Source organism: Tripterygium wilfordii, chromosome 15 (genome assembly GCF_013401445.1).
Source record: "Tripterygium wilfordii isolate XIE 37 chromosome 15, ASM1340144v1, whole genome shotgun sequence".
Classification (NCBI taxonomy): domain Eukaryota; kingdom Viridiplantae; phylum Streptophyta; class Magnoliopsida; order Celastrales; family Celastraceae; genus Tripterygium; species Tripterygium wilfordii.
In genome coordinates this window covers 9,430,992-9,502,139 of record NC_052246.1, presented here as the reverse complement: position 1 = coordinate 9,502,139, position 71,148 = coordinate 9,430,992, and the positions used below count along the sequence as shown (strand labels likewise).

The 71,148-nt window shown below is 36.5% G+C and overlaps 7 protein-coding genes, 1 long non-coding RNA gene and 2 pseudogenes across 17 annotated transcripts; 3 read left to right on the top strand and 7 right to left on the bottom strand.

Annotated features, from left to right (window-relative positions):
- Positions 1–15,713: 15,713 nt before the first annotated feature.
- Positions 15,714–16,229, bottom strand: LOC119979852. Its single transcript, XM_038822476.1, has one exon. It carries the CDS (start codon positions 16,227–16,229, stop codon positions 15,714–15,716), a length of 516 nt encoding a protein of 171 aa, XP_038678404.1.
- A 15-nt stretch (positions 16,230–16,244) lies between these two features.
- LOC119979851 lies at positions 16,245–16,835 on the bottom strand. The gene is made up of 2 exons (XM_038822475.1): positions 16,395–16,835; positions 16,245–16,319 (listed from the first exon to the last, which is right to left on the bottom strand). The coding sequence occupies exons 1-2, from the start codon at positions 16,833–16,835 to the stop codon at positions 16,245–16,247; spliced, it is 516 nt and encodes a 171-aa protein (XP_038678403.1).
- A 7,881-nt stretch (positions 16,836–24,716) lies between these two features.
- Positions 24,717–26,436, bottom strand: LOC119980149 (cytochrome P450 89A2-like). The gene has a single exon (XM_038822810.1). The coding sequence runs from the start codon at positions 26,434–26,436 to the stop codon at positions 24,931–24,933; it is 1,506 nt and encodes a 501-aa protein (XP_038678738.1). The 3' UTR covers positions 24,717–24,930.
- A 4,971-nt stretch (positions 26,437–31,407) lies between these two features.
- On the bottom strand, positions 31,408–33,514 carry LOC120016213. Of its 8 annotated transcripts, none has more exons than XR_005471923.1 (4): positions 33,108–33,514; positions 32,656–32,708; positions 32,313–32,416; positions 31,782–32,206 (listed from the first exon to the last, which is right to left on the bottom strand). It is a non-coding gene; the product is annotated as an uncharacterized LOC120016213 (long non-coding RNA). The 8 variants fall into 8 exon arrangements; XR_005471926.1 differs by having other exon boundaries at positions 31,782–32,203; XR_005471925.1 differs by adding an exon at positions 31,408–31,621 and having other exon boundaries at positions 31,989–32,206; positions 32,313–33,514.
- Positions 33,515–46,233: 12,719 nt separating this feature from the next.
- Positions 46,234–50,553, top strand: LOC119979850 (lysine-specific demethylase JMJ706-like). The gene is made up of 13 exons (XM_038822474.1): positions 46,234–46,274; positions 46,537–46,640; positions 46,736–46,885; positions 47,425–47,757; positions 47,974–48,118; positions 48,281–48,497; positions 48,621–48,674; positions 48,760–48,839; positions 48,938–49,215; positions 49,336–49,722; positions 49,815–50,080; positions 50,187–50,377; positions 50,484–50,553. The coding sequence occupies exons 1-13, from the start codon at positions 46,234–46,236 to the stop codon at positions 50,551–50,553; spliced, it is 2,316 nt and encodes a 771-aa protein (XP_038678402.1).
- Positions 50,554–50,748: 195 nt separating this feature from the next.
- LOC120016359 lies at positions 50,749–51,721 on the bottom strand (annotated as a pseudogene).
- An 845-nt stretch (positions 51,722–52,566) lies between these two features.
- On the bottom strand, positions 52,567–56,139 carry LOC120016356 (pentatricopeptide repeat-containing protein At5g16860). Its single transcript, XM_038869094.1, has 2 exons — positions 53,346–56,139; positions 52,567–52,786 (listed from the first exon to the last, which is right to left on the bottom strand). Exon 1 carries the CDS (start codon positions 56,059–56,061, stop codon positions 53,578–53,580), a length of 2,484 nt encoding a protein of 827 aa, XP_038725022.1. The 5' UTR covers positions 56,062–56,139; the 3' UTR covers positions 52,567–52,786; positions 53,346–53,577.
- Positions 56,140–56,252: 113 nt separating this feature from the next.
- Positions 56,253–59,233, top strand: LOC120016357 (transcription factor IIIA-like). 2 transcript variants are annotated; one of them, XM_038869096.1, is made up of 6 exons: positions 56,253–56,446; positions 56,654–56,788; positions 57,699–57,963; positions 58,152–58,387; positions 58,495–58,638; positions 58,749–59,233. In XM_038869096.1, exons 1-6 carry the CDS (start codon positions 56,318–56,320, stop codon positions 58,923–58,925), a joined length of 1,086 nt encoding a protein of 361 aa, XP_038725024.1. In that variant the 5' UTR covers positions 56,253–56,317; the 3' UTR covers positions 58,926–59,233. The 2 variants fall into 2 exon arrangements, with proteins under 2 accessions (XP_038725024.1, XP_038725023.1); XM_038869095.1 differs by having other exon boundaries at positions 56,254–56,446; positions 57,699–57,984.
- Positions 59,234–59,692: 459 nt separating this feature from the next.
- Positions 59,693–65,480, bottom strand: LOC120016358 (peptidyl-tRNA hydrolase 2, mitochondrial). 2 transcript variants are annotated; one of them, XM_038869098.1, is made up of 9 exons: positions 65,273–65,480; positions 64,678–64,792; positions 63,951–64,211; positions 63,772–63,830; positions 62,424–62,483; positions 62,246–62,315; positions 61,422–61,491; positions 60,338–60,364; positions 59,693–60,026 (listed from the first exon to the last, which is right to left on the bottom strand). In XM_038869098.1, the coding sequence occupies exons 3-9, from the start codon at positions 64,152–64,154 to the stop codon at positions 59,977–59,979; spliced, it is 540 nt and encodes a 179-aa protein (XP_038725026.1). In that variant the 5' UTR covers positions 64,155–64,211; positions 64,678–64,792; positions 65,273–65,480; the 3' UTR covers positions 59,693–59,976. The 2 variants fall into 2 exon arrangements, with proteins under 2 accessions (XP_038725026.1, XP_038725025.1); XM_038869097.1 differs by lacking the exon at positions 64,678–64,792 and having other exon boundaries at positions 65,273–65,479.
- Positions 65,481–66,722: 1,242 nt separating this feature from the next.
- Positions 66,723–70,554, top strand: LOC119979849 (annotated as a pseudogene).
- Positions 70,555–71,148: the final 594 nt, after the last annotated feature.

The following is a 71,148-nucleotide window of genomic DNA, read 5'->3' as shown; positions in this document are numbered from 1 at the left end:
ATCATTGGATGACTTGGTCATGTCTTACTCCTCTTTGAAGACTCTTTCATGGAGAACAAACCTTGTAGTTAGATGAGAGAAATCATGGAATCTAAATGATCAATCTTCTTTTTGAATTGGACAAGCATGCCCTTTACAACCATTGCTACCACTTCTTCTTCTGGTATTTTCATATTGCATTGAAGTCTAGCTTCTCTGAACCTATTGAGGAAAGGCTCAATTAGCTCTCTAGTAAATTGAATAATCCCAGAAAAGTCTGTCACTATGACTTCTGGTTGTTCTTTGTAAAATTATTTGTGAAAAGCATCCTCCATCTCAGTCCAATTGCTAATGGAAGAAAGCTATACCAGTGAGAAAGTTTCCAAACAGCTTTATGCTCCACAGTTGATTGAGCATCTTTTCTTGAGAAAAGAGAAAAGTCTAGAGGCTCGAACCCTCTAGGAGTGGAATGTGATCTACTCTATTATTAAAGGCATGTGTTACATGGGTCTCCCCAAGCACCTTATACAAAATATGTCTTGAAAATTGTTCATAACTTGATCCCTATTCATATCCTATTTAGGTTGATGTTGGACCACCTGTGGTGGATGGTAAGGTTGTTAATAGCCATACTAGTCATGCCCCCTGAGCTCATTCTGAAGATAAGGTTAGTAATGTTGTTGTTGTGGTTGGATATAAGGTTCTCTCCATAGTTCGACAGGTGGTGCAACCTGAGGAAGCCTCTAGCCAACATCATTTACTTCCCTTTACTCATTCAGTATTGTTCAAAAAGGAACAACTATACTTCCAATGATAGGAGTAGTAGTTAGTAGATGTAGAAAGGTAAAGGCAGAAAACGTCACTTGAAAACCTCTTTCTTATGCTCTAGCATTTTGAATAGTTTGCACAAAAAACAAAAGGAATGATTGTAGGAATTGGAACTAAATTGTTCACAATAGAGTGGACATTGGTACTACCGAGGTTTGATGTTGATTGACTGATCTTCTCCATATTCTGCATCAAACTGCTATTGTCGAGGAGATTTCTTGGCTTAAATGTTTGACAAGAATGTGACTTACATTTTCTCTTCCTTCCCTTTCGCCAGAATGAGTGGGCTGAAGAATGTTATGTGAATCCATTTGTGAACGAGGTGGAGACTGATCTCCAACTACTGGTTCACCCATCGTCGCTTTTCCTGTTCTCTTTGTCATGACTACAAATGCTTGACACATGATGTCCCACCCGGTGTGCCAAAAACATGTTTGGTCTCTTCTGCGCTTAACATGAGATCTCCAAATTCTGGCTGCTGGGGATAGGAGTGTTTGTGTTGTTGATGATGTGTGTATTCAGGTGTGTTAGGACTTGCTGTCAGTCCAAAGATTTTTAATATAGTGTTGCACCAAAACTGACCTGCCACCAAATAAGTTGTGAGTAGTATGAGAGCACAAAATTGTTGGTTCGAGATTTCCTTTCGGGAAAAGAGCTTAAATTTTAACTTGTGTCAAATGAGAAAAGAAAGATATGGAAGACTAACACCGAAATGAAAACACTTCTATTAATGAAATGAAAAGAAACAACTTATCGTCGAAATTTATTAAAATATTTAACTGGGAATATATCCTGAAATGTATTGAGATGTACTCTATAAGTTAAAACTAAACATAGCTGTGGAGGCTACAACGATAAAGGCTTCAAAGTAAATAAATGGGCTAAAGATAATTGACTGGAGTCATGCTGATGTGGACGTGGTAAGCAAAAGAGAAAGAACAAAGCTAAAGCGTATTCTACAAGAACAATCCGCCTAGAATTGAACGAGCAGATGTAGAGAAGAAATTCTCTATTTTATATTTTATTCAATCAATAATCTATCTCACAAATACTAACAACAAGCTTTAAATACTCAAAAGAAAACTAACCCTACTTCAACTACTAGTAACAAAAGGAAACAAAGTACTAATAAAAGTCTAACAAAACAATTAAGTAAACATAAACTTGTTGTATCAATGAATTCCTCCCATAACGATCCTATTCCAAATAAGCTCAAAGTCTTTGGAGTAAGTAGAGCGGATACCGCACATGGGCTAAAAGTCTCCCACATGAACTCTTTTGCAGTCTCCCACATGAACTCTTTTGCTAACAGCTCTTCGACTTGCCTCCTCAATTCCTCATGTTATTTCGATCTCATCCGATAGTGTAGTCTATTTGATAAATCCAAACCCGACATGAGGTCAATTTGATGTTGGATATCTTGTAAAGAAGACAAACGTTACGGTTGATCTCCTGGGAATACATTAATAAAGTCCGTGATGATGTTTTGAACCACTTCTGGTAGACTCTCGATGATAATCTTATCCTCTTTAACAGCAAGTACAAATGTTATCCCACTCTGCTTGAGCTCGCCAATAAACTTTGGACGAGTCAACATGTTCGATGACTCTACTACTATCATCTTTGACAAAACTATAGGTATTTCACCTCCCATCATGTCCAACACCTCTATCAAACTGCAAAGGTCTTCTAATAGGACATGGCACTAATCTATGGCGACAACATCACACCACACTTCTTCTTTATAACGCAGCCCAATTGATAGCTGCACTAGACAATACCTTGATACCTTCACATCATTTTCCCTTTTCAGTAAGGATAACTTATACGGGTTATGGTGTTGTTTAGTATGCAGCGTTAAGTTCTTCCACAAAAACATTCTGACAACTATCGGAGTCAATCACTAGTTGGCACACTTTTTCGCTTATCGTACAAGTGGACAAAAATATGTTATTACGCAACCAGCTTTCTCCCTCCAACTCCTTTGGTGTGAAACAAGATCAGTGTACTACCAACAGTGGGCCTACATCACCCTCCATATACTCCTCAGGGGCACACTCATCAAAACTACGGTCACATGAACCATCAAAAGATTGTTCCTCTACATCTGGCTTGGTATCAACAAATAAACCCTTGTCATATTTTCCATCTTTTCTACAATCAGCTATACAATGACTCGGTTCACCACACCTAAAGTACCAACCTGCTGAGCTATTTACCTTGCGGCCAATTTGCTTGACTACTTACGAGCTATCTGGCCATTTCTACTGACTTGGTACTAGGTCCCCTGTGTTTGTGGTTATGGTGGGTTTCCTCCAGTTCTCTTATTCACTAGTTGACCCTGTCCCAACATTGACTCCCACAAAATGGTTCTTAGCTTCTTCTGTTTCTCACAAATTTTGGCGCTGGTGAGCTTCAGACACAGTGAATGGGTCAAATAAATTGACCACACAACAGTACTTTTCTCGCAGTCCTTTAATATATCGGGCCGTAAGTTGTTCATCATCCTCGTTTAGATCATTTCGTGCCACTACCCAATGAAACTCTATGGTATAATCATCCACCGATTTTGTTCCTAGTTCGAGCCCTTGGAGTTGTTGGAACACCAATTTTCAATAGTTATGTGGCAGGACTGCTGCACGCATATATTTCTTCAACTTCTCCCATGAACTTAACTTTGTCTTACCTTACTTTATCCGTGTCAACTAGTGGTGTTTCCACCAGGTCGCTGCTTGGCCCTGAAACCTTGTGGCTATCAATGAGACTCATTTTGTCTCAGGTACCTCTTTGAAGTCCAGAACCTTTTCAACTATCGTAACCCATTCGAGAAACTCTTCAGGGTGACCATTTCTTAAAAATTCAGGAATTTTTATACGTAATCCAACTTCCCACCGCCTTGGATCTGGATATCTCACAATTCTCCTACCTCCTACACCGATATCGCAAAAAGAATTAGCCATATCATCATCAAATTCAACCTCATCTACCTTTTAAAAATTTGGTAGTGGATTTGGTTGGGATTGTAACATGGTTTCCAATTATTGTGTCAGCAACTCCATCTGCCTAGTAATTCGTTCTACCAGTCTTCGCTCCATTTGTTCGAAACACTGATCCAGTGCAGTATCGTCCGTACATACACCTCCTCCAAAGTAGCTTTCCATCCAATACCCTGTCTCTTTGGTGGCATGATTAAGAATGTGCTTGCTCCCATACCATTTGATGCGGACGTGGACAGCAAAAGAGAAAGAACAAAGCTAAAGCAGCTTCTACAGGAACAATTTGCCTATAATTGAATGAGCAGGTGTAAAGAAGAAATTCTCTGTTTTATATTTTATTCAATCAATAATCTATCTCATGAATACTAACAGCAAGCTTTAAATACTCAAAGGAAAACTAACCCTACTTAAACTACTAGTAATAAAAGGAAACAAAGTACTACTAGAAGTGTAACAAAACAATTAAGTAAACATAAACAAGATGTATCAATTAAATCCTCCCATCACGTTCCCATTCCAAATAGAACTATTCCGCAATTGAAATTGTATCACATGCTAGGAAAGTAATAGACTTTATAGACATTGAGTCTTTGTTTTAAGCGGGGTGTCTGTGAACTTCTCTTCTTCTTCTTATAGTCTCCATGATCTTCAATGGGGACCATCATCTCCTATTTCCTTGACACGATCTTGAGATGTTCTATCATGGTGGATTATGAAACTATCTTTTTGCTTATTGCTTGAGTTGCTAGGTAAAAGCTCTTCAGAACCGCAACATCTTCAGGATAATGGAAATTATAGTCAAGGTCCCAGGTCGTTCCATTTCTTCAAGGTGGATATGAAAATACTATGAACATGCAGCTTGTGCCATTCTCTTGGAAAATAGGCCTCATGTTGATTGTTGAGGAAAATACGTTGGTAGTTGCCATTTCATGACTACTCCTGTTTGCTTGAACGTGTGAAGATCTCTTCTTGCTCAAAGTGCAGGAGGAACGTGCTTTTGGTCTCTGGTTGTTGTGCAATTGTTGAAAACGTGTTTGAGACATTTAGGAACATGTAGGCTGCAAACTCCAAAATCTTCTGAGCTTCCTACGCGCTTATCCAACTAAAATCTCAATTTTTATCTAACAAACTATTATAAAATAGAACAAAACAATACTGACTATAAATCCCTTGATTGTAACCTTTCGGGCATAACTCTTCAGACGACCTTTATTTCCATCAACTACCTCTTAGATTTCAGCTTAAATAACACCAACATATCTACAAAATGAACAAACTTTGGTTTAAAAATCTCATTGCGCTTCCCACGTGTCCCCTAGTGATTGTATGATCTTAGTCATTGATGGATCCCACGTGTGAGTAGTTGACTGGAGGTCACTTTTGGTCCAAACAAATACATATATTATTAAAAGTTATATACAAAGTAATATTCCAATTATGTTATTTTTACTATTTGTAAAATTAAATTTTTTATTTTTTATTTAAAATATAAATAACGAAATCAATAGTCAATAATTTTATTATCAAAAATTATATTTCAATTAAATTAAAATTCTAACTCTTTTCATAAGCTAAACTTAAAATATCTAACTAAGCATTTTTAATTGACTTAGGAACGCATACCAACAATTAGGTACTCAAAAAGTACACAAGTCACAAAAGGAGGAGTGACAGGCTGTCAATGGCTTGTTTTTTGGGCAGTATTTGCTATCATTTTCAGTTGGGCCAAATTTTTGGTTTTTTCAATATGTAATTATTGATGACCGATCGGCCATCTAAAAATTTCGGTCATAACCGACCATTTGGTTGTGGTCGGTTTGGTCAGTTATTCGGTTTTGCACTTCAACAAATCCGGGTTTTTGTGACAAAAACAAATTGTCTCAAATAGTTGCCTGATAAAAAAAAAATAGTTGTGTTTTTGTGACAAATATTATTTTTTATCCCGAAAAAATATATTTGAGAGAATAAAAAGTTCGTCCCAAAATGATATTTTTTCTTACAATTACATTATTATTTGAGACAAAATTTGAACCCGTCCCAAAAAACTCACTATTTTGGACAAAATTTTTTGTACCGTCTCAAATAATCAATAATTTTTGTGACAATTTAAACTTATCCCAAACAATCATTATTTTTTGAGACAAAATGAAAACTTCATCTCAAATAATTGCTACTTTGAGGATGAATTTTTAAAATTCGTCCCGCAAAAACGTTTGTGGAATAACATGGAAATTTCGTCCCGAATAATCATAGTTTCTAGGATAAAATAAAAGTGTTCTCCCAAATAATCTGTAATTTTTGGGACAAAATAAAAAATTTTCCCAAATAATAAACATACACTTGATCTCTCCTCTCCTACACGAACGTCTCTCTCCCACGGCTTGTTATGAACCCCTTTCAAACCTAACCTAGTAAGAAGGGAGAAGAGGAAACACAGAGGAAGAATACAGAGAAGGAACAAAGAGTTGTGACGAAAGACTTATTCATTTTCATTTCATTATCAAAACTGTCTCTAACAATATCTACAGTAGCTCTTATAACTAAAACAAGGCACCGACTTAACTAACGGAGTCTAACAAACGTTAACACCTAACCACAACCTAATAGAATATTCTAACAGAGGTAATACAATTCCAGGATCCTATCAATACCCTCCTCTCGACAAATTTCTTGTCCTCATGGAATACAACTAGCAATTAAAGACAGCCCCTCAAATCTATAACAGAAGTTGAGAACACTACTTCTCATAATAGCATAAGTGTCGACATGAGCTAAAGAGTTATTAGGAAAACCAAAGCATAAAAGGCTATAAATGGTCTCCGTCTGATGAGAAAAATGATATCATCAAATAGAACTATATATACTTCAATTAGTTGCCATCCACCAGAATCCCAAAGTTGCCTTCCCCAAAAGTTCTCTTGTTATTTATTTCTAAAAAATCAGTTTCTGGAAGACCTGCCACTTGAAGAATCTAAAACATCTATCAGTGCAAATGCAACTCCTAATCCAGCATTTTCAAATGTAGCAGCTAAGTATTGTTTTGCAGAATCAACAATTGCACTAGCACTAGCCTGTCCATCGAGTAACTGTGCCTTATATATCTCTTCGAAAAAATTGGCCTCCTTGACTTCCATATCGGTATCTTCATTTGCAATAACTATGTCAACGAAGATGACTGAAACATGTTCCATAGCAGAATATATGTAGCTAGCCAAGAAGGTTGCTTTATTCCTCCAACTAATGTATAGACAATTACACCAATAGGTATGAGAAAGCTAGCTGCAAAAATTTTCACACCAGTAAGGCCACTACAATATGAACATGAGGAACTATTCTCTTGATCTTTATAACGATAACACCAGATAAAAGCACCTGGATGGTTGCATCAGTAGCATACCAGAAAGGTTCACCAACTCCATACTGCCAAGCCACATTGCAACCTTGCAAAATTATAGCAGCCCATGTCCACTGAGATACAATCACACTAGGAATAGGCCCTGTTTTAACAATCCTCTCTACCTTTCTAGCAACAAAGGTTCCAGACTCACCTTCTACTGGTACTAGACCCTCATTCTCCTACCAACCTGACAACTCCAGATATTTTGGCTTCCAGTTAAATACAAACATACCCCAAAGTCTGTCAAGAATAAGATTGAAAATATAAACTTCGAATGGTCTTTGTCTAGCTGGGGTTCCAATACCAATCTCAACAAAATACTGAGCATTCCAGTAGTTCTTTAGTGCAACAACATTGATATTGGAATCTCCAAATAATTCTTTAGAATTCTTGCCCAAAGTCCTCTCAACAATAATTCGCATACATCCCCCCGGATCATAGGTTCTCGTATTCCCTACACCATTATTGCCTATACTCATTAACAAGAAAGATAGCTTATCACCATCAGCTGCATCACTCGGATATACAACCCTTTCATCCTCATCAAGGATAGAAGCGATACCACCACTTTGATCTATAACAAAATTATTACCAAAATTTTCAAATTCAATGTTCTCTAGGTTTTCGGCAGCAGGTATGAGTAAGAGGAAAAGATCAATATTCTCTAGTTTCTCCTTGTTCTTTATGACTTTCTTATCAACTTCAAGCATATATGAACAATCCACCATATCATTAATTGGTTGAGGAATTACCTCAAACACCTTGGGTGCCTCATGTTGATCTAGCACTGGGCACTAGTTAGATCCTTTAACAAGAATTGCTAGGTTTGGCGAATTAACCTCTTTCAAAGAAACTACACCATCGTCAATGTCTTCATTTGAATACACTGCTACAGTTTCGATCCTCTGTATTTCAACATCTTGAAGAGAAATAAGATCATCACTGATCGATTGCACCGTAACAGCTATGAAATGGCCTTCATTATCATGTGGTTCTTGTTCAAGAGGAGAGGAATCACCATGTGGTTCTTGTTCTTTGATTTGCACATGATGAATTAACCCTAACTCAAATAGAAATTTGTCAAAGTAGGCAGTCAGCTTCACATCAAAATTTATTGTAAATTCATCAAGTCCATACTTCTTACACAAAGCTATCTTGAAGGCTTCCCATTATGGTGTAGGTTGCTGGAAGTACATCCATCGAAACCATTGTAAAGCTTCAAAGTCCAGATTGGAAGAAGCAAGAACAACTTTCTCAATTTCTGAAATTCCATAAAATTCGAAATATTTCTCAACCTTGTGGATCGACACAAATGGATCATCACCACCAAAAAATCATGAAAATTCATTTTGTTGTCAGGATGAGTTGGTCGTTGCTACCATGGTTCTGCGAGTGAGTTGCGGAAGTGAGGGTTGCATAGGAAAGGAAAAGTAGGTTTCAATGGTAGGATCGAATGCTCCGATACCAATTGTTATGAACCCCTTTCAAACCTAACCTCGCAAGAAGGGAGAAGAGGAAACACAGAGGAAGAATATAGAGAAGAAACGAAGAGTAATGAAGGAAGACTTCTTCATTTCCATTTCATTATCAAAACTGTCTCTTACAACATCTATAGTAGCTCTTATAACTAAAACAAGGCACCGACTTAACTAACGGAGTCTAACAAACGTTAACACCTAAACACAACCTAACAAAATATTCTAACAGAGGTAATACAATTCCAGGATCCTATCACAGCTCCTCTCCCTTTTCTCCTTTAATCTTATCCTGCCTCATCAAGTGAATTCGCAATACTTTGATCATCGTCGATAAGGTAAACCTTCTCTTCAAGCTCATCATGTAGATATCCATTTTGATAGAGGTTGTATAATCTCTGAACCCTGGGCTCTACTGCTTCGAATTGGGTGTTTGGATTGCCAATCTTGATCTATGTTAAGAATGATTTAGTCTATTTCTTAATTAGAAAGTGATTTTGCTAGTGGTGTTCTAGGTGTGGTGCCATAGGCTCTCAATTTTTGATATGCTGGGGTGTTGAAGTTAAATTCCGACACCCCTTTTCATTTTTCTGTTTTATAAATCATTTAAATGTCTGAGATTAGATTTGAGTTGAAAAAAGTTCATCCATTTGAGTTGGATTTTGAAAGAAGTTCATCCCCTGTACTAGTGTCAATATATAGCTTTACATTTTCTTTGGTTTCTCCTTGTTATCCTATTTGCAGCGACAATGTGATGTTGTGTTTCTTTGAAAAGAATTTTCTGATTGAGTGAATCAAACTCAAATGGTCTGCCAAGTCGGGAAAGGTCACTTGTTTAATTTTTGGGTGAAGCAATATGTAACAATGGTCTGCCAAGTCATGAATATTAAGTCTTTGATATTTGGCTAAATTACAATTATCTCTCTAGAGTTTAGATGCTTATTTCCTTTCACTTTTCTTAGGTGATAAAACAAAAAATATGCATTTCAGAAAGGCATCGTCACATTTCCATCACAGATTGGGTTAAGATTCCATGCCTTTACAAAATCATTTGGTGACACTTGTGAACTTTCTAAACCCATGCATCATCTACACAATTCTTTTTATTGTTGCTGATGCTGAACAAAGAAAAATCCTTGTCAGCAAAGCAACAGTGACTGCTTAAATGCAATATGAGTTTGTATTTTTGGTAGGCAAGTAGTGGGAGTAGGTGGTTTGAATCGGTGATATCTAGATCGAGTGATATCGGGATCGGTACTTACCACCAGGATAAGTCTTAATATAATTCACGATTCATCTTAGTTAGGATTTGTAGTTGCATATTTGTGTTTTATTCTCTGTTTGTTAATTTTTACCTAATAGCTAATGCCACTAATATCTTTTGGTATTGTTTGACTCGTGTTCGTGTTCATTCCATTCTTTGATAAGGAATACATCATTGATGGATAGGAGTTGGACAAATCTCCCTTATAGATTTTGCCCCGAGTACGAAGCCGGTGTGGATGATTTTATTAGTTTTGCAAGTGCAAAGGTAGACAATCTCAATAGAATATGGTGTCCCTATCGTCAGTGTATGAACACAGAATTTCACCATGTGCCTGATGTGAGAGAACATTTATTTATAAAGGGAATGGATCGCGGGTACACTAGATGGATATATAACGGCGAGGAGGAATTAACTCACCTAATCGTGGATGATAAAGGTGGTGATGGTGGTGGTGGTGATGCTGATGACGACGATGAGATGGTTGCAATGATTTGGGATTCTCAAAGGGGAGCATTCACGGATAAGTCAATGGGAGAACCGCCTCAAAGTGATGAACCTCGAAGGGATGTAAGTCAAGAAAAGGATAAATTTGCAAGGACTTTGGATGGACAACGTCCTTTGTATCCGAATTGTCACAAGTTCTCGAACTTATCTTTTCTTGTGAAGTTGCTCCATATTAAGAATATTTGTGATTGGAGCAACAAATCATTTAACTTGGTTCTTGACTTATTCAAAGAGGCATTGCCTGAAGGGGAGACATTGCCGACTAACTATTACAAGGCAAAAAACATCATTCAGGGCTTGGGACTTAGATATGTTCGTATACATGCGTATATGAACGATTGTGTATTGTTCTAGAAGGAGCACGTTGATAAACAAAATTGTTCGGTATGTGGAGAATCTAGATGGAGGTTTCAAGAAGATATGAAGAAAAAAAATGGCCAAAAAGGTCTTATTTTACTTTCCGCTTAAGAAGAGATTACAACAACTCTTTTTGTCAAAGAAGATAGCTTCGCTCATGAGTTGGCATAAGGAGAAGCGTGTCACAGAGGATAGAATCTTATGACACCCTGTGGATTTCGAGGTTTGGAAGAAATTTGACAAAGATTGACAAAGGCCATGAATGGTTTGTTCAAGATCCTCGGAATGTTCACCTTGGTCTAACAAGTGACATTTTCAACCCTTTTGGTAACATGAGTATGAAATATAGTATTTGGCCTGAGGTGTCAATGTCGTACAATTTACCATCGTGGAAATGCATGAAGGAGCCATTTTTTTATGTTGTGGCTACTTATTCCAGGGCTGAATTCACCTGGCAATGATATAGATGTTTATCTATGCCCGTTAATAGATGAGCTGAAAGAGTTGAATGATGTGGACACTTATAATGTCATGAAAGAGCAGTATTTTAGGCTGCATGCTGCTATCTTATGGACTATAAACGATTTTTCGGCCTATGCAAATTTATCTGGGTGAAGCACAAAAGGGAAGTTGGCATACCCTACTTACAATAAAGATACTTATCATTTACGATTGAAACATGGATTCAAGACTGCTTATATGGATCACCGTCGTTTTCTCCCTCTTGATCACCCTTTGCCGAAAAGGATGATAATGTTCAATGGTAAGCAAGAGCATAGGCCTAAACCTATAGGATTATCTGGGGATGAAGTGCTAGAACAATTGAGTCGTATAGGTAAGGTAACTTTTGGGAAGTCACAAAAAAAGAAGAGGAAGCGTTTAGATGAAAAGTTGAATTGGTTGAAGAAAAATATTTTTTTTGAGTTGCCTTATTGGAGGAGTTTGTCATTGCGACATAATTTGGATGTCATGCACATCGAGAAGAAGATATGTGATAGTGTTTTAGGGACTTTGATGAATATTGAGGGGAAAACAAAGGATATTGTCAAGGATCGAAAAGATTTAAAGCTTATAGGTATCTGCAATGAACTTCACTTGCAAAAAAATTAAAATGGGAGGTAATTAATGCCTCAAGCACGCTTCACTTTGCCTAAAGAGAAGTGTAGGGACTTTTGTGAATTTATCAAATCTGTGAAGTTTCCTGATGGTTATGCTTCGAATGTTTCTCGCTGTGTAAGTACTAGAGATGGTAAAATATCAGGGTTAAAAAGTCATGATTGTCATGTTTTCTTACAGATGATAGTTCCTATCGGGATACGTCATCATTCAATTGTGTTTTTTTTAGGGATTTGTGTTCTAAAAGCTTGAAACTTGAGGTCTTAGAACACCTAGAAAGAGATATTGCCTTCATACTTTGCAAGTTAGAAACTATTATGCCATCTGTATTCTTTGATATCATGGTTCACTTAGCGATTCACTTGCCGAGCGAGGTAAAAATTGGTGGATCGGTGAATTATAGGTGGATGTATCAGGTTGAAAGGTTCGTAATGTAATTGAATTATGCAATTATACATATACTTTGATTAATCCTTATGATTGTAAACTTATAAGAATGTTTTTCTCATGTAACTTTTGGTATGTGTTCATCATAAACAGATACTTATGCACTCTCAAGTGCTATGTTAGAAACAAGGCACGACGGGAAGGTTCTATTGCGGAGGCTTATATCAATAATGAATGCCTCATCTTTTGTTCAATGTATCTCCACAACATTGAGACGAGATTCAATCGAGGGGAGAGAAATTGTGAAGGAGATCAAGAAGATGCAACAAGAAAGAGAGGTGGACAACTATCTATTTTTGCACAGAAGGTTCATCCAATAGGAGCAAAAACTTATGAGAATTGGTCACTTAGACCATCTCCAACCCAGGTTGCAAATGGGGTTGTAAAAGGCCCAACTACCATTATACAAACCCAATCCTAGAAAATAGGGCTCCAACGCAGGTTGCAAATGGGGTTGCATTATGCAACCTATGGGCTTCAAGTGCCAAATATCCACCTCTTTTTCCTGGGATGGAAAATACGCGGGTTGTCTTCAACTGTTCTTTGTCTCTTCTCCGTTGAACACATATCTACCGTCACCGTCTTGAAGCTTCCATTCTAGGTTGGTTTGCGTCGATTTCGGTATGGATTTCAAGTTTTCTATGTTTAATCGTCTTGTATTTGAGATTGTAATCGATCTATTACCTTCTTTTCTCCGAAAATCCTCAACTACACTGCGATGGGCGTCTGGGGTTTTAGCTTGCAATTTTCACTGAACTCAGGCTTCAAATCAAATATGAATCGATCATTGTATACTAGTTCTTTCAGGTTTCGTTCAAGATTTTGTTGATTGAAAGTTGATTTGCGAAATAGGGCTAGGATCTGCTGAGTTTTTAGGCGTTTGTTTACATCTTTCTCTGCTGAACTAGGATTGGAAGTGGCTCAATGAATATTTGAGGAATTAGGGTTTCACCTGCTCCATGTCCATGATTAGATCAGTTTTGGTTTATGGGTTTCTAGTTTTGTTGATGGATTGACGAATGAGTGGAATTTTAAGTTGTTAATTGTGTTGTTTGGATTGGTTTAACTTCAATCTGGAGTTGGTTTCACTAAATTATGTACCTCTTTTTGTGTTGTTTGAATGTTATTGTTTTCCTTGTTTGAGTAAGCATTTAATCTCTTTTTCCTTTGTTGAGATCTTGGTTCTAATTTAGATTACTTGTTATTTGTGGTGGTTTAAGAATAAGTAGATGAGAGAGGGAATTCATTGTGTTTCCTTTATAGCTGCTCCTGGAAAACGATGAATCGAAGTGCATTATTTGTTAGATACAATCTCATAAGGAATCCACTTCGTTTTGAATGAAGAAACAACTGTTCTTAGATCAAGGAAGCTCTAGGTCCTCCATTTTTGTTTATGAATTTTCATGTGAACGTTGTTTTAAACATTTTGTTGCAGCCTTTTCAGGTGATATTAATTATCTTAGAAAATGTCTTTCCATCAAAAAACACAAAGCTGCAAGAAAAATTATTCCATAAAATTTTGATCATAATTGCCATGGATGCATAGTATACATGCTATTGAAGTGAAGGAAAACGTCTATAGGTATGACTTGCAAAAGAGTTAAATTAAGGTTTCATGATTTTTCTTTTTCTAATCTCATACGAGAGAATCTACATGGTGGATTCAAATTAACTTATCTTATGGATTTGTGTAACCCACACCACACTGTTTGGGCTTTGACGATAATGACCAGTGCATCTCGTACAATTACTTTGTGTGTAAGAGTGCGTGTGTGTATTGCCCAAGAACCTACATATCTAACAATTTCATGGGGTGCCTTGATATTTCTTCTTGGCTGGTGTTTGGTTGTTAACTTGTGAGTTATGTCACTTAAAGGTTGGGCCTCTAAAATAATCTTCTTCACGGCTTTGTTAGTCTCTTTTCCACTTTCTTAGTCTCTTGTTTGCTTTCATAGTCTCTTGTTTAGGGTTTCAAGGTGTATTCAGTACCATAATGGCTTAACTAGTATTTTCAATACCATTACATTGATCTACATATGTATCAATCATGAAATGTTCTTAATTTCCAGATTATACCTTGCAGATGGATCCAGTTAGGTATGATGAATCTTTCCAAAGCCTCCTGCTCAGTGATGATCCTCCTTTTGAGTTCACTGGTGAACATCAATTTTCAAAGGAGGTCAATGCTCCTGATGTTGTCCTTATGCCTCCGTGAGAAAGAAAAAGCCAAAGGAATAAAAGTTTTACTCCGTGAAGAAGAACTTATGATAGTGTCTGCATACCTCAACATCACAAAGGACCCAGTCACCGGGAACAACCAACAGTCCACAACATTCTGGGAAAGGATTTGCAAAAACATCGAAGATAACAGTGGAAGGTTAAATCAAAGCCCGGTGGAGTGACATTTACAAAAAGTGTGCCAAGTTTGTTGGGTGCCTCAGCAAGATAGAAAGGTTAAATCAAAGCGGACAAACGGAGCAGGGAAGGGTAAGTCTACGAATCTTTGCTTCATAGCTAAATGTTTTTACCTTGCTAATATAAACTTCCAGATTGATAATAACTTTATCCAAAATATTATTGGTAGATTACTGAGGCTCATCAACTATATCTTTTGAAGAAGGTAAATGTTTCCCTTACGAGCATTGTTGCGAAATCCTTAGAGATGATCCAAAGTGACAGTAATCTCTTCCAAACAAGAAGGCCAGACAGCTTCCTGAAGTTAATGTGGATGTACCTAGTGAAGAAGTTGGTCACCCCTCCCCAAGTGCATCCGAGGGTAGACTAATCTCCTCTGTTAATTCCTCTGTATTCACTCAGGAATATTGGGCCAAGAAAGAGGAAATGGACAAGGGAAAGGTTGAACGCCAAGAGAGGGCCCTCAGGCAGCATGAAAAAAGCTTGAGATCGAGGGAATGAAGGCAAAAATGGAGATCATGAGCAAGGTTACAACCACCATGGAGCCCTCCTCGGCAGCATACTATGAGAAAATGAAGATAGAGATATTGAAGAAGCGTGGTATAACCAATGGATCCAGCTATTAAGTTTGTTTTATGAACATTGTTATTTATTTGTGAGAATTATGTATTGACCATTTTCATTTAATTATTCCCTTTCCCTCTGTTACCGAATGTATCCTTTAATATTGTAGTGTTTTAAATATCTTTCACTCTGATTTTGTACAATTGTTGGAATATGATTTATAGTCATACAGTAGACAGTACAACGTAACACCCCTAAACAACACTAGAATAATGAACTTGACATTAGTACATTTAACTAAAACAGAACACTCGGCCAAATCACTCACTATTGCCATGTGTTTCCCATAAGTGCTCAATTAAGTCTTGCTATAGTTGGTTGTGCACTTCTCCACTCCTAATACATCCCAACGTCGTAAACATTTCATCAACTACAGCGTGCTGACCACTGGAGAAAGTTGTTGGAATGTTATTTCCAACAATATCAAAATCGGTGTCCATAACAGCAGGACCCTCATCTTCGATAATCATATTGTGAAGGATAATACATGCTTTCATTATATTAGCCAAAGTATTGACGTCCCAGGGACGTGTCGGTCCACGAACAATCGACCATCGTGCCTGGAGCACGCTGAAGGCACGCTCGACGTCTTTGCGTCGAGACTCTTGCATAGCGGCGAAGTGCTTATTCTTCCGACTTTGTGGGCACGATATTGTCGTCACAAAAGTAGCCCATTTTGGATAGATACCATCAGCTAAGTAATATCCCATAGTATACTCATGGCCGTTGATTACATAGTTAACAGTAGCGGTACGACCTTGAGACAAAGCATCAGAAACAGGAGATCTATCAAGGACGTTAATGTCGTTGATGCTACCCGACATCCCAAAGAAAGCATGTCATATCCGTAAATCTGATGAGGCAATCGCTTCCAGTATGATTGTAGGTTCACGAGCATGTCCAGTGTACATTCCCTACCATGCAGTGGGGCAGTTCTTCCATGTTTAGTGCATGCAATCAATACTACCCAACATGCCTGGGAATCTTACTTGTTCTCCAAAGGAGAATAATCTAGCAATATCATTGGAATTAGGAGCCCTCAGGTAATGATAACCATAAACGTCAACAACAGTAGCGACGAAATGGTGAAGACACTGGATAACAGTACTTTCACCGATCCGAATGTATTCGTCAACAGAATCTGTGGGTTGCCCATATGCCAACTTGAGGATTGCAGCTGTGACCTTTTGGAGTGATGACAAGCCAAGAACTCCCAGAGCATCTCTTTTTTGACGAAAATAATAGTTACGAGCGACAACGTCATCCACAATACTACAGAAGAGATGTCGGTTCATTCGAAAATGTCTTCGAAAAAGATGAGGAGGAAATACTGGAACCTCTATGAAATATTCATGCCACAGTCTTTGATGGCCTTCCTCCCGGTTGCGGTTGATAACACGATGACTTGGAACGGAACCACGATGGCTCATAATTACTGCATTCCGGCGTTGTTCTTCTTCTTCCACATGGCAGCCACCATAATATCAAGATCATAATCAGAATCGTCATCTATATTGAGAAGTTCACCTAAGATATCAGGATAACGACTCATTTTAACATCAAAGAAAATGAAAATTTGATGTGAGGATGATGATTCTTGTTTGCTCCAATATTGAATTATTGAACAAACATCAACTATATATAGCCAATTTTTGGCTCTCAAATTTTTGGGTTTAAAATTCAAAACTAAAAACAAGGCAAAAATTTTTTAGGCGGGATACAATATGGATGGGATGAAATTAAAAAATTCAAACATTCCAATTCATTTAAGCGGGAAAAATTGAAAATATTAAATAAGTAATTTTTTGATATTATTTTTTTAGACAATTCATATATATATTTAACAAGTATAAATAGTATCGAGCCGGAATTACAATGGGCCTTCAATTTAGGCTTTAGTCTTAATTATTAAATTGCATCTCCATTATACAACTCCCCATTGCAATCAAAAAAATTTTCAACCCCTAAAACACAACTATTCATGGATGCAAAATTTAAATTGCATCCCTAATTTCCAACCCATGGTTGGAGATGCCCTTACAGATTTGGCAAATGCTCATTGGTATGTGCTCAATAATTGCACGAAAGTGGAAAAATTCACAGAGTAAGTATAGTTTCCTAATGGTATATTTATTTTATTATTGTATAATCAATTTGACACTTCAATTATCATCAAACATTAAATTCTTGTAGGAGTCATATGGCTGAATTACAGAGAGAAAATGTAAATCACATAGAGACCTTGCATCGAGATCGATTTCCTAAATGGTTTGAAAGTCATTAAGTGTCAACCTTAACTTTACATGGGAATTAACTATATAACATGATGACTTATTCAAATAGTATATTTTTACCTAGTCTATGTTATTTACAGATGAAAAAGTTGCACAGTGAAAAAGTTGGAAATAAGAAATTAGGAATTCGTAATGATGGGCACTTCACGAGCTTAAATGTGGCCACACATGGTGCTTGAATGACTCTTTCGTGTTTGCATCTCAAGCTAGCCAGGTCTTTTATGTGAAGGACGCTAAATTGGGTGGTTCTTGGCTTGTGGTTCAAAAGGTACAACCTAGAAATTTGAACGATGTTCTTGAGGCAGTTATAGAGGAGGATTCTGATATAGATGTGACGACATCTACTCAAATAATGAGGGTAATGCTTATCAATTAAATGAGGTAGATGTGAACAGTCATATAGATATGGACTATCTCGAAAGAGAAGACATGGAACCAGAATGCGTAGATCCCACTATCGAACAAGATAATAGGTTGGATGATGATGAAAGTTTGCTTGGAAGTAGCGCAGATGAAGATCTCTCGGTCGGTGACTTTGACAACGATAGTGATGTAGAAGATGAAGATGCAATTTTGGTTGATGACATTGATAGTGACAGAGAAGATGAAGATGAGATTTAGGTTTAAATCTAGTATATTATCGTTTGCCTGTTCTTTCTAGTTTTTGTACTTAATTTGTATAGTACTGTTAATGGTAATGGAATGCAAGCAGTTAGTAATATAACTATATAAGGGAAACAAGAAATTGAGTTCATACTCCAGGTTTCTCTGCCTTCATTGATGCCATAGTTCGAATAACAAGAAATTTAATTCTATTATTGATTGCTAGACTCCTTGATGCGCTGTCCTCATGTAGAAACAGTCTATTTATAGCAGAGTTGTGCAACTGTCACTAGGGAATTACGACAAAACTTAAGATAAAGAGTCAGATTTGGCAGTTGATTAGAATGATATAATTGATCATATAGTTGTAGCATCAGATTCTTTTCTTATAATTATTTTATATTATCAGTAACCAAATTAAAAAAGATGTATTGATGCCTTGCATGTTGCATGGGAACCTAAACAGGACAGAGTTGCTCTGCCTTGCATGTTGTTAGTCAATAACTACTAAATTTATCAACTTCAGAACACATGGACTATAATAAATCAATCCATTGGTATGATTGTTAAAAATTATTTTAGAATCTCACATAATCTTTGTGAAGTACCATGAATTCACCACCACAAGCAATGTCTTCCAAAACTTTTCACATGATATCATTAATGGAGACCAAAGTCTTGAGAAATGAAGTGCAGTTGCATAGTATTGGACTGATAGCATTCTGGTGAGCATATAATATCGAGTTCATTTCATGCAGTAATGATCAATAGCTTCCTACTCTTATAGTAGGTTTCAAACTACTTAAATAATAATCTCAAACCCTAATCACGTTCTATTTATCTGCGATCAGTTCAGCAATTGATGTATGCACAAAGGATTATATGTCGTTTCAAATGGATCCTAAAATCTTAAACTCTAAACACTAAAATCGTAAACCCAAAAGTCTAAACCTCAAACCTAAACCCTTTTAAACCCTAAATACTAAACCCTAAAACTCATTCGTGATGTGATTTTTTGATCTTTTTTTATTGGCACTAGGTTTATTTCCAAGAGTTTCCTCCACCAAAATTTTTTTTGATTGGCACTATTATATAGAATTCTTTCTTGAGATATATTATATAGTATACTTGAATAGAATAGATATATTAATGAGAATGTGTGTACGTTTCATATGGAAAAATAAGGTATGAAATTAGTAATTTAAATGTATATATAAAATAGAGAAGTGGTAAAGCGCACCTTTTCTTTTCCTGGTTTTTATATTTTGGGGGTGCAAATTTGGTGGTTTATTTAATTTTGGGAAACAAGTTTCGTGTCCCACAATCCCTTAAAGATCAGTATCCCTAGTCTCTATAGCGCCACTCCTTCCTCTATCTTCTTCCGTCGTGTTTCATCATCCTCTTCTCTCTGAATCAGGTCTGTTCAGTTTTGGTGAAGTTTTGCCCTTTCTATGTGATTTTATATAACAAACAACTATCAATTGTAGTGATCCTTCATAATATACAAGATTAGACAGGACATTTATCACATAGGGCACTTCTATTTTGGGTAGAATGGTTCATTGAATGTAAACGGTCATTGTCTATTTGCTTCTACTCTAAGTCTTTTCATGGAGCAATTGCTGTAGTTAGGTTGTTACTCTAAAATACTGAGAAAATTTTGGTTTTCAGTCATTTTGTCTTTCCTAAACCTGACTGTTATATTTTAATACATGTTGAGGATTATTATTGAGTGAAATTGTGAGAGAACTAATAATGGTAATGCTTACAATTGTTAAATTAAGGGGTGAATTGGCCATATGCATGATTTTTTCCCTTCTTGTTATCTGCTGGCTGAGATATGATTTGAATAGCTTTGTTTTATTTAAGCTTGCTACTAGTCATGGTCTCTTTGTAACCAATACTCTATAGTTTAGGACTTTAATTACTGGCCGAGAACTAATGGTAATCCTTTTGTCTTTGTTTGTTGTTCAGGACTTTAATTTGAAGGGAAGGATATGCCATCAACTAAGTCAAGCAAGAGGGGAAGGTGCAAACGAAGGCACTTGCATCGATATTTTTACACGATAGCTCACGGAATGGCATTGGGACAACAACTAGCATGCGGCCATATCTTTACGCGAAGCACACGCCCGACCACTCCAAGACAGCCAGCAGGTTGACAACGAGACTTCAACACCCATGCAACACACGCATCCTATTGTAGGAGCGACCAATGGGAACACAGTTGCTGCAATTGGTGGAGCATCCACCCCTACCCATGGTGACAGTCTTGACCGCCCTACGCCCACTGGTGACAATGGTGAGAACTAATTATTTTTGTATCATTACTTGTAATACTATTAAGGGTTTTCAATTTTAAGTTGGACACATAATATTTAAATCTTTTCTTACTTGTTTCATTTCTAATGTTTACTTCAACATCTATCTTGAAAAAAAAGAATGTGCTAGGACAAGCAAAGGGTATCAAGCTTGCTGAAGCCACAAAAGAGGGAAAGAGGGTAACATTGGAATGGCCTGATGGCTATAGGAGGCCGATTGGGAATCGGGCACAAGCATTTGCAGCTGAAGTTACGCAGGTAGTGGAGCGCAGAACCTCACCCTTGGCAAATACTTGGAAAGATGTTCATAGAATGATCGTATTGTGGTCCAACAATGCCTAAGCGTATGAATTTATTTCATCATTGTTAAAATAAGTTTATTTCAAATTTTTTGTTTGTTTAACTTGTTTACAAGTGCACTTTTATTCACTTGTAGGAAAATTTTGTTTTGAACTTTGAAAAGGCGAATGTCTTGCTTGGTGTAGAAGAAATGATGTCAATTGCACATCGAAATGGAGGCACAAACTCCACCGTGCATTCATGTCAAAAGCCTAATGAGGTGCCTAGAGATGTGACTGCACAAAATTGGAAGAAGTTGAAGGACAAGTTTAAAAACATGATTATCAGGTAACATCGATCAGTACTGTATTGTTTAAATTTGGGTAGGAAGTTCTGTTATAGATAAAGGTAGCGACAATGATTGTGTTTGTTTCTTTTTTTTTCTTGGGTTAAAGATGATGCATGCTTCTATTTAAAACATTGTAGCAAAAATGTGAGAAGAATGTTAAAAATAGAGCAAATTTGACAGTTCGTCACACCTCAGGTCGTAAGTCATTTGTGCGGGTCATGCATTCAAAGGTATGATTAATTGTTCTTTTAATAAAAAGCAAATATAGTTTTAGTCATGATTAAGTAATATATTTTTTGTTTTCATATCATATCATGTAGAAAAACCATGAGACACAAGAACCTCTTGGAAGGGTGGAATTGTTTAGGGCCACACACACTCACCGTGATGGTACTTCTTTTACTCCAGAGGCTAAGGAACTATATGTAAGGAATTTTTTTGTTATTAGTTATTTGTAGTTTTATACGTACTCCTCATTTCCAGTTGTGATGATACGTATGATCCTGCGTCAATATATGGACCTTCCTAGCTCTTACCTCTTAATTCTTGTTTATACAAATCAATCCAACTTAATTATTCATTCAAGAAATGTATGCTGGTGGCCGTCCACTTGCTGCTCCTAGATAAGCATCAGTGATAGTTGAATCTATATATATAGCAAGGTCCACCTGATCAATAGTTTTAATAATGGTCTTATTGTTCTCTGTTAAATCTAAACATCTTTATCGTCTAGCAAATGCAATCCTAAGCACCTAATTTTAATTATAATATCCATAAGAATAGATGGGGAGTATTTAGTTTGTGCGCACACAATGACATATGTAGACTTTGATTTAAGGCTCTGAATTTCGTATATAAATTTTGATTTAACTTGTAAAATTTTGGAAATAACATGGTAACACATTTTTTTTCAGGACAAAATGATGGCACTCATCTCCCCGCAATTTGATTCTGATCCTCACAACCCTGGTGGCGTGACCCAACTTCTAACCCAGGATGAGGCAACTGATCTAGTTTTAGGCATTACATCTCGATTTTTTCGTGGTCTAGGATATAAGATGCCACCACCATTTACTATTGGGTGTAAACGGTTGCACACTCAAGCTGAAATGGATGAAATGAGGCAGCTGTTGCGTTTTGAGGTGCGAGAGGAAATGATGGCTGAAATGGAGAAAACAGTTAACCAATGAGTAGATATTCGGATTCAAGAACATTTGGCATGACTTGGACTTGGTGCACATTCCTCCCATCCTCCTACTGATGGTGGTTCCTCGCATCCATCTCCCACCTAGGGATGGCAAAAAAAACCGATCCGAGCACTATCCGTAGGGTACCCGATTTGTTTAAAACCCGAAAACCGATCCTATAGGTTTTGGAAACGGTTTTGGTTTTGGTTTTCAAACCCGTCATAGTTTAGGGTTTGATACCGGGTTTAGGGTACCCGAACCGTTTAATAAAAAGATCCATTATAGTAATAATATTATATATCATCTATAAAGGTATACTACTAGAATATTAAATTATACATGAAAAGGCATATTAAAACGTATATATTTATAGAAGCATACTAATAAAACTACAAATTAGACTAATTTGAATTATAAAATCATAATTAATATAAATCATACTCAATATTAATTTATATTAATATAATCATCAAAGAAAAGAATAAAAATATTAAAAGTTGAATGGTAAACGGGTACCCGATTATGAACGGTTATGGAACGGTTCCGGATTTGAAAATTTAAATGGTTTTTTAAATGGTTTTGGAACGGTTTTGGTATAGAGTATATTAAATGGAAACGGTTTTGGTATTTCCTAAATGGAAGGGTATCCGACCCATTATCATCCCTACTCCCACCAACAATGGTATTTATATTTTCTTGAGTTTTCTATTTTGAAATATGATCCTGGTGTGTGATATGATTGAATGTCCAACTTATGATTTTTTTCACAGGAAATTGACTCTTTGTATGGTCCAGCCTGGCCCTACATTTGGAGAACAAGTTCTGGCACTGCATTTGGAGAATAAGTCATTTGACATTTTAATCCATTATATTTTACTATTTCAACTTTAATAACACTCATTGTAATTAAACAATATCACTTTGTCTCTATCTTAGTTTGGACCATTTCAATATAGTTTGTCAAAATCAATATATTTTTGGGCCAAATTTTGCTTGTCTCAAATGATCATTAAGGTCAGTTTTTGGATGAAGCCGATGTCTTTTGGGACGATCTTAGTTATTGCAAAGTAGTTTTCGTTCGAGAGTTGTTGTCACGAATACTATTCCAAACTAGTTTTTTTAAGATAATTTTATTTAAGTGCCCCAAATAAATTTTAATTAGGGACGACAAATTTAATATTGGGACATATAAACAAGTGTCCCAAATGTTTTTTCGTGACGACAATGAGAACTTTTGGGACGATCTTAATTGTTGCAAACACACAGTTTGTGTGACAATAATGGTTGTCATAATAATTATTTGAGACCATTTATATTTAGGGACAATTTCTTTTTTTGTCTCAAATACTTAAACTTTCGGGACGATAATTACTTTATTTGGGATGAATGAATAAATGTCTCAAAAGTTATTTGTGACAAGAATTAGTTTTGTCAAAAATAATCTTTAAGGACGCAATATTAAGGACAATGTTTGTTGTCGTCTCAAATACGATTTTGTGACAAGATAAAAGACTTTTGTGACGATTATAATTGTTACAAAAGCCATGTTTCTAGGACGACAATTGATGTCACAATAACCATTTGAGACAATTTGTAATTTGGGACGAATAAAATTATGTCTCAAAACGCTTTTTTTGGGACGAAATTTGTTTCATCGCAACTTACTTTTAAGGACGGGGCAAAAAGGATGACTTTGGGACGATAAAATCTCGTCCCAAAAAAACTTTTGGGGTGATTTTATGGCCTTTTGGGACAATTGCGACCTTCACTAAAAGGCGGTTTTGTTGTAGTGTGGGTCATTGACAAACACTACTACTAATTTAAGTCGATATAACAAAGGGATGAGTAGAGCCTATTGTAAAACACCGATGTAATTATGTTGGCTAGTAATGATATCAAACAAGAATTTTAGAATGTTCATTTGTAAAAGTAAATAAAGAAAATGCATAAGGCATTCCAAAGCATAAAAAAAAAAAAACCAGCCAAAAATCATTAGTTTCATGATTTTAGTTATCCTATGCAGCAAAGTGTTCAATATTTAATCGTTACGAACTAATGATTAATTGCTATGTAAAAAACCAATCGATCGGTTTTAAAAAATAAAAAAATATAACTGACCTAACGATCGGTTCAATCGGTCTTATTGGTTTTTACACCTATATTGTAATATAGATTCTATTGTTAAGGAGTGATATAGATGAGTTACATATATCAAAGCCAAAACATAAAAATCGCATATACCTTGGATTTATTACACATGTCACAAAAGCAGAGCAACTGTGTTATTCCTCTTTTGAGTTTTAAGTAATAGATGAACTACATATATCAAAGCTAAAAACATAGGAAAAAATTACATAAACCTTGGAGTTATGTGAGCCTTGAATGGATTTTTCATGACATGATATGATATTGTTGTTTATTCAGTAATCATACTGTGTATATGATATGATATTGACGAATCACATATATCAAAGCCAAAAGCATAAAAAAAATCACATAAACCTTGGAGTTATTTGAGCCTTCAAAGGATTTTTCATGACAACAGTGAACTCTTGTTTCTCAGACAAATCAACACCTTCTTCATCCACTGCCTTCCACTCAAAATTCCAAATCAAATTAGCAACAAAATACTCAAGAGCAAGCATTGCTAAACCATAACCAGGACAAATCCTCCTCCCTGCCCCAAAGGGGATCATCTTAATCTCTTTATTTCCCTTAATGTTGAATATTTCATCTCCATTTCCATTATTATTCACAAACCTCTCTGGATTGAATGTCATTGGATCCTCCCACACTTTCGGATCCCAAGATATTTCTGTCACCGAAAAACTCACAATCCCCTTCTTTGGTATGAAATAGCCTCCTAGCTTTGTATCTTTTGCTACTGAGTGCGGAATCAAAAAGTGGCTGGGAGGATGTCTCCTTAAGCCTTCCAAAATCACTGCTTTGAGATAATCTAAACCTTGCAAAGCATCTTCCTTAACTTCCCTATCTCCATCTCTGACAACCCCTTTTATCTCCATGAACAACTTTTCTTGAATTGATGGATTCTTGACCACATTTGCCATAATCCATTGCAAAGCAGTCGAAGTAGTATCAGGGCCGGCGCTTAGGAATTCCGAACACAAGCTAATTATTTCTCCTTCATCAAGCTTTCTACTACCATGGGGAAGGTGTAGATCCAACAGTGTATCAAGATACGATAAGATGGAACCATTTTCACTTCCTTTTAATACTCTCTCGTTCATTTTTTCCCTTATCAATGGTGCTAAGATTTCTTCTTGTTTCTGCCTTACTTGAACCAATTCGTTCCAACTCTTTCGGAACACAATCTTCGCCACTCTTGGCCATAAATTGAGCACGTTAAATTGCCCGAAATTCAAGAGCTTGCGACGCTGAATATATTCAATTTCTTCGATCTTTTTTCGATCGAGTTTGTCGCCAAAGCACATGAAGACAAACAATACAAAGACAGCATGCCTAAACTTGTCATTGAATTGATTTTCTTGGGAGTCATTGAGGCTCTCCAAAAGCATATTCATTGCAAGTGTGAGAGAATTCAAGCGTAACTTCAATCTTGAAGGTTGAAGCACAAACTCGGCAAGGTTACGACGAAGAACACGCCAAGTAGGACTATAAGGAGAAGTAACAATACTGGTAGGTCTATTAGTGATCACTTTGTTGGTGGCAATGAATGGAGGACGGTCTGCAAAAGTAGTACCATTTTGGATTAAGGCCTGGTGGGCAAGGAATCGATCACCGATGAATATGGCGGAGTAAGGGCCAGCGTGAAGGGTGAGGATTGGGCCGAACTTGGTGTGCAGAGACCGGAGAATTGGCTCGAGCTTTGAAATTGATTGGCGGAGCCAGAGGAGGTTTCCAATAATGGGAATTCTTGGAGGTCCAGGAGGGAAGTTGTGGTGGCTTTTTCTGGAGAAAAAGAATATGAGGAGTGTAGAGATTGAGAGAGAGATGAGAATCACTACCCAGATTGCCATAATTTGTATATCACAATTGGTAGAGTGAGTAAGTTTATCATGGAGGACTAAAATATATAGGCCAATTGACCTATCTCATTGTAGTACTCAACCAAATTTGGCAAGCCATCATAAATAAACTTTACATACTTCTAGTAGTCGCAAAGTTATATGTAAGGAGACCATCTAGCATACACTTTCATGGAAGAATTACCTCATGTCACGACACGAAGGACTTGTGGCATAATAAAGATCATATGGTTTGGTCCTATTGAAAGAAAACTTAAATTACAAAGAAAGGAAATGGATTGAATGAAGCTTTAATCATACGTTTGGCCATTACGAAAGATAAGCCAATTTTACAGGTCTTCTTCATCTAAAAAGACTGTCTAATTATTGCTGCCATAAGTAAGTATTTTCCAGCAGCTGATAAACCTCTTTTTATATGCCAAATTTGAAAATCAAGGCTTCATGTGCATTTATAGAAGTTTGGCATTTATCTAAAATCGGTTATAGCAACATTCATTCGGTCAACATAATGGTGTGGCCCATATTCCTGCAATATAACATTATAAGACTCCATATAGGATATTATAATTTTGATATGCAATGTATAAGTTAATAATTGGATAAATGGATGTATAATTTAATGCTATCTAGCTAGTGTTTGGAAAAAAAAATATACTATTAGGTTTGTATAGTATAATTTTTATACAATACAATGTTTGGTTTATTGTAAGACAAAATGATTGCATATAAAATGATGTATGACATGTTTCGTATTATTTACTTAATTATTAGAAATTTTTTATTATTATGTTATTAAGAGTTTTATTTTTAGTTGTTAATAGGAATTCTAGTCAAATTAGTATTTTCAAGATATTATTAGTACTTTTTGATAATTTCATATCTATTAGGGTTTTATAGTTCTAGTATTTATAGGGCTGTAAGTCATCAGGCTAAGTAATCTTTGAAATAAAATAAGTTTACGTTATTTTGAGGCTTTTCTTAATTTTCTTGGTGGATTTCAAGCTTCCTTGGTAGATTTCCAGTTATGTTGGCTTATTACGAACTAACCAATCGATCTGTACTTCCACACCGCGTCACATAAGATTTATGTTACTACGTCTAGATTACCCTTAGTTAAAACAATAATTATTTTTTATTAATTTTATTCTTACAAATAACCTAATGCATATAAAACTCATCGATATCTACCAAGATATAGCAAAATAGTTCAAAAAATATCCAAAAGAATAATAGGGAAATTAGAACAAGTCAAGATATGTTATATCCAACTAAGTTATTTCTAAAAGATATTACAATAAATATTTTGACACCTTCTTTCTTAAAACGAAAGAGTTTATGACAATATCTACTACGCGTTGAATATTATTAGACCACAATCATTATCTCCAGTGGTTTGAAAAGGTGTAAGCTCTTTGACAAGTACATAAATTACGTCTCTTTACCCGATCGGCTATGGTAACTCTTCACCAACGTTGCTAGGTTTAGTTTTAGGGTTTACTTTTTTTCTCTTGCAACATATAGTGAAAGTGAGGGTCTTTTTTGTCATTTGACATGTTATCACCTATACTTAGCACCCCGTATAAAATAAAAAAGAGTTAGATGTGTTTTAATATTATACGGCTTGCATCATATAAGAATCACTTTTGTATAAAACTATTTTATCCCGAGTTTTTTAAAAACTATCTAAACATCCGATTATTTTATGAAGGGATAATTTATACTATACACAGCCATATCCTCCCCTTCAAACACAACCATTTCAAGAGATATAGAATCTAGATTTATGGTCGCTCTTAAAAACTCATTAGATTATTTAAGAGAATTCTTAAGAGAGTTCTGATAATAAAAGTTTGATTTGTTGTTTGCTTCCGATTATGCTATCGAAAGCAACACTACAAGAAAACAGCTTTTTTGCAACGGAATTTCCCGTCGCAAAATAGTGAAATTCCGTCGCTAAACTTCTTTGCAACGGAATTTGCAACGAAAAATTGTCCGTCGCAAATATTTTGTCACGGAATTTTGCAACGGAATTTTTGTGACGGAATTTGGCGAAGGATTAGCGACGGAATATTAGCAACGGAATTTTTTGCAATGGAATTTGTGACGGAATATCCATCGCAAAATAATTAATCAAAATTAAAATATTTAAACAATTAGCAACGGAATCTTCCGTCGCTAATTTATCACGACATTTGCAACGGAAATTCCGTTGCTAATAAATTATTGTGAATTATTTATTATATTTTATGGTATTAGAATTCAATTTTAACGACAGAAATATGGTGAAATTATGTTTCTAATATTTGAAATTTGATTTTTTTAATTGTATTATTAAATTTTGAAAACATTTAGCAACGGAATTGTACAAAAATTCCATTGCTTATTTTTTTATTAAAAAATTTAATTTTTTTAATTCATTTTTTCCAATAATGAATTTTTTAATTTATGTATTTTTAACTGTATTTTATAATTATGTATTAAAATATGCAATAAAAATAAATTCTATAAAACCAAACGAAGTCTTATTTCTGACGGATCGAGTTTAACACAAGAGGGGGGGGTGAATTGTGTCCCCAAATTCCAATTGGAATCCCTCTTTCAATTTAAACAAATTAATGGCAATTAACAAGTAGCACACAAATTTAGACTCTAATGATTTTCCTAATCAATATTCAATCCAATGCAAGATGTGATACAATATAGTGAATGACCAAATATCAAATAATCAAGAATTGCACAAAACAGATTTTCAAGCAACACACTGCACACAGATTTGTCAACTCAGATTTTACCTATCAAATGATGTCAAAATGCAACGAAATTTTATATGCAATGTCACAACACCTTAATAAACACTATATCAAAATTTCAGATCAAAATTCAAAGTTTAAGGTAGTCTGCTAATCTCGGACAGATTAGGGTTTTGAAAACCCTGCAGTTTGAAACAAGTAGTAAATATAAACAAGTAAACAAAAAAAATCAACACAGCGATTTATAGTAGTTCGGAGACCCTTCTCCTACGTCTACTACCTAGATTCACCAACCTAGGATTTTCCCAACTCCACTAAGGTGTGGTTTTAAGAGACCCACAAAACTCCTTACACCAAGGGTTTCTAAGAACTCCCTCAAACTTCAATGTTTACAATTTCCCTTAACAAAGGGAATTTTTCAATGGGATTTTCAACCAAGGTTCTCACAGGTTACCTCAAAGGTATTTGGTGTGGAACTCTCAAGATTACAGCAACACTCTCAAAGATAGGATTTTAAGAACAAGAGAGGTTTAGATTGTAAGTAAACAAAGCCTAAAGGATATAGGAACTTCCCTTTTGCAAAAGCAAGAGTAGTGAGAAGTCCTTGATTGTAGAGGCTTGTATTGGAGAAGATTGTTGTAGCAAATAGCAAGAAGGCTTGATGATTGATGAACTTGATAGCAAGAGGTTTCTCTCAAGGATAATTTTTCAATTTGCTTCTCCAAGTTGTATGAAAGGGAAGATCCTCTTTTAAAGGCAATTGTCTCCTATGCTTGTAGCCATTGGATCAAACTTCAAGAGTTGATCTCTACCATCCATTGCAGCTCCTAATCTTGGTCATTGATGATTTGAGCAAACAAATCTCCACCATAGAGCATATAGACGTTGCACATGCTCCTTTTTTAAGTCAAAAATTGCAAGCAAGAAAGTTGTCTTATGCACAACCATTTGATCAATGTATGTCTTCAAATCTTGACCATTCAAACTCTCTTTAATTCTCAGCCATGGATGTAGATTGTACTATGCCATCTTGTCCCTTCATTTTGAATCAAAGACTTCAAAAGTGATCCCTTAGTCAAGGATCTTGTTTGATTGCACCAACATAACTTTCTTGGTAGCACATGTCTTGAGTGAAAATGTCAAGGATCTTGTTTGATTGCACCAACCTAACTTTCTTGGTAGCACATGTCTTGAGTGAAAATGTCAAACAAGAATATATCACTAATGATAGAGAGGACAAGGTTTGTCTCATATGATTGAAAAGAGTTGTATCTCCATGAAGACCACAACCAATAGCCTCAATGTTTGATTCATTCAACTTGATTAAGTGCCTTAGTGGAAAGTTGGCAAATATAGGATTTTTCATAGTTTCCTAGAGCTCCAAGCTCATTCTTAGAAACTGGACTTCGACCACTCTTGAACATACTGAATTCTGAGCCATATGAGACCACAATGATGATTAACCTACAAGGAAATAGGAGGTAGAACTCCCTAATTGCATGTAAGCTCAAAGAGCTTCATATAGAGCGCATAGGTTAATTATATTAGAAAAACAACCCAGAAAATTCATATTACTGCATGATAAATCATTTTATATGTATTAGAATGTCCATGTAAAATTTCATAACAATCGGAAATCGTTTGGTCACTCAACCAAGCAATTTGATCACTAATAGTGAAACCGATAAATTTTAAGTGTAAATTCAAAGTCATTTTGTAAACTCAGTGTAAATGGCCTTTTCTCTTGAACTTTACTAAATCAAATATGTTCATAGTGATGAAACTAAGATGCACACGAAATTTCATTTAAATCGGAGTTCATTTGGTTCACCACGTTCACAAAGAACACATATGCACAAAATTAGGTAAAACCTAGTTTTGGCGGAATTTAAGCATATGACCAAATATATATGTGATGCACTTAATTTCTCATGATTATAGTCCTAGAACATATATTAAACCTTCATGTATATGTGATTCAAGTTTCAAGTCATTTGGACCTAAGTTGGTTAAGATATGATAATTGGAAAATTAATGCTCTAACTTAGTTCATGTATGTTTGTTTTCAAAACTTAATTTCCAGCACTATCTAAAAAATATATAGTCATTTAAATTCAATTCATATAAATCAAATATTGCTTTAATGTTTCATTATGATTTATAAATGATTTAATATCATCAAAATTAGACATATAGGACCATAGGTCCAACAATTTCTAGTTATATTATTGCCCATTCAAGAAAAAAAATTCTTCTACAATGACCAACAACATATTTAAGAAGGAAAACAATATATATAACATGACTTATTGCACTGTTGCTCAGGCAGCCCTTCTAAAATGTTCTTCAGCTTGGTGAACCCTTTATGCATGAACTTCCATCCTTGATCCAAGTCAATCATCTTCCGCTCATTCATCGACATGAATCTGCCCATAATTCGATCAACTAGTAGGTAAAAACAATGGTCAAGCTAGACTATTAAATAATTAATGTATCTAAAAGATTAGCTTCAGAGGTCAAACGGTGTAAGCCAAGACAATGAGATCAAACACAGAATAGTCAATGAAAATTTTTCAGTACAGTATGAACAACAATGCTATCGTGTTCATTCAATAGATTGAATTAAGTATTCTGTTGGTTAATATAAATACGTCAAAACAATGCCAATGAGGCAATGATGGTGTGGCACTGTGTAAGGAGTTTTTACTCCTTGCCGTGAACCCTGTTTTGAGCCCACCAAAGACATTATCAGCACACATGGATGCAGATTCAGTGGGACATTTTGTCAAACACCTGTTGTGTGGCCTTGGACACCAATTTGAATTGCATCAACGTACACTCAGGTCACATATATGTATCACCTGCAATAATTTTGGTTTGCCTTCAGAGGGTGAATGCCAGAGAGTGAAACACCCCACTCAGCTTCTCACTTAGACCAAGCAATCTCATCATTCAGAGTAGTAGCCCTCTTAGACATAAAAAAGGATGAACTTCAATTGCTTCAGAACCTGCTACTCAAGAGGTTTTAATTTGGCTCAATGCTACAAAAGAAAAATAATTGCTCTGGATCCAAGAGATTTGCTTAATGGAAGAGAGAGGGCCACATAAGATACTTACACATTTGAAATCCCATCAAAGATACAATCAGCATCACCACTGTTGTTTTGGGTTGAATAAACTCCTCATTTGGCTGGTGATAACCACCATCATCACTATTGTTTCTATCCACAAACAAAAGAGGGCATATTAAACTTTTATTTGACAACCCAGTAGAGCTGTCAGGTTGGCAATGAAGAACAATTCATTGAACACCTAGTATTCACTATCTACACCCACAAATCATTCAAAAATAAATTAAACAGAAAATTTTAAAAAAAAAAATTTGGCTTTACCTGTTCACGGCGTAACCTCACAAGGATTCATTGAAGTAAGAATCAACCAAAATTTCTTAAAGAAGTACCTGTTCGCATACTCGGATATTCCTCCAACTTCAAAGGAAAAGAAACCAAAAACCTACAAGCACAAACACAATGAAATGGATAATGAATACAAAACTTAATATATCCAACCTTTGCCGCCTCCTCTACTTCAAAGCCCAACAGCAGCAAAGCCTAAAACTAAAGAAAGTTTCAATCATTATCCTCATTTATGTTTGGTCTTGACTGAAACAAGAAAGGCAACATACATGAACACATTTGCTTCAAATAATCGAATTTCATACATTCACATAAGATAAAGCATCTCAAAAGTCTAGAATTGCAATACATGGAAAGAACAATAGAAATAGAGCAAGAAGTCAAAATCTGGAGAAAATTGAGTTTAATAATTTATCTTCTCGAGGGACTAATAAGAGCTACATGCACTAGTCCTTTAGATGATAAAATCAACAACAAAAAACAGAATAGAACAAACCAGAACTTATAGGAGGGCCATATACAGGGTCATCAGCATTTAAAGGAACGAACTTTGAATCTTCAATTAAGTAATGTCTTCTCATTGAGAAGAAGGAAAATTTCAGATCTTCTACGAAAATTTCAGATCTTACAGGAAAATTTCAAACGAACTTTCAGGAGGGCCCCTAATTTATCACCAAGATCTTCCAGATCTTTTAAGGAGATCATTCGAAATGTCTTCTCACCAAAAATTTCAGAACGGAGATTTGAGTAGAGAGAAAGTAAGATAGAGAGCGAGAGCGATCGGAGAAATGAGAGAGAGGCAGCAGCGAGAGAGAGTGAGGAAAATGTCAAAAGACTGTGCTGAGGGAAAGATGTAGGGTTTTTTTAGGGAAAGTTGGGTACTGTATTGAAATTTGACGTGAAGCCTCCGCGTTTTGTAATGAAATTTGAAGCCCCGCGTTCTGTATTGAAATTTTAAGTAATACCGTCTATAATCAGAATATATTTAATATTTTTTATGTGTTTGATATTTTTTATGTGTATATATTTAATATATTAGCGACGGAATTTGCAACGGCATTATTTCCGTCATTAATTTGTATCAGAAAAAAGTAAGATTTTTTGAAAGTGGTGTCAGAAGATAGGATTTAGCGACGGAATTTCGTGTTCGTTGCTAAATCCGTTGCTAAGGTCCGTCACTATTCCGTTGCAAATGTTGGCGGGAATTCGCACCATAAACTGCAAAGGCATTTGCGACGAAATTTTTTTGCAACGGAAAATGCCGTCGCAAATTCCGTCACAAATTGTTCTAAAATTTTAACAAACTTTAGCGACGGAAATTTGTTAAACTTCCGTCGCAAAATCTATGATTTGCAACGGAAAAAATTCCGTCGCAAATATCCGTTGCTAAATAGCTATTTTCTTGTAGTGCAAAGGATTGAGTAAACATGGAAGACAATATTGCATCGAATGGAAGGACCTTAGAATGAAACAATATTGCATCAAATGAATCGAGTAAACATGGAAGATAATATTGCATCGAATGTCTCTTTGGTGAATCACTCTTTTGTGAGGTAAGACCTCGTCAGGTGATGCCTTTTGGTATATCTCATTCTCTTGTGAGTTAAGACCTCAGCTGCTTTAATGCGTCTTTGATAGTTTCAGGCGAGGTTCTACCTTGACTTTTCTAATGCCTCTTTGGACAATTTCTGATTTGGTGATGTCTCTTTGGTATATCTTTATCATGTGAGGTAAGACCTCGTCGTGGTGTGCCTCTTTGGCATATCATTCTATATGAGGTAAGACCATGTCGTGTTGCTGCTTCTTTGGCATATCATTCTTGAGGTAGGACCTCATTGTGGTGTGCCTCTTTGACATATCATTCTCATGCGAGGCAAGACTTCGTCATAGCATATTTCTGGCATGTCTACGCAAGGTCGGAACTTATATTTAGTTTATGCCTCTTTGGCTATTTTGTGTGAAGTAAGACATCATAGTGGTGATACCTCTTTGACAGATCATTCTCATGTGAGGTAAGACCTCGTCGTCGTGATGCCTCTTTAACATATCATTCTCATGTAACGTAAGACCTCATTGTGGTGTGCCTTTTTGGCATATTTCTCATGCGAGGTAAGACCTCGTTGAGCCTTTTTGGCAAGTCTATGTGAGGTTGGGACTCGTCTTTGATTTATGCCTCTTTGAGAGTTTCTTACGAGGTAAGATCTAGTGGAGCCTTTTTGGCAAGTCTACGCGAGGCAGAGCCTCGTCTTTGGTTTATGTCTCTTTGGTAATTTGTTGCAAGGTAGGACCTCATTGAGTCTTTTTGGCAAGTCCATGCAAGACAAGGCCTCGTCTTTGGTTTATGTCTCTTTGGTAGTTTTTTTGCAAGGCAAGACCTCATGGAGCTTTTTGGCCCTCATCTTTGGTTTATAATGTTTTCGCAAATTTATGTGAGGTTGGTCCTAACTTTGTATGATAACTTTTTGAAAAAATCTTTGTAAGGTTGATCCTCATCTTTGTATGATGTCTCTTTAGCGATATCTTTTACTCGTCTCGTTAACTGGTGATGATGGGTTGCACCTCTTCGGCATGTTCATGTGAGTTAGACTTGCTATTTAATTAGTTTTCACTATTCAACACCTTTTCGATGTTCATTAGTGATTGAATTTAACAACTGAGACAAACAAATCATTTCTTAAAATCGATAAAACATTGAACCACTACTTGGCAAACCTACCGAAATCAAAATGCAATTGAAATTGACTAATTAAAAGAGATTAGAAATGAACTATTTAATTGATGAAGCTGGACGAAGATTAATCTTTCTTTGGAGTCTCGTTTTGCCTTGTGTTATTATGAGGGCTCTATCTCATCTCACTAGTCTTTGTTGCATCTCGTGACCTTTCAAGATGTGAACACTGGAGCCTTGTTCAAGTCCTGTCGTCTTATGGTCTGTCTGAATTTAGGGATAGGGAGCGGCATCTCATCTTCATTGCAGTAGGGGAACCCTTGCCCCCTTCATCTCACTATCCTTGATCAGGTTTCGTGACCTTTCTTCTAGGCTCCAAGTTGTAAATTGGCGTCGTAGTCAAGACTTGCCATCTTGTAGTCTCTTAGGACCTTGGATGCTGAGTGACATCACATCCTTCTTGCATTAGGGGAATGTTCTTGCCCCTATCTCGTCTTACCAGTCTTCTTTGGTTCTATGACCTCTTCAGGCTCCAAGTCATAGACTGGCGTAGTGGACAAGACCTGTCATCTCACATTCTCTCCAGACTCAGGGCACTGAATGGCATTGATCCTCCTTTTGGAGCAATACCGAAGGAGCGGACGAAAGTGAACGATGTCAACCAGAGGCTTTCTCAGGTTACACCTCCTGCAGAACCATGGAGAGAACCTTATATCCAACCATAACAGTAGCATTACCAGCCTTATCCCCAAAATGGACTTGGAGGGTAGGGTTAGTATGGCCATCAACAATCTTACCCTCCACCATAAGAGATCCAGAATCAACCTCAGTAAGTGGTTGAAGCAACCGGCATGAAAAATAATGAAGTCGCCACCAATTGATTTTTAGGATGCAATTGGACATCCATTTTGGTCTACGAGAAAAGTGGGTAAGGAGGTCTATTGAGCATGGGGAATGTGTTAGGTACCCCACAACTCCCGAAAACGGTTACCTTCAAAAATGTTTTCCTATTTGGCTCTACTTTGTTTTGAGGAATGATTGTATGTCCCAAATGTTTTAATGAGTTTTCCATATGCCCGGGAAATCATGTATTATCAAATGGGTGGAAATGTTCTATTAATGTTAGACCAAGCTTTGATTTTGAAAATCCTATTTTGATGGGTTTTGTTGGAAATGGATGAAAAAATTCTACTTGGAGTAGTTTTTGATAAAAAAAGGTGCACGGGATCACTATGGCCATTCCCAGCTTGGTCAAAAATGCTTAATAAAAAATTCCACTCGAAGTGGTTTTTGATAAAAAAAAAAAGGGTGCACGGGATCACTATGGCTATTCCCGGCTTAGTAAAAAATGTTTAGTAAAATATTCCACTTGAAGTGGTGTTTGATAAAAGAAGGGTGCACGGGATCACTATGGTCATTCCCGGCTTGGCCAAAAATGTTTAATAAAAGATTCCACTTGAAGTGGTTTTTGATAAAAAGGTGCACGGGATCACTATGGTCATTCCCGGCTTGGCCAAAAATGTTTAACTTGGTATTGGATGAAAAATTCTACTTGGAATGTTCTTGATGATTTGGAAAAGAGGCTATTTGGATAGGAACATTAGAATGAGTTTTGATGGTTTTGTAGAAGATATTTTTGGGAACTTGGTTGATGCACCAAAAAGGCCCACAATCAATGAAAAATGTTCAATTCAAGCCTTACTTACAATTACGTTCTTCATGAGAAAAGAAAGAATCTATTTATGGCTCATTGAATGGGCCAAATATCTTTAAACCCACCTTTGAGTCCTTAAATAAATTCTCCTAATCCCTAAAAACATATTTGCTTTCCGGGTCCAAGAAATACAAATGTTTTGGATGAATATCAATGGAACCCCAATGTCTTGAAGGCTCCTTGGTATTTAAACAAAACATAATGATTCCATAATTCGATATTGGTGTGTTTATTAAGGTGAGACGGCTTGAATTAATTCTAATGACTAACGTGTTGCATTTATTTTCATGGAATTCAAACATGGCCTAGCATACATCTAAGCATCATGGCATAATAACATGGTCTAGCATACATCTATGAATCATGGCAGAATTCAAAGTCCTAAGCATACATTCTAATGCAATCATCATTCACAAAATCATTTCTTAATGTCTATATGCTTCTAGCACCCTAAACATTTATGTATGCATTTTCACTATTTTTCACTACACTATTACAAAGATTTACATTTTACAAGGATATACATGACAAAAAATAATAAAAAAAACACTAACACAAATGTGATATACAAAAATCAAACATTGCTCATGGGGGGCCATTGTTCAAATCCGGTTAAAATCTTCTAAGTATGCCCTCTGGCCCAAGTCCTCTAAATTGTGCCTCGGCCCAAGTAGTCCACTCGGTCCAGACCCAATATCAAACACAAAAATGGGTCAAATGGATATTCAAATATAATATCAAATTCAAATTAAATTAAGTACAAATACCCATACATTATAAACATATGAACTGGTATGCATACATACACAAATGCATATACATATGCATATATAAACCTGTACATATACATAAACGTATATACACGTACATAATAAACCTGTATCACACAAATTGAGCATATATGCATACACGCACACACCATATATATATACATACACACAGACATAATATATAATATATATATATATATACACGCATATACACATTTAGTATGGCAATTCACATTCTTAATCAATCATAGCCAAATGAACCAGAAATCAATCATCAATCGCAGTGAATATACCAGCGTATCAAAGTCGGATTAACACAAAGATCAAACATACATATTCTGATTTGATATGGAAAATCAGTATCAACAGAGTAGACAAACAGGGATTCAAACCAGGGCTTAGTATATTTCCAGATTAGATATCAAAACCAAGAATGATAGGAGGATATGTAAACTATTATCATCTCAGACATGGCAGCCATCATATGCAAAACAAGATTCCAAGATAACAAAACCAAAACAAAATCAAATTCAGATGAAAGAAATATATTACCTCCGGTTCCTTGTTGTGCAATGGCCTTCTTCTTCCCGTTCTCTCCTTCGATTACTTCTCTGCGATTCCTCTCCGAAGCTCTCCTTATCTCTTCGATTTCTTCGGTGACCTTGACTCCTTTTCTTTCCCGATTTCCTCCCTTGATTTCTCTGTGTTTTTTCCTGTGCAGTGATTCCTCTTTCTCAAATTTTCTTCCCTGATTTTCTCTCTTTTCTTTGCTCCCTCTTTCTTTTTCCCTCACTAAAGACCCTTTCTTCTTTTTCTCTCTTCCCTTGTGCGGCTGCCCCCTCTCCCTTTTTTTCCTCTAAAACCCTATGGTGCTCTCTTTATATTGCGCAACCCTCTCTCCACTAAAACCCTATCTCTTTCAATTTCATTTTTGCCCCTACTTTTTCTCTCCTTTTAACCAAGATGACTACCCTTTTTGGTCTTTTTCATTTTCTAATTTTCCATTTAATTTATTTATTTTTTCATTCTCTAGATATTTTCAAGGGTTTTTTTTTTTGCAATTGGGTCAAAACTTAATAATTGGGCCTTAAAAATTTTAAGTTTATGAGTCCACGGGCTTTTAAGCAAAGAAACAAATTTGGATTTCGTTTTTCTTCCTAATTTTTATTTTGGATTTCATATATTTATTTTTCTTTTATTAGTATTTTTGGCCGGAAGAAAACCGGTTACTACAGTGGCAAACATGGTTCAAGTTATGAACATTGTTTAAGACATGTTAGGTCCTAGGCGCTTGGGGAGACTCATGTACCGTAGACCCTTCACAAAGAGAGTAGATAGAATTCCACTTCCCAAAGGATTCAAAACTCCATAGTTTTCTCTTTTTCTCCGGAAAAGATGCTTAGTCAACTGTGGAGCATATGGCATGTTTCACCATTCAATGTGAAGAAGTAGGCTCAAAGACGACTACATGATCAAGCTATTTGGAAATTCCCTCACTGGTATTGCTTTCTCCTAGTACATTAAGTTACCTTCTAATTGACACTTGCACAGAGATGCAGGAAGCTTTCCACAAGCAGTTATACAAAGAAGAATAAGAAGTCATAGTGGCATACTTGTCCAATATTAGTCAATTTTTTAGGAGAGCCAATTGGGCCCTTTTCAATAGGTTCAAACAAGCTGAGCCATGCATCTCCCTTCCCCCTCTACCTATTCTACCATCCAAAATAGGCCATATGGAGTATAGCCAAGTGGTAAGGCATCAATTTTTGGTACCGGCATGCAAAGGTTCAGACCCTTTTTACTCTAGATTTTGAACATCCAATCAAATCTATCAAGAATGAGCCATTGAGTTATGTGATCAAACCATAAATGAGTAGGAAGATCTAGGCAATGACATCGTAACTGCACTAAATGGATGAATGAGTAGATCTTAGTGTTCTACCTTTCCCGCCCACCGCCCTTGCTACTGGCTACTAACTAAATCATTCTTCTTTCTCCTCTTTTGAAAAGCATATGTTGGAAATTCCCTTCCCAACCAATCACTTAGAAAGAAGTCAATTTAAGGCATAAAATCTGACGTTTTATCGATCGAATTACGTGAGATAGGGTAAGAGTTCCTATATTCGGTTCTTTGTGTTGTTAACCTCTTTCTCAAGCATCTTTCCTTATGCATGCACCGATTGTTGATCAGATCCTTGCAACCAATCACATGTATCCAAAATAGAGAGAATCTTTGATTGTCTTCTAGCAGACAAGATGATTAAGTTACCTCCTGAGCATAAAATTCTGCCTCTAGAAAAAGGCCTACTATAAGTACCACAACTCTTGAAATCATTTTACCAATGATTGTGTTGCTTTTAGAAATGAGATTCAAGACCAGATAGAAATGAGAGACTTCGTTGTTCTAGAGCTAGCAATGGGAATAGATGTCAATCCATTCCCTCCAAATATGGGAACTCACATGGTTTCAATCATTGTGGGCCAAATGCTTAGATCCACACCAAGACAAAAGGTGATTCTGGAAGACATTCAAAAGGACAGACCTCCAGACAGATGCCATATTCCTCCTATCCAAACTAAATCCCAAGGAATTCTAGCATAATCGATAGTCTTTTCAGAAGAGTCAACCAAAAAGACTTATGGAAGACCAATGTTTTGTTTAGAATAAGGTCCCAAACTACTAAATTAGAGACAGATGTTGCCTAAAGGAAGAAGATTCATCCCAACTCCAGGGAAGGGACCGAATGTTCCTTTCTATAAGTCGGAAGCTTCAAGCTCAAGTTCATGCCCAGGGGGGCAAGTTCAATGCAAAAAAAGGTAAATTCAGAAAATTCTAACTTATTTAGACATAATATCCACAGGAAAAAGGATCAGGGAAGCTAGGCGAGTTATTGTAGGTCAGTCCATCATCATTCTTCGCAACCAATATCCAACATGATCAAACTTCCAATACCTCCTAGTAATGTTAGGGTAAGGGCACAACTTTAGAAATAGAAACTCGTTCTCACCAGAACTCAGAAGAGAAGGTTCTGAATGCTGCAAAATCTTTCTGACATATATTTAGGAAAACTACGAAGATCATGTCTGGATAGTCCATATAGCAAGATGTTCAATTTGTTGTTGGTGAATTTATATCCATAGCCTTGGAAGGATAGATTTTCAATCTCTTTCCAAGCAAGTAGCCCAATCTCCAAGCGATGACGTGTGTACCCAATAGAAGAGTTTCTACGAATAGGAAACTCGAAAGGTAGACACTCTTGACCCTAAGAAGATTACACTCTTGAAGCATTAAACTACTTTACAAAAAGAAGAGAGCTCGGGGGCAAGAGTGAGTTAGCCTTCAATAAATCAGAGGTGTTCCAAAGATCTCACTTGCAATATGACTTCTGTTTTGCCAAGGGATATAAAGGATACTGAAGCAATTTTAGTAGCAAGCATATCCATAATAGAAATCTCCTCCAAAGGCGATTCGAGAAGATAGGCTGAGTTAGTATGAATATGATATATCTCTAGCCCTAAGGTAAGGGAAGGAGGTACCTTTCGGAGCTTCCCTGACATTGTTGGCTTTGGGGCCATCCAGATACACCCCAAGTGTAAAGGTTAAGTCCTAGATAGTGGGGCTCATGAACCCAACCCAGAAAAGAAAGGAGTTGGTACCTACATCTCAAAATTGGGCAACTGAACACAATCCAGGGATTTCATGTTACATCCATTCTCCTGTTGTTAAGCAGTTTGTTAATAAATAGGAGATATTTTAGCTTTATAAGCTCAACAATGTTCAGAAAAATATGGAGTTTATAGCCTACATGTTCCTCATTTGTCTCAGGCACATTTACAATAATTGCACAACAACCAGAGACTAGAACTGATTTCGTTCTACACTTTGAAGATCAAAACATACATTCCAAGGGAATAGAATGAGCTACATGTACTTAGTAAGAATTGCCATCACCGTAAGAAAAATAATGCAAAAGCCAACGTGGTTGAGAACGTTGATGAGTGTAGTACCCTATTTTGGTTCGGCCTGAGTGATAGTCATACGAGTAGGAGCACTACTCGTGAGAGTGCCCATTCGGAAGCCTCGAAGCTGTATAGGAGTAATCTTATATGAATGAGTTTCTACCCCTATAGTCGTGGAATTATAAAATCGATGAATCACACTCATATCAGTAATGTCAAATAGAGACAAAGAAAAGAGGGCTCACTGTATGAGTCAAGGTCTGTAATTGCATTTGGCATTCAATAGTCAATACACAAAAACTTAGAATTATTCTCAATCGGGTCTTCTAGCCTTACCTGTGTTTGGTCAAAAAATCCAATCCTAAGGTCTAGAGTTTCATCAAAGACATACAACTTCAAGTGATTTTTTTGAAAGTCTAGAAGTGACAGATATTTAATTTTGTTATTAATTGCATTGGACGTTTGGGATTAATTTTTTATTTTTATTTAATTTTCTGACATGTTGGATTAACTTGAGTTTATTTATTTTATAGCTATTATTTATTTTATTTTATTTTTATTTAATTTCTGACATGTTGATTAACTTGAATTTATTTGTTTGATTATTATTATTATTATTATATTGTTATTTGTTTCTGATATGTCAGATTAACTTGAATGTATTTGTTTAATTATCATATGCTGTGTAGATAAAAGTAATGCCACATAGTTGGATGACTAAACAAAAAGACAATAACCATGCCACATAAGCAATTGACAAACAAAATTGAATGTCAATTAGGGGGTAAGAGCTCATTTTGTTCAAAACGTATGGTAAGAGGGTTTAATGTTCACATTTTTTAATAGCAGGGCTTAAAGTTAATATTGAGTTCAGTAGAACGACTTTTAAGTGAATTTTATCCTAAAGATTTATTAATAATTAATTTTAATTTAAAATACTTACAAAAACTAACACTTGTCACATCAATGTTACTCAAGCCCCATTTGGTGCACCATTTCACACCACAACCATTTTAGGCTCAAAAATCGAGACAATTCTACTATAATATTTTTGTTATTCTCAAATTGTTGTAGATTGAACAATTTTGAGACCATTTCAGAATTTTTCCCAAATCTACCCTCCTTTATTAATGAACTACCCAAAATACCCCTCCCTCACTACCCCTCCCCCATTAACGACCCCCTCCCGCCAGCACTGTGACATGCACACTCACAATATTATCTTGTTAAATAATTTATTAATTATTTTTTCAGTACAAATTCTTTAAATATTCTATTTAATTATTATTTAAATAATTCTTTAATTAAAAATTATTTAATATAACTTTTATTTTTATTTTATTAAATATTTTTAAATATTTGTATTAATATTATAAATTGTTTCCTATTTAGTTTACCATTTATTTTAATCTGTTTTAAATTTAACGCATAATACCACTACACGTAATTTACATAACAATTTTAATACCATATATGCTCTCAGCAAAAATACAACCAAACATATACCAGCATTTCAGGAACCATATCTGCTACCATTTTCTACCAACATATTTTGTAGACAATGGGTCCGTTTGGTAAATAATTTTGACAGTAGCATATATTGTAGCATATATTGTGGACAATTTATGCTGGTATAAAATGGTAGCATATATTGTTGTTGAAATGCTGGTTGGTGTTTGGTGTTACTTTTGCTGGTAGCGTATATAGTGTTAAAGTTGTATAAATTACGTGTAGGGGTATTATGCTTTTAAGTTGTAATTGTTTCATTTAAATTAATTAAATAAAATAAAAATTAATATTAGATATTTAAATATTTGAAATAAAATCTTTAGAATTATAGAAAGAAAAATGAATAAAATTAAGAGAAATTAATTGCACAACTAAAACGATGAAATTTTTTTTTTGAAGTTATCGTTTCATTTACAAGCTGTGCACCGTTGTTCTCAATTGGAATCAATGCTGGATCAAAAGAATATTTATAAGAAAAAGAATCGAAAAATAGGTTAGAGAGAGAGAGGCGAAATAGGGGGATAGAGAGAAACGGAGAAAAGTGGAAAATGGAGGTTGCACTAACATAAAGGTCATTATAGTCAGTTTAATAAAATATGTTGGACAAAACTAGAAAATGGTTGCACAAATGTAGAAAATTGTCCATTTGTGGACAATTTCAAAACCACAATAAAATTGTATCAAAAATGTCTTGAAATACCCACCCGAATATTGCCGTTTGGTGCGTACAAACAATATATGCTACTAGAGCAATATATTGTCAAGTAATATGATGAGCCAAACGGGGCTCAATATATTTTAGACAATATATGTTATTGTCAAAATTGTCTACCAAACAGACACTCAAAAAAGGACCACTTGTGCAAATGAGGTAGAGTTTTAAGGGCAAAATTGCAAGGCATTAGTTGAAATTGAGTCCAACTTAAATTGGCTGAAAATAGGTTTGTGTTTTAACCTCAAAATTGAAGTTCAAACTTAGTTAATGTGTGTTTTTTAGTATTTTTTAGTTACATTTTATAATTACAAGTGTTTTTCATTGGTTTTGTAAGAATCATACGTAAAATGGACAAATTAGAGCTATTTTGCAAAGAGCTAGATGCTAACCCATCCCGACATCCATAGGGGCAGTTTGGATTATGGGTGTCTGAACTCCTTGCATAAAGTGTCCAGACACCCCTTCAATTCCAGCACTCCTTCAATTCCAGCACTCAAAACTCAAATCAAAGGATAAGGTGTCCGGACACCTTCCCTAGGTTGTCCGGACACCCCTTTGTAAGGGTAGATAGGTAATATTAGGTGTAGGAAAGAGATTAAAATCCTAATTCAAGGGTTTAGTTTCTCATTCATTCCTCCATTCTCTAAGTCACCATAGGAGTACTGTGATGTAGATTTAGTTTCTCTCTCTAGATTTTATTTGTTTTCTTAGTTCATCTCCTTGATTTTGTGTAAATACTCATTTAAATGACGATAAATTTGTTGTTTATCATCAATTTCATGAGTGGCTAGTTTTATTCTCTAGTTTCTAATCCCGAAAGGTGAACGTAATATTCAATTGCTCGAGGTATGTTTATAGAATCGTAGTTTCAATTTCTCTCTTTAAACTTTGTGATAGTTTTGTGTTGGGTGCATATCAATGGGTATGTTTTCATTGTGTTTTCTTAATTCGGAGTGTGAATCGGGTTCGACGACTAGGCTAAGACCCAAGGGGGAATATTAGTTCATAAAAATTGGTATGTTGTGTGCTGTGTATTCATTATGAAATCTAGAAACTCAATTTAGCGTGCTTGAATCAAAGTCCTTAATGCCCAATGCATGATTTTCGCAATTGCTTGAGCCAAATTGCATAGCCATTGATTATGTGTATTGATGATTGGATTTTTGTGGAATTCATGGAAAGAGCATGATAGAGTTATGGTTAATTGGTTTTTTAGTGTGAAACTAGAGTGCTATCAAAGTCGTGTCCCCCTTAAATCCCAAGGGGAACATTAATCCATAGATTATATGACTATCCCTTCACGTTCATCGTATACCAAGAGGCCCGCTTGCCTCCATGTTTGAATTGAAGTCTTTATACCCAGTTTCTATTGCATATGCATGATTGATGGTATCACACAATTTCATTGTGCATGATTATATGTGTTTGCAATATTACCTTGAACATGAGAATTGAACATCCACTGGGAAGAATTAGAGGCTGGAGTTGTTACTTATTGTTTTGCACTTTATTCATTATTCTTTGCATTTAGCTCTTTAGTTAGTTGTTTACAGTCATCCACCAAAAATTATATCTGTTTCCATATGGATTCGATAGCTGTCTCACTGGATTATTACTTACTGATTACCCTACACTTGAGATAAACTCACCACACACATTTTGATATTAGTAAGTTAGAAAATTTTCAATTGAAGAAAAATGATTGACATTTAAAACATTAAGTCATAACTAATCAAGTAATCACAATCAATAATTTTGAACAAAACCTTTTGAATTGGATGCTACAGATAAATTGAAATCATAGATTATATACAGGGAAATAGTAATTAAAAAAAGAAGAAGAAGATATTGAAAACAAACTTCCATATATTTTTACATCAAAAAAAGAAAATCAATAAATTAACAGATAACTTTCTCCTTTCGGGAAAGAGAGAACAAAAATAAAAACAAAATTGTGCTTACAAAGATTTTCAAGGACATATGCACACTAGAAACTGTAGGCAGTTATGTCCAAACTTGATGGCATAAGCATGAGCCACTGTCACCGTCTTCAGTTTGAATTGTCGCCTTCAACGGCTTCTAACTACATTTTCCCTCTCCTGTTTCTCGACCCTCAATTTCCAAAGAAAATCTTTCTTGGATTTTGTCAAGCTGGAAAATTTTGGGACTTCTGGTCTCAGTGACCATAATAACATAAAACCAACCAAGGAAAGTGGGTGTTCTTTTTTTTTTTCTTGAGAGGTATTAACATCGCCTTCATTTGCTATTCTATTGCTTTCAAGGATAATGGGAAATCTTCATTTTTTCGTCCTTATTATTCATGCTCTGTACGTGTTCACTGTTTTTTTTCCAACCAAATTCAAGAATGTAGTTGATCATACGAAATACTGTTCAGACCAATGAGGTTCATTTCTCCGTTTTCAATATTCACATGGTTATTTGGTTTCCACCTTGAACCAAGAAAATAAAGAAAAGGAAAATTATATATCAGATCATCAATTTTTGATAGTGCTCGAGTCTTGAATTTACTGTCAAGCCTTGACGTTTTGATATTTGATATTTGATATTTGATTTTGGTATTTGCATTAGAAGTTTCATGTCAATTGTTGAATCTTTCTCTATTATAAAGAAAGTGGATTACATGACTGGATTTCTAAACACTTATTTGCTGTCACTGTTGATATTTGATTTTGGTAAAATTTTTGTCTTTTGAGTGATATTTTTAAAATAAATTAGTCTAATTGCATGTGCAATTTCTAACCACAATTGAAACTGTTTGCTCATCCAGGCTTCTCTAGTTTTCAGGGTATGTTGCGTAATAGTATTTGTGGCATGTATCCTAATCAAACTCCTATTATGCCCAACAAGGTGGGAAGTAGTCCACGTAGCTTAAGCAAGATGAAGTTAACTTCAATTCTGCGATACACTGACCAGGACCGTAAGCTGCTTATCCAGGCTATTTATATGTTTCAGGTTGTACTTTAAGTTTGTGCTGCCAAATGAGAATAAGATACTGAATTTAGTTTAACTAACTGAATTTACACCTTGAATATGCATTCCTACTACACCTTTGTGGGTTGTTAAATCAATTCCAGAGAGTTTTTTAAGCACAGACTATATATCTCCCATTTCTATATTGTGTCATAGGTCATAGGGTAAAATATACTGCCCAAGTATGTGTGATGGAAATATATTAGTACCTTCGTTGGAATCGCATGTCATTTATGTTATGAGCTATTTTGGGTTGGTTCTACCAAATAAGAGGATTAGCACTTCACGCACAACACGAAAAATGGGAATTGAAATTTTAATGACTTAATATACCATATTGGACATAAAAGGCTCATTTGTCTTATCAAAAAAAATTAAAAATAAATAAAGGGCTCATTTGAATGGTTTATTGATTCCAGTTGGTCCTATATCTTCTTTGATTCAAGAACGCTATATAATGCAGTAAGCTTAAATTTTTTTTTGCAGGGGGGAAAATGAGATTTTTTGGTCAGGGATGTAAAGTGATAACTGCAAGAGATTTCAGAATGGGATCCAGGATTGCTCTTGAACTTGCTGATGCGGCCAGCCAAAAGACAGAAAGAACTTCAAATTGTTTTCCTTCATGTCAGATGAAAAGAACTCCGAAGAGTTCAACTTCTCTACCAGGACCAAATAGCATCCTTGTTGAGAAGTATGATTTGGCTGATCTTGAATGGACAGATGATATCCTGGAATGTCCTATATACCATCCCTCAGAAACTGAGTTTGAGGATCCTTTCACGTATCTACAAAGCATTGCTCCAGAAGCTTCAAACTATGGTACATGTTGATTAATAAATATGCTTTCTCAGAAATATCACATGAGCATTGTTATTGTATTAGTCTTGAGTTTCAGTTCAATTTGACAGATGAATTCATTTCTTGTCTGTTTGTTTGGATGATATGCAAACCACGAAGCATTTGCGCCTTTTTTTTCCTCGTTTTTTCTCTGATGGAATATTTCTACAGTGTATCTTTAAATTTCTTACATTATAGGAATCTGCAAGATTGTATCACCTTTTAAGGCTACCATACCGGCTAAAGATGTACTCAGGCACTACAAGTTTTCAACTTTAGTGCAACCTCTTCAACTGGCTGGAAGGGTTGGAAAAGATATGGTCAAATTCACCGAACAAAAGAGGTAATTTGGTACAAAATAGAATGAGGAAAAATATACTACCTTTTTAAAACCATTCAATTGCAGTACAAGGGCCTAACTATATGTCCACCTTGTGGATCCTGAATATGTGCAGACCACCGACATACAGTTTTTCTTCTTCTTTTTTTTTGCCCATTTTTTCAGGAAATACACCTTGGCCACTTTCAGAAAAAAGGCAAATAAGGGCAATGCTCGTCGACTTCCTCATTATAGGGAATTGTCCCCTTCAGATGTGGAAAAGAATTTTTGGCTGGAAATGTCTCGTGGGAAAAGGACAGTCGAGTATGCTGTTAATGTTGAAGGTAGTGCCTTTTCATGTCATGCAATCGATCAGCTTGGGAAAAGCAAATGGAACTTGAAGGTACTCCTACTTTGTGTTATGTTAGTGCTTCTCAGTGAACTCTATCCAAAATTTGTGGGGAATCAACGAAAATCTTTGTTCCTATTCCTTGTGCTCACTTGGTTTTCATTTCTTAAATCTCAGGCGCTGCCAAAGCTACCCGCATCAGTATTGCGCCTTATTAAAGATGAAATTCCAGTATGGTGACAGCTCCCAAGCCTTATCAATTTTTCATTTGATTCCTTTCGATGTCTTTCCTTTAGTAACATTGACTTGCATTCAGGGAATAACATATCCAATGCTGTACATTGGAATGCTATACAGTACTTTTGCATGGCATGTAGAGGATCACTATCTGAATAGGTACATCAAACCATGCAACTATTGTCTATGCCAAGATGTGCTGTTGTAAGTTATGTACTCCTTTTCTTAATGTTCATTAAAATTTTTTCCCTATGTAGTATCAATTACCATCACACCGGTGCCCCCAAAACTTGGTATGGTGTCCCTGGTGATGAAGCTATTCTGTTAGAGAAGGTGACAAAGAATCATGTGTATTCCAGTGATGTCATATCTGCTGATGGAGATGACGGGGTGTTCAAGGCACTTGCAAAGAAGACAACGATGTTTTCCCCAATTATATTGATGAAAAATGGCGTCGATGTTTACAAGACTGTGCAGAAACCAGGGGAGTTTGTTATTACTTTTCCAAGAGCGTATCATGCAGGATTCAGTCATGGTAAGAGATATTTCATCCTCTTTTCTACATCTGAATTTTCAACCAATCTTATTTGAGAATTGAGCACAGGTTTTTTTCTTTACTTTTATGCCTTCTTTACCTTTTCTTTGCAATACCTAGGTTTTAACTGTGGGGAGGCAGTTAATTTTGCTGTCGGTGACTGGTTTCCATTTGGAGCAGCCGCAACCAAGCGCTATGCATTCCTTAGCATGAGGGGAATCATTCCTCATGAGGAACTTCTCTGTAGGGAAGCAGTACTTCTCTTCAAATCTTCAAAGTCTGAAGGTTTCGATTGCGCGACTGTAGATTTGGTCTCCAATGATTCTACAAAAAATTCTTTTATACAACATATGCATTGGTTCAATGATGCTCTCCAGCGCTTAAAGAATCGAACAAGGCGCCTACCAAAGTCTCACGGATCTGTTATATGCTGCTTATGTCAATGTTCCTCTTATTTAGCATTTATCGAGTGCAGTGGTTGTCATTCTCCTACCTGCCTTTTCCATGGTAAGAAAATGTTGCATTCAAATCAGCATGCAAAATTTTTATTTGATGAGTAATGCACAATCAAATTTTACTGAAATGCACTTTTTTTCCAGCTCTAGTATCCAAATACAATGCTAATGCTTCTTTCTTTTTTTTTCCCCTGCATTTGTTTCTTCCTTTTATGTGCCGGTTGATACAGAAACTAAGTCACTACAATGTCAATGTGGAAAGAAATGCATTATTTGTCTTAGAGAAGACATTAACGACATCGGAGATGCGCTTAAGAAGTTTGAGGGTGAAGGAAGATTGCAGCAGGATCATCAAGAAATGGAATGTGCCACTTCTACTTGTGAGGCAAGTTATATTGAACCTCAGAATTGTAAGACAAACTTTTGCAAAATTATGTTTGCTTGGAATTTCAGTTTCCCTTTATCCTATACTTTTAAGATTATGACTTCTTTTTACTCTAATTGGACTTCTGATAGAGAACCCCTCAATTTCAAGGAAGAGATGACCAAGTAGTAGCAACTACTTATGCGAAAGAAGCGGCAGTTGTACCCGGAATAGATGAAAAAAATATTGAGCTCAATGAGGAGAAAACTTCTGAGACTGGATGCAACAAATTTTTCGGATTAGCATATTCAAGGCGTAGCAAGAGGGCAAGAAAAAGCTGCATGTAACAATTCAGCAACTTGGCCTCTGAAGTACTTTCGAGTTCCTGGCATCAATCAACTAATGACAGCAGAATTAGTTTTTCTTTTTTTTATATAAACTTTATGAAGTGGGGAATGGAATTTGTGCAGTCCTGAGCTCTGTTCAGATTTCCACAGAAAATTTATTCGTTTTAATTGACAGTGAAAGTCAAAGAAACCACAGAAAATTTGTGTAACTAGTCAATTTCATTGTGCACTTAAATATGTCAAGTTACAGTTTGCAGTTTTTGTTTCTACCTATTTGAACTTTCTATCAGCTGCAGCTCTTAGGGGTCTTAACTTGAAAGGATGTTGCAGAGTAACGCTTGGTTTTCAGAAGAAAAAGTGGTGTGTTATTAGAAACTAGTCAATCTCATTCCATAATTGGCGAAATTATTATGTATTGAATACACTAGAAAGAACGTAAACAGAGTACACTTGAAAAATGCATTTTCATTCTCAAATGGCTGCATATTTCTTACCAATCAGTCCTATAAACTCAACTGCAACCATGAGAGCATTTACAGAAGCCAAGGTACTGAGTCTAGTGGTTGGGAGTACCAGCCAAATCAGATACCCCACAGAACACACTACGAGGCACTCCATTTGACAATGATGTCTGCATGGACACAAAAATTCATGACAGGTTGTTTAGATTATTTTGTCATACTTCATGGACTCTAATAATTAAAGACACTATTTGTCTACTAACCATCAAGATAGCGGCACTCTCTTCATCAACACTTAAGACGTCAAATTCTCTGAAAATAAATTGCCTGTCCGCGGCGTTGTCATGCAAAATATCACCAGTAGAAACCCCCAATCCATATACAACTTTTTGGTGAATCAGGTAGGCAATATGTCTCCTTTAGACATTGTTGTAAATCCTGTAGTTCAATTGAAAAGTAAGTGCTCGCAAGCACATACATAAAAACTCCACAGATTTGAACTTCGAACAGAAACGACAAACCTGAAGTTCAGATGCGATATGAAACCATTTAGAGCATATTGGAAGCCAAATTGCCTCTTTCATTTGTTTCCCAGTGGAGTACAACTGCTGTAGTGTGAATTCTATCTTGGCTAGCAAATTCTCTCCAATTTCTTGAAATTGAAGGCTCCAAATTTTATTCTGTTGATTGCCTTTTTCCAGACTCGAACTCCTGCACCATTCGAGTTATCCACAAAAAACAAAAAAAAAACTGTATTCAACTTCAAAAAATTAAAATTGAAATGTCACCTTAAATAGAACTCATTTTAATATCAAATAGAGATGTGAATATTATAACTTTATGTTGATCTCACTTTACAAAGTTTTACTAGGTCACACTGCTCCCTCCCTCCCTCCCTCCCACCCCCTCCCTTCCTCCCTCCCTCTCTCTGGTTGAGTCTTTAGATTTGGTCCAAAGTCATACTTTCCACTTCCAAGAGCCTATAAAGGCAACATAGTTAGGGGGCACACTGATATCACCAAGAGACAATGAATCGTTGGTACTTCCAGCAGTTGCACAATGAATGATCCTCGACATCAAATGCCTTCAGAAGTATTTGAACAGTTATACCTGCATTTACCTAAGCATGATATAAAAAAGGTCAAGTACTTCAGAAAAATATACAATAGTGATTGTAAAAATTGAATATAAATTGAAGTATCACAAGGTACTGGTGTAAACAGAATTATAATTGAAGGCAGCTAGCTCTCAAAGAGATAAGTGACACTGAAGTTAGAGAAAGTGAATGAAATCTCACTGTTGGCTCCCCTGTTATCATGCAAATTATATCTAAACCTGTAATCTTCCCAATGTTGAACCTCCTTTCTATGTAAACAAGACACCATCCTTATCAACATCAGAAAACAGAATCATGTTTTAGATTAATCTCCAGTATGAAAATTCTTCAATAAAGCCTAATACAGAGCTCAATTATAAGCACGAACAGAATTTTCTTTAAAAAAGAAAAAAAAACCGTCAAATGCCATCATTGAGGAGTGTATTTTATTTAAACATCAGAATGAGCCTAACATGTCCAAATGGCAAAAATCATAGACATGACACAATAACAACATAATTTTCTGCTTTAAAGATTGACTCTTTTCTGTATCATATTACACAGATGTACCAGACATTTTAGTCATTCAATAAAATGATAACAAAGGGGAGAGAGAATACCAGCAACATCAACCCAAGAAATGTCTGAGTTACGGGAAAAGAAACCAGAAACCTCAAGTGCGATTTCTTCAGTTGGGTAAGCCATAACAAGCCTAACATAAGGTCCTCCATTCTCATTCTCTCTGTCCACTATTCCGTGCATCGGGTGACTACTTCTCCGCTCCATAGAGTAGTCTACCATGACCAACATTCACATCACCATCATCCCCAAATCAACAGCCCTCAGTCCTGCCATCAACAACCATATGATATTTATCAAAAAAAAAAAAAAAATGACAACAACAACCACAATATGACACTGTCTGCAAATTTTGCTCCAAGAAAATTGGAAAATTGGAGAACTAATGATTTGGAAATCTGCAAGGACAAACAGGTTAGACTACAGAGCTTGTGGCTTTGTGGAAAGGGTGTGAGTCACACGCATCCAACACTTTGCATTGTACCTATCTTTCTTTTACTATATAGAAGTAGATGACAAAAGGCTTTACAACATGAGCATTGGTAGGCCATGGCCCACTTGAACCTACCACTTGAACCCTACAAGACAATTTGCAAGATAGAGCATTTCATGCTAGGCTACCAGCCCAGCAGGTCAAATTGTGGGCCTGGTATTATAAATTAAGCAGCTAAATTTATCAGACACAAGAGGCTAGGAGGCCAGAGGTCTTTTAAACCTCGCAATCAATGGGCTAGCAAAAATTATAAAAATACATACATATTTCCGATATCACAACTTGAAATGTAATTACACAATTATTTCAGAGTAATGACTCAAGAGTAAGCAAACCTTGAATCAATAGCACTTGACGTAGTGGTTGGTGATCATGGAAGTGTAGGTAAAAGCATTGCAGCAGCATCACCAGTAGCCTCTGCAGGAGCAGGATCCTTTTTTGAAATGATGGAAGCGACTTGAGTCTCTTAATATGATTTCATCGTCAATGATCATGAACCTTGAATCAATAGCACTTGACGTAGTGGTTGGTGATCATGGAAGTGTAGGTAAAAGCATTGCAGCAGCATCACCAGTAGCCTCTGCAGGAGCAGGATCCTTTTTTGAAATGATGGAAGCGACTTGAGTCTCTTAATATGATTTCATAGTCGATGATCATGGATATGTAGGTAAAAGCACTGTGGCAATCACCACAAACTCGCAAGTTCTTGGTGATTCGTATAGGCATCCCTGGAGGTGATGTTAGGATGCCAAAAGCAAGAGCTAACTTCTCACTATGCTCAAATAGAAGATCACCTTTCTCTTCATCATCCACATCATGAAGTGCAAAGCTTGTTTCTGGAACATACCCAAGGATTTTAATACGGTGAATTAAGTCAGCAAGGATCTCGCATATTTGCTGAAACTGTGGATGGGTCCTGTCTCCAACAAAGAAGGATGTGGTACCTTTCTTTCCTTGGACCCAACTGCAACCTGGCCTCTTCTTGATTCCTGTATGTTTCATTAAGGATCTGATCCTTGCCACATCTTTCCAACGCCTTGCACCGGCATATAAGTTTGAAAGCAATGTATAGGACCCATCATTCTCTGAATCCAATGCTACAAGTCGGTTTGCAGCATATTCCCCAAGTTCCACATTAGCGTGGATCCTACAACCATTGAGTAAAGCAACCCACACCAATGGTGTTGGTTCCATAGGCATTTCTTCAATAAGTTTCATAGCTTCATCCAATCGACCAGCACGACCAAAGAGATCAACCATGCAAGCATGGTGCTCAGCCCCAGGACTAACCCCAAACTCATTTTCCATGGCATTAAAGTATTCAATTCCCTGTTCAACCATTCCCGAATGACTGCAAGCATAGAGTAGAACAAGGAAGGTTACACCATCAGGCACCAGACCAGCTCTCCTCATCTCATCGAAAACCCAGAGAGCTTCTTTTCCACGGCCATGCATGCCATATCCAGTCATCAAAGATGTCCAAGAAATGGCATTACGCTGTTGCATGTTATCAAACACAACCCTTGCAGTATCGATATCTCCGGATTTGGAATACATATCAATGAGGCAATTGGAAACAAAATGCATCTGAGAACTATGCTGATTGCGTAACACATAAGCATGAATTTGTCTACCAAACCTTAAAGCAGATAGACGAGCACAAGCAATCAAGGCACAAGATATTGTAAAAGCATTAGGCTTCACATATTTTTCTTGCTTAAGCATCTGGGAAAATAACTCTAATGCATCATTGGCTTCCCCATGCTGAGCATAACCGCAAATCATGACAGTCCAAGTCACAACACTCCTATGATAAGGTGCAATAGAATCAAACATGGCACGAGCTACAATGGAACTTTTGCATTTTGCATACATGTCAATTAGGGCATTAGTCAACATAAGATCATTCCCTGGATCATTCCCATCTCTGTTCAAAATACATTTTATAGCATAGCAATGTGTCTCTTTCCCTTGAATTAATGCTCCAATAGCCGCACAACCAGAAAGAAGAGACACAAGGGTAACAACATTGGGCTCTGCCTTACAAAGCTGCATTTGCCTAAACACGTCAATTGCCTCGTATCCATGCTCCCTTTGAGCATACGGTGCAATAACAGCAGTCCATGTCACGACATTTAGCTCAATTCCATCCTTTCTCATCTTCTCTAACAATCCCAGGGCATCCTCAAATCTTCCAATCTGAGAATACCCAGTTACCATGGAATTCCAAGACACCACATCCTTGAACTGCATCCTCTCGAAGACCTTGCCCGCCTCGTCGATCATCCCACACTTTGCATACATGTCCACAAGCGCATTCCCTACAAAAACATCCTCAAACAAGCCATTCCTCAAAGCATAACCATGCACCTGTTTTCCCTTTAACCAATCACCAACAGCAGAGCACGCCGGTAGCACGTTAACTAGACTAACGGAATCAGGCCTACTCGTAGTATCACCCTTCATTCTACCAAACAATTGAAGTGCACTCCTTGAGTCCCCGCTTTGCACATGAGAGCTCACAATGGAATTCCACGAAACAACATCAATAACACCTCTCTCAATCATTTCATCGAACATCTTTCTCGCCTCATCCAACCCGCCACACCGACCATACATAGCGACCAGTGCATTACATACGAACACATTGGAATCAAACCCATTAACGCACACAACACCATGGATGGAAACCCCGTGACGGAAGGAGGGGATTTCACCACAAGCCTTAAATACAAAAGGGAAGGTGTGTCCATCAGGTTTCCAGCGAAGCCTTCGCATGGTGCAGAAAAGGTGAAGCACTTCGTAGTGGAAATCAAGGTGCACGGCACGTCGGATGAGGGCGTTCCACCAGAAGACCGCATCGGGGGAGGGGAGTAGGTGTCTCAGAAGCGAGAGGGCGTGGAGTGGAGCACTGAGGGCGACATAGGCAGCGATGAGGTTGGTGGAAAAATTGGGAAGGACGCCTTTGGCAAGGAGTTGTTGGTGAAGGATGTCGGCCTGAAATACAGTTTTGCACTGCCTTAGAAGAGTAGCGAAAGCGGCGACGGCCATGATGAATGAGTGGCGCGCGCATCTGAGACTTGAAAATGACGGTGTACGTTCAGTTCGCCACCTTCTGTACAGCTTTAGAGTTTAGAGACCTTTAGCTTAGTTTGATCACCCTGGCCCAAGAGGGTTATAAAGCCCGGCCCGGACCGGACCAAAACGTGAACGAATATATACCATATGCGACTATTAAAATGCAGTGCTGACCAACCAAACCAGATGAGCCAAGGATACTAGGGTTCATCTACCGCCGCGAAGAGCAATGGAAGACCTAGAATTAGATCCTGGGAGGCCGATTTTCAGAGACGTAAGACGTTATTACTGCGATTATTGTGGCATTTGTAGATCGAAGAAGTCTCTCATGAGCTCTCACGTCCTCACTCGTCACAAGGTTGTTTCTTCGACCTCCCCTTGTATTTCTATCAGTAGTACATGACTACATACGTCTGTATCTTTGTGGGTTAGGGTTAGTGTATCAGAAAATTTTGGTTTTTACAAGTCTTAGTTGGAAACATTGGCACATCGCATGGTAGTTTCGTATTGAGTTGGGCCTGCAGGATGCGAAGATAATTGCTTTTTTTGGTTTTCAATTTTTTAGGAAGAGATTGATAAAGAAAAAATCGATGGAGCTGGGGAGCCTGAGCGGGCGAAGTCCAATACTTGTGAAGAATGCGGCGCTAGTTTCAAAAAGCCTGCACACCTGAAACAGCATATGCAAAGTCACTCACTGGAGGTATATGCTTACACTGGTCAATTTGTGTTTCTACTTGGTCACTTCATTATTGTCCACAATATTTATAGCTGTTGTTGGGCCTGTTGGCCGTTTCCCATGTCTGCTATAGTTAAAGTATCTTAATGGGTATGAATATCTGCTAGTCTACAGGGGCCCCTGAAAAATTCTAGAGCAAGAGACCAGTTAAGGGGCTAAGCGCTGTTTTTTTTCCAACCATGGGTTTTTTTATACTTTCTTGTTTGAATGACTTCCCTTGTAGGGAGAAATGGTCACATTTTGAGTTAGCTTAGCTTATTGAATCTATTTGTACAGTTGGTCAATTAGTCAAGAAACGTCCTTGTATCTTTGTGAATAATTTGGATCAAGAGTTGATTGGTGGCTTGTAGATGGCAAATGTCTCCCTATTCGTTTTTGGTCATATGTTTTAAACTATTTTCTATGTAATCCTGGATTTTGTAATTTGAAAATGGATCATAAGTATTTGATGTTGTTGAAGATTTTGTACCATAGCTGCCTTTGAGTGGTCAATAAAACCATATTGCTGTTGTTTATTCCCTTGATTATTTGGCTGATGTTGCTGATCCTGTCTACCTCTCACTGCTTTTTCATTGACCTGCTATTTATTTATACTGTCATCATCTGAGGATTGATAGTTTTGCAGATATTGATGTTTAGTGTGAAGCATTGGATCCCATAGAAAGAACTCCAAAATGCAGAGGCTGTAAATTGTTACTTGAATGGACCAGTATCAGGGGGGAGACCTCCTGAGAAGCTCCTTCAAGTGAGCCTCAGTCACGCTTGGTTGAGTTGAGGTTGGGATTATTTGTATATACATTTAATCAGCTTAAGCATATTCATCCATCATATATTCTTGTTTCGAACTCTTGTTATACATTTGTATTTGTTACAGAGGCCATATGAATGTTCGGTTGAGGATTGCCACGCTAGTTACAGAAGGAAGGATCACTTGACTCGCCACTTTCTTCTGCACCAGGGGAAGCTCTTTGAATGCTCGACAGAAAACTGTGACAAGAAATTTGCTTTCCAAGGGAACATGACAAGGCATGTCAAAGAATTTCATAGTGATAATTCTTCCTTGGATGATGGAGGTCAAAAGCAGTACGTCTGTCAGGAGCCTGGGTGTGGGAAGTTGTTCAGATTTGCATCAAAGCTGTGTAAGCATGAGGAATCCCATGGCAAGTTCTTTTGCTTTTCAATTGTAATGAGATCATTATTTAGGAAGTTCTGTATTCTTTATACTATTTATGGTTTAATTTTCTCTAAACTAGGAGAATCGTGCTTCTGTTTAGAATACTGATCAGTTATCAGTGTGTTAACCTTCAATGATGCTTTGCACTTGCAGTTAAGTTGGAGTCAGTGGAGGCACTATGTTTAGAACCAGGTTGTATGAAACATTTCTCGAACATTAAGTGCCTTAAAGCCCATGTCCAGTCCTGCCACCAACACATCACCTGTGACATTTGTGGTATAAAGCATCTGAAAAAGAACATCAAACGACATCTCCGCATGCACGAGGGTGGTGTTTCATCAGAGAGAATAAAATGTCACTTCAAGGATTGTCTCCACACATTTTCAACTGTAAGCTGCTCTTCCTCTTACATCTCCAAAATATTTATTTGGCAATGGACACGTGCCCAGCAGATGAAATGTATATACGTTATACTTTTTTTATTTCATGTTTTCAGAAAACCAATCTTGCCCAGCATGTGAAGGCTGTCCACTTTGAAGTCAAACCTTTTACCTGTAGCTTTCCGGATTGTGGAATGAGATTCTCGTTCAAACATGTGAGAGATAACCATGAGAAAAACGGGCTTCATGTTTATACTCCTGTAAGTTTTGTACACAATTTAAATCATAGTTTCTCAAATATTTGGGTACCTATTTTCAGCATTGGTATGAGATGGACTCATACTTGGAATTTTAATTTCTTTCGGTTCAGGGTGATTTTGAAGAATCTGATGAGCAATTTCGGTCTAGACCTAGGGGCGGCCGTAAGAGAAAGTGCCCAACTGTGGAAATGCTAATCAGGAAAAGGGTCACCCCACCAAATCACATGGATCCTATAATGAATCACTTGTCCTCTTTGGAGGCAGAGCAGGATGAAATATCATCCTGATGGGAGACAAAAGTAAGATGAATACCCTGTATATTGTTCATGAATTGAGTTCCACGTCCATGTCTTTCTGCGGATTTACGTGCTACGTCTCTGGTGTGGTTATCTATGAAATTTGTGGGATTGCAAGCTACGTTCTATACTGTAGGCATTTTTTGTAAAATAGGTGGTGGTGCTTATTAGGGGCAATTTTTTTGTATAGAGTATATTTTAAATAAGTAGAGATGCGCTTGCTCTCAGACTTGATTTTCACTTTTTCCTGAAGTGAAATATCCTCCTTGTCTTAGTGGCAGTGAGGAAAATTGTTCCAACACCCTCTCAAGCAACTAAACTATGCCTAATCCCAAGTTCCCAACACCCTATGAAGCAAATTTATATTGTTTCTTGATCCTACATGCGCGACCTTATCAAGCAAATTTTATATTGTTTCTTGGTCCTACATGCGCCACCCTATCAAGCAAATTTTATATTGTTTCTTGATCCTACATGCCCCTTTTAAGGTGTAAGCTTTCGAGTTACATAAATAAAGGAATTTGGACCAACGCAAAACCAGAAACTTATCAACAGCAACATGCTCCTTGCTTGTTTTCTAATGGGTATCACAGTCTGTAACAGCAAACTGCGAAATGTTACCAGTAACTAGAAAGGATAGAGAACCATACAACGCAGAAAAGAACTGCCAACAAGCAACTAAAAGTAGAGAGCTTTATGAACACAACAAAGATGGACCTAGTTACTTCATCAACCTTATTAAGAAATCATAGTCGTTAGAGATGCCAAATCCATGCATATCATTAAAAAAATGATAACAGAATGATCTGAACGTTACATGCAAAATCAATTTTTGGTTGTGTTGAAAATCACTTGGAACAATATCGCGAAGGGCCAATACATAATTTTCGCCATAATCAGAAATAAAAGTTGAAAGAGGACCAAAGAAATGAACAATGACCTTTGGCTAAGGCCCTGCATAGAATGGATAACTAAGGTTCGTTTACTTTCTTTCATATGCTCAGCGGAACTCTCTGTGTCAAGGGTATGAAAGTTAACTGCACTACAAAAGCTTAAGTCCACCTGTTACATCATCAACCACTTCAACAGGTCCTGCACATGTTTAGAAAATAAATCAATATGATGGAAGAAGAGCATGCGAGGAAGCAAAAAAAGAAAAAGGAGAGAATATAACTTCATTGGCAAAACAAAAAAGTCCCGAATGACATGCAAGTTATTCCAACACAATTTCAGGCAGACAAAATATGTTCGATGCAGTAACAGAGTTTCCTATTCACCCAAGTAAAAACAGCATGCCGCATGCTCGACTTAAACCATGGACAGTTTACTTTGAAATTTATGTCAAAATCTGTTTAGGCTTTGCAGTCCATGGCTTCAACTTGTATCAAAGAACAGAAACTTACCAAGAATCGCCATGACCGTCCTTGAATCTGAAAGAGCATCAAAGAATAAGTCTTGGTGTTAAGACTGACCATACATATTTTTCAATTAAAAGGTGAATTATGTACCGTGCTTGAAAATGCTATGTGCCATAATTAAGCAAGATCTGTATAATATTTCAAAAAGAATAAACATAAAAACAATAATAATATTTCAGATCAGAAATTCCGTTTCTTTTGGAATGCATAATGTCTAATGAGACTGAAACTTCTTTTCTCTAATGATCTGTATATGCCTGAAGCTGAAGCCAGAACTTCTCAAAATTTCAGCGTAGCAGAATGGCGTCATTCAAGTGAACATCCCAGGGTCTCTCATTTTTTTTTTATTTTGGGATAAGAAAACTGTATGAAAGGGCAACAAGTGGCAGTGGGTGTCACCCAGGTACAAAGCATAGCTTCCCAGGGTCCTTATTCATTAATCAGAGGCAGAGCAAACAATAACACATCTTCATACTAAGCAACTTTTACCTCAAGTCATATTCACAATGCTTTCCACTGTCTGACAATGGCTTCACAACATCATTAACTTTGTAATATATATGTTTTTCCTTCAGAAAATACGGAATAGAGAAGGGGACAATAATTAGCTGCTTAATAAGCTTTTAAAAGAGTTTTTATGGAGTCGTGAAGACACTGCTTAAGCTGAAAATTAAAAATCAGGAATGGGATGACTGGTTTGGCCCTAGTTTGTATCAGATTTGACCAGTTCTTAAAACGGGGCGTAAATATGTCACAGAAAAGAGCCACTCATATATTTAGCTGGTTGAATGAGCCATTCTGGTATTATTCTTTAAAATTTGTTACTCACTTCTGCTTCCAGGACTCAGAGCTATGGTGACTATTGAACAATGAGCATTTGGCAACAATTTAGCACATCATAGAATGAAGTAGATTTTATCTTTGAAAATTCATTTTGATAAAAAAAGTTCCTTAAAAATCGCAAATGCACAGCCCCCAAACAACTACTCTGCAGTCTTGAATAGCGATTTTGCTCAATCAATCAACCCAAGAAAAATGATAATCAGGAGAAATTAACTTCGCAACTTACTTGGTGCTATCTGTGTTCTCCCAGCATCAATTGTGATATGAGTTGGTAATTTAAGTGATTTCGCTCTATCCTGTCAAAGTTGAGATAACTTCAGGAGTAATATGACATGATAAATAAGCCTGGATAGCCGTAGTAAGTGTAGCAGACATATAAGAACGACACCAAGACAAAGTATATGTTAGACTAAACTTAAATGGCATTTCTCCACACCATTAAGCTTTAAAGGGGGGGAATGAGCAATTACGCTTTAAATAATAAGACGAGTGCCATCGAAATTGGACAAGGGATCACATAGTAGCCTATCGTTCAAGTTGACACCATATATGAAGTACAAACTGATGCTCATGCATTTCATCGACTAATCTTAAATGACATTTCTCCACATCATTGAGCTTTAAATGGGGGAATGAGAAATTACGCTTTAAATAATAAGACAAGTGCAACAAAATCGGACGAGGAATCACAAAGTAGCCTATCGTTCAAGTTTACACCATATATGAATTACAAAATGAATGCTCATGCAAATGAAATGCTAAAAGCAAGAGATAACAATGTGCAAGAAAATTTAGCCAGCCACTCCCCATTCCAGTTTAAAACATTCAGTGAAAGAGGAAATTTGAGACCAGGGAACCTGGTGGTACCGTGGTAAGTGAATGAGTGTGTGAGCCTGCTTTCTTTTTTCTTTGTGTGTGTGTGTGTGTGTGTGTGTGTGTGAGTGAGTGAGTGAGAGAGACAGAGAGAGAGAGATGCTCAACTATAGAATTGCAACTATCAATATAGCACATGCTTAATCCCTATCATAACATTCTCTAAATCATACTAACTTGTAGAGCCAGCATTTCCTCCTCACTTTCAATTTTCACAACCACCTTTGGTTGAGCAGACATCTCCCACCTGCATAGACATAAATTTATAATTGAAAACAATAAACATGAGCCTAAGCTAAACGCCTAAACCATAAGTTTTGAGAGAACATTATTTCAGTTTAGCATGAGGCTGTACCTGTTTAATGCTTTTGGAGCCCGATAAAGTATCTTCTTATAGAGACCTAAAGTTGCATGACTAACCAACAAAGGTAACAAATAAATCATAAATTAGAACAAAGAAAAATTGAATACCAAAATAGTTGAAATTACATAATAAGTAATGAAGGAGTGTCAACGTTAAAAGTTTAACAGAGGGAAACAGGAGCAAGAGAGTATGCGGCAAAGGCATTATAAACTCGAATGATCTAAAAATGGAAAGTTCTTGACCATGTAATCGTAGAGACATCAAATTAATTATTAAATCATTTATGACACACACACAGCCCATCCCACTGACTTCATTAAACACAAAATTTATTTTCAGTTTCTACTTTTGGTGCAAATCAGTGTTTTGGGTTCAAACTGCTGATAGAACTGTGTCATTCATATAAAAAAACACAAGAAGGCAACGTTAAATACAGGAGAAGAAAATACAAGTACACACGTTATAAAGTTTCCAGGCTGGCTCTTGAAGCCAAGCCACAAATGAGTCTCACCCAGTGTAGAGTCAAGAAGAACAAATTTACAAGTCTTAAGCAATGACTTCTCTCAATGATCTATTAATCACACAGCATGTGTTTAGATATATATTGTGTTATTGCTTTAAGCATCCACCAAAGGAAATAAAAACCCACTGCTGAAATTCCATCTACATTTATGTTCAAAAAAAAAGCCATATCTTATCATAAACTTTTATCCTAGCTCGGAAGCAACACAACAACCCATAAATCCTAAAAAATCTCTAAAGCCTCTACATATTAGATTTACATGACTCGAAGCATCTTATTATGATTGAAATTCCAAGGGTCTCCTATTTATTAGTTACGAACTCCAGCATTATATGCCCCATAAAACTCAGCCCAAGTACTGACCTCTTACAAATAGATCAACAAGGTCTAGAATTCCATTTAGGGTCCATTTTATTTTGAGGAAAATGTTTTTCCCCATTTTTATCTTAAAGTATTCCTTGGACTTTCATGTCTTCCTTTTAATAAAACAATGGATAACAATGATTTTTCCAAGAGCAGGATTTCCTAGAAACAAACAGAGCCTTAACAATATTCCATTTCACTTACAAATATACATTTTTTGGATTGGCACCAGTTTCAAACTTGACATATTGGTTAATGACCAACTCTTCCTCCAAAAAGTAAACACCAAGTAACATACTTTCTTTATTTCAGAATTTAATATAACTTTATTTCAACAAAGAAGACCCTATTCATTTAAGACACACATCCTTGAGAAAATATACGAAATTACAGCAAAGAAGCATAGGAAACAGTAAACACTATTTAGGATACGAAAAAGAAACCCACAGGTACCTGCACTGAGCAGCAATTTTCCCCTTACCCATCTTAAGATCATTTCTAACAACTAAAACCTGCAAAAAGTACGAAGAAATCACATATATCAAATTCATTTAACAAATCCCAATGATGGAACAAAGGGACCAAAGGGATTGGAAGAAATTCTGAAAGAGAGATATGGAGAAAACTGTCACCATTTTGAAATCTTCAAGAATGTCAGCCAGAATTTCGATCTCAAGGGGTTCTCTAAGCTTATTCTTTTTCTTCCCAGAAACTTCAATGTCCTTACCTATTCTTGTTGAGAGAAAAGTATAAGCAGGATGACGTGTTCCGATGCAATATCCCAAAGCAAGGCAGCCTGCCCCGACTATGATGGTGCTTAGCCATGTCCAGACCATGTTATCCAAACCCAAACAAAAAATTCTCACCAGCTCAAATTCCCAGTAAAAATCCACCTTGAAGCAGAAAGCAAATCATATTGGATGCCATAAAACTTACTGGAACTTTCAGATCAATTTATAGAAACATTATCTTTGTATGAACTACCTTGTTCGAGTTTCCATACAAATTAATGACAAGAACCATACAAATAAAATGGGTGAACAATTGCTAATCACAAGTCTCAAGTCTCCCGTAGTGGAGACAGGATCAGGGAAGGCAAGATGTACAGATCCATTTTCCAAACCAGCACACAGCAAAGATGCTATTTCCAGAAACTGAAATCATGATTTTGAGTTTGTAATGAAGCAACTTTACACAAGGCCAAGGCTTGCCCTTTAGAACCATAAGAATTAAGAATAGTACCTTCTTGTTCAAATGAGTGAATGGCAAGTATTATAATAATTACCAGAACAATGAAGGAGGAAGAAAACAATCAGATTCTACTCGATTTTCAATGACACTGCAACAACTAGATCAAACCTTAAATACTCTGAGAAATGTGGTCAGCTATCACATTATGACCTACACAACCTCAACCATCCTAATAAAATTGAAAAGGCCGTGCAATCAGCTAAAGGGGCTCAGTGTTTCTCCCCTGTGTAAACGTCACAAAGAAAAATGCTCCATGAGAATGAGAGAGACAAAAACATAGTGAAAAGAGTTCTATAAGGTAACAAAAACAGTGATAAAGGTTGAGCTAGAACACTATATCATCCATAAATGTGATTTGCGGCTACTGGAAAAACAAAGATCTCCGAAGCACATTCAAACATACCCACATTACACCAAGTGGATAGTCAAATTGGCATTAAACTGGACCACTACATTTCACTTTATACAACACTTTCATTGACAAAATATTACCCAGATGCTTCAAAATACAAATTGATTGACATTCATGTTGATAAAAAAAAAAAGTCTTAATTTTGATTTCTCACCTCTTAATTATACACTTAAAAAGGGTTCACATTATCGATAGTTTACATAGTTGTTTCCGTTCCTACCAATCGCATAATCGCCTTTGCTTCTTCGGAAGAAAAAACAATGGAATCGAAAACAGGCAAGATGGGCATACCTGAATTCGACAGTGTTGACTATTGAGGGAAATTGATGGGAAGCGTAAAAATAATGGGATAGACAGGCAGGATGGGCTTGGAGCTCTTCTTCTTCCCCTAGGCTTTTACAACAGTTGATTTTAGAAATGGAGACTGTATCAGAAGGAGCGCCTCCGTTTCTCCTCCCTTACTGGGTTTTCAGGCTCTTTCTTTAGTCTTTTTACCTGTAATTGCATTTAACTGTAACTGAACGCTGGTGGGTGAGATGAAAGTGGCTGGGCCATCAGCGGGCAGCCCGTTATAGGCCCGGCTCATTTAATAAGGGAGCCAAACTTCGGCCTATTTTGAAGCTTGTTTTGTTAAACGAGGCAAGCCTGAGTTTGAATAAGTCAATATAAGTATACATTAGGTATGTACTAATATAATTGGCATAACGGTTGTGTTGATTTTCAACGTTAACGATTAAGTTGTGAAAAAAAAACTGAGCTTAAAACTCTAAAATAAGCTGTGAAGTGTTTGGTAAAGTTGTTAATGGTTAAGATGTGTAAAATATATTTTATTTGTATTATTATTAATTTATAAGTATAATATATTAGGTGAAAGTTGTAATTAATTTAATTTATAAATAATAATTTGAATAGTATAATTGTTAACTTATAATTATAATTGTTATTTTATAAGTATATTTATTATTTTTTTAATATAATTATTAATATATTATTAACTTATAAGTATAATTGTCTAAATATAATATGAATATAGAGTATTTAATATAAAGGCTGGGACCACACAAGAAAAAATAAAAATAAAAAAAGCAAATCTACAGCTTTTAGATGTGAGACCTATGCCTTTTTGTCGTCGATCCCACAAAAAGCTATGAATCACTCAAGAAAAAAGCTCCTTTTTCTTTGAGGATGGTACCGTCCCTTTTTACGGGTGGTACCACCATACTTTTTGATGTGTTTGGCGTAGCAGGCCGTGAAAACGGGTTTGCTAGTGGGACCACCTTCACCAAACGGGGCACAAAATAAATATTCAAACTAAACTACTATAATCATCCAAACTACTTAATCCAAACATTCAAACTAAACTATTACAATCAAAGTTACTACAATTCCAAATTACTTAATCCAAGCGTCCAAACATAACTCAAGTATCCAAAATAAACAAGTTTAATAAGGTCAAAGTTATATCACCCCAATATCCAAAATAGACAAGTTCAATACCCCAAGCATCATAAAAAAATTCAACCAAATATGGTTACATCACTTGGTGCTCCTTCTTCATCATCACAATCATCAAGAATATTTTAAATTGTGCGTCGATCCATTGGTAATTTTTTGATGAACCTTAGTTGCACCTCATTATTTGTTGAGTACACTCCACTCTAAATAAATCCCATTTAAAATTAAAACAATTATGAGCTCATCCCATTTTCTTTTTTTTTTTTAATTTTGCCACTTGCACCCCATGTACAAACCTGCAACTCTTGCTCCTCTCCGGCTTGATTCCTCGTCTACCTCCTCCTCAGGGGACAAGTCCCGCAACCTTGCCTCGTCCAATCCCTTCTCATCCATTGTTCGCCTCCTTTTTAGTGGCATTTTGAAGCCTCTGCAGATGTTCGGTCAGTTCCTTGGCCCCAAGCGTGTGATGCTCTCCTCCAACTCTAGGCCTTCATCTTCGTCTCTGGCGACGGGAGTGAGGACGACGGGGACATGGATCAGAGCGTGGTGACCCATCACTCTCCCACACAAGTTTTGAAGAATTTCAATGAGATTCGGTTCTTGTGCATTGAGCTACCAAGTGGGGAATTGGGGATTGATTATGGGGTTTTGTTGAAATGGAGGGCTGATTTTGGATCTACCCTTGATAATTGTGTGAATCTTGGTGCTGCGTTTGTCGTCAACAATGGACCCGCCAAGAACAATAACTCTATTGACAATGTGTCTGATGGGTTGTGTGTCAATAGCAATGGAGTTAATGGTGCCCTAGCTGATGATAATGAAAGCATACCAAAGTCTTTCTACACCAATGGTGGTCTAAAACTGTGGGTGGTTTGGACGATCAGCTCGATGATAGTTGCCTCCGCCAGACATTATTTGTTGCAGACGATAATTGCAGAGCATAAGACGCTTGATAGCTTGGTGTTGACGGACATTGATGGTCAAGGAGTGTTGTGCATGAATAGGGAGCAGCTTAAGGAGTTGAGGGTAAGGACGAAGAGTTGTTAGGCGGGGTGTGTATAGATGAGGGTTTTTTGTTGATTTTAGCGTGTACTTAGTAAAAAATGGGGTACAAATAAGATTCATGAATTTTTTTGATGAAGAACCTAACACCAAAAACATATTACAAAATAAGAAAATACTTAATTAAATAACTTTCAACTAGTTTACATATTAATTTTACATACCTCTATTTGTAGAAATTTCATTCCATAACCAATTTTGAGCACACATCAATGCCTCTACTGTCTTCGCATGAAGTTTACTAGGGTGTGGACTCAACAATTGACCACTAGTTTTGAAGGCAGGCTCTGAAGCAACTGTAGACACCGGAATGGCTAGAATATCTTATGAAATACGTTGCAAAGTGGGATACTTGGATCCATTATTTTTCCACCAAGCCAAGATATCAAAATCATTAGACCGAGGCAATACATCATCGTCAAGAGAGTTTTTCTACTTTTAACAAATTGGCCAAAGCTTGCAAGAGAGTCTTTCTTGGTCACATTTGTTATACCAGATAATGTTTGAGAAGAGTCGCCATCCTTGTCCATATTTTGGGAAATGTATTCACACATCAAATCCTCACAAATTACATTAATCCTCCTAATTTGATCATCTACCTCATCACCATAAATCATAGGAAAATAGAATTTCAACAACATCATCTTCTATCTAGGATATAAGACGGTTGCAACACCCATGATCCCACTAATGACATTCCAAAAACTATTAAAATTTTCAAACATATGAAATGTCATTTCCTTAATCATAGCATTACCCGTGGCCATAAATTTTGAAGGTTCAACCGATTCACCCGAAGGGTCAAGGGTTGAACTGCATATTTTATTTAAATAATTTATAAATAATAACACTATTATAAAAAAATCTAAACATCAGTATATATGTAATAATCAAATATTCACATTTACATAAGTCAAATATTGACAAAATTAGTTAAATAGTTAATAAATCAAAGAATAAAGTCAATAAACCTATCAAAGATTCAAAATAACAAGTACTCAAGTGAATAAATCAACTAATCAAGTCCGGTTCAAGCGTCCAAAACTTAAAATCCAGTTCATATCAAGTGAATAAAAAGTCTAGCACTCCAAGTCTCAAACAATCCAACTATGAAATTACCAACCAGAAAGTGACAAACAATATAAAGTCAAATGCTCAAATTAATAAAACAACTCAAAGTGCCCAAATGCCAACACTCCAATTCATCCAAAAAAATTGTTAGGTTGCTTGTTGCTTCTTCCATAATCAAATCCAAATGTATTAGTCACCACATTAGAATATTCAACTCTATCTCGAGGTGGATTAGGTTACTCGGTGTTTCTTCCATAATCAAATCCAAATGTATTAGTCATCACATTAGAAACTTCAACTCATCTTGAGGTGGATCCATCTCATCTCCTTCATCATCCATTTCTTATCCTTCAAGAGTTGGAAATTCATATACGTTAGAAGATGTAACCCCATTAAGAGATCAAAACAACAACTCAAAAAAAATCTATTAAGGAGAGCAAAAAGAAAAGGCAAACACCACATACAGGAGATCAAAACATGGTTGAAAATAGACATTCTTGTAGATTGTTTGATTTGTCCAAAACAAAGAGTATGATAGAAATATAAAATGACTAAGATATCAAAACAGGGTTGAAAATGCAACCAGAGATATAATTCAATAAAAGACAATATCTTCTTTCAATGTTAGGCTCCTTTAAAAATTTAAAAACTGGAGGAATTACTTAAAACACTCATCAACTTTAGAGACTTTCGGGAAGAAAGCCGATTTGGTAAGAGTTTTAACAACAACTTTCATAATATCTCCAGGCACCTCTTCGGATATCACAATGGCAAATCTTGGATGAAATCGTGGGTAGCAAAATATTATGGAAACACCAGTAAAACCAATTCCATCTTGAGAATAAGAGAATAATTATCCTTTACAGAAACCCCTACACAGGTAGACCCTAGTCGATAAAGAGAATAAGATAACTGTAAGATACATTGATGATTCATATACAGATTGATTGATTCAAGGAAGACGAACCTGAAATGGAGAATAAAAGGGCAGAGTCATTCCGTCTTTATCAAGAAGCATAGTGCTTCATCTCAAAGAAGAACTTGGACTGGAATAGGATATGTCATGGGGTATCTCTTTGTAAAGAAAATGTCTGCAATAATAGAAATTGTCAAAAAGTTTAATACTCACTTAATAGCCTTTAAAAGCTAGACGAATTATCACATTAAATGTATGCATGATGTATAAGGTGGAAATGCAATTTATGCAGGGTAGATGGATCGTGAAAGAATGTTATGATCGTGACTCGTGAGACACTACCTATACCTGAATGGGTTAATAGGGAACACAAACGTGGGCAGTACTTTGCTGGGTGCCGACTACCTTGATACTAGTGTATGAGAATGTGAATGGATGATGAAAGTATGGATGACTAATAAAGTAATTATAAGAGAATGCTGGACTCGTAAGACACTATCTATTTCCGAGTGGATAAATAAGGGACATGAGTGTATGTAATGCTCTTTGGGTAGCATCTATCATCACATAAGTATGTATGAGGTGCGGGATGATAAGGTGAATGTATGGTGTGATAATGTATGATGTATTATGCATGAATTATAGATATGGCATGAAAAAAAAAGCCAAATGTGAAACACGACCTATTTCCGAGTGGCAAATAGGGAAAATAGGCGTATGTAGTTCATGTGTAACAATGTTTATTAGGATACGAATATGAACGAGAATAAAGGATGAGTGAAAATGAATGTATGAATGCATGAATAATAGATACCGTCCAATTTTCATCTTCATGATGAATTCAATAGTCATCAAAGTGTTTTTCCTTTTTATGCAGTTAATCTACATGATGGTGATTGGGTTTAGAATATACTTACTTGAGTGGGAGATAGCTGGAAGTGGATCCAAACTCATACCTTGCGCTTCTTCCTTTTGTGACTCCTTTCTTCTTACTCCCTCCGCCTCGTCTTTCTTCTACGCCGAGCCTTTCCTTTCTCTATTGTCAAAATCTCTAGCCTTGATCCTATGAATTCAAAGAGAATCCTTGAAAGGAAGTTTGGTATTGATGCCAAAAAGGTCCCCCCCCCCAATAAAAGAAGAAGAGCTCCTTCTCCCTAGTATGTCCTCCGCCCATATGCACTTGCCAATCTATCTTTTTTGTCCCCTCCCTTTCCTTTTTTCCTGCCTTCTCGGCCTTGGCACTTCCTCATGTCACGTGGTCATATCTTGAGGGTTGGCGGGAAACATTTCTTCATGGAGAAAGAAATAAGGGAATTTGGGTTTTAACCTTTTGTTTTGGGAACTGGGTTATGCGATGGGCCTGGCCTAATTTTGAGGAAACGGGCTCTAAAGGTTTCTAGAGCGACTCGTAGCGCCCTGTATGTCGTGAGCCAATCCGAGGCCCAGGGGTAGGTAGCTCATGTGAGCCAGAGAAAAATTATCTACTACACGATAGCAAATCACTCTACAGGATACTAATCTCCCTCAATGAACTCACCAAAAAAGGAAAATCAAAAGAAGGGATGAGCTATAAAATCTAGTAGGGGTAAATACCCGTCCAAAATTTGGATATCTATGAGACAGATACCCGAGTGAGAAAAATATCAAACATGAATTTCTTTTT

Bases quoted from the DNA above. Each gene is read 5' to 3' on its own strand.
- LOC119979852 (XM_038822476.1), bottom strand. From the start codon at position 16,229: ATGTCGGGTAGCATCAACGACATTAACGTCCTTGATAGATCTCCTGTT.
- LOC119979851 (XM_038822475.1), bottom strand. From the start codon at position 16,835: ATGAGCCATCGTGGTTCCGTTCCAAGTCATCGTGTTATCAACCGCAAC. The intron at 16,320-16,394 runs GTAAGATTCCCA...ACTGCATGGTAG, and splicing joins TATTCTCCTTTGGAGAACAA to GGAATGTACACTGGACATGC.
- LOC119980149 (XM_038822810.1), bottom strand. From the start codon at position 26,436: ATGGCAATCTGGGTAGTGATTCTCATCTCTCTCTCAATCTCTACACTC.
- LOC119979850 (XM_038822474.1), top strand. From the start codon at position 46,234: ATGGGAAATCTTCATTTTTTCGTCCTTATTATTCATGCTCT. The intron at 46,886-47,424 runs GTAAGCTGCTTA...TTTTTTTTGCAG, and splicing joins GCGATACACTGACCAGGACC to GGGGGAAAATGAGATTTTTT. The intron at 48,840-48,937 runs GTACATCAAACC...TTCCCTATGTAG, and splicing joins GAGGATCACTATCTGAATAG to TATCAATTACCATCACACCG.
- LOC120016356 (XM_038869094.1), bottom strand. From the start codon at position 56,061: ATGGCCGTCGCCGCTTTCGCTACTCTTCTAAGGCAGTGCAAAACTGTA.
- LOC120016357 (XM_038869095.1), top strand. From the start codon at position 56,318: ATGGAAGACCTAGAATTAGATCCTGGGAGGCCGATTTTCAGAGACGTA. The intron at 56,447-56,653 runs GTTGTTTCTTCG...TCAATTTTTTAG, and splicing joins ACGTCCTCACTCGTCACAAG to GAAGAGATTGATAAAGAAAA. The intron at 56,789-57,698 runs GTATATGCTTAC...TATTTGTTACAG, and splicing joins TGCAAAGTCACTCACTGGAG to AGGCCATATGAATGTTCGGT.
- LOC120016358 (XM_038869098.1), bottom strand. From the start codon at position 64,154: ATGGTCTGGACATGGCTAAGCACCATCATAGTCGGGGCAGGCTGCCTT. The intron at 62,316-62,423 runs GTACAGCCTCAT...ATGTCTATGCAG, and splicing joins GCTCCAAAAGCATTAAACAG to GTGGGAGATGTCTGCTCAAC. The intron at 61,492-62,245 runs GTTAGTATGATT...CAACTTTGACAG, and splicing joins AGGAAATGCTGGCTCTACAA to GATAGAGCGAAATCACTTAA.